Raw genomic sequence first — 72089 nt, forward strand, 5'->3', positions numbered from 1 at the left:
ATAACGAAATCTCCAACTCTCTCCGAGGGTCCTTGAGTTGCGTGAAATTTCTAGGATCAACCAAAATGCAAGAAATATGATATGCATGATGATCTAGTGTATAACATTCCAAATTGCAAAATTTGGGATGTTACAGTGAAGATAATACACAAACGATGGTTTAACTTGACAATAATGATGATTTGTAGATCTTATTAAAACAAAGAAACAAATTCAAGTGCTTTGACTTCACAATAATCATTATTGTAGATCTTATTCAAATAGAGAAACGAATTCAAATTTAGTTCATATTGAAGCGGTAGTATATATGTTTGGAATGCACTAAAACGTTCATTTGAGTAGTAGGTTGCATGCATTATACACGTAGCGAAATATTTTAATTGAACATAGCATGAATTCAAAGTTTTGAATGACATTTGTAGTGCGCATTGATTTGGTACAGTACACGTTAGGCTTGTCCGGAAATTTCAACCTGTGCCTTGTTAGCCCGAAATATTTAAGATATATCTTTGTCTCGTTGTGCTCCGACAACTCCCTCCATCTCAACCCGCGCCTTGCTATTCCGAAATTACAATGCGCGCGAAAACTCCCACCTCCTGTGAATCCCGACACACGAAATGCCCGTGGTACCCCTGAACCGAAAGAACCGCCTCAAATCGGTGGGGGTACTTTCGTAACTTACCCCACATTTCGGACAAGCGCGTCTCTAAGCCATGGTTCCCCACTGTCATCCCATCCGCCCACCCATTCGTACACCAAGGCCGCGAAAGCCCACGATGAAACCCCACACCCTGCTCCGTCTGCCACCCAGCCGGAGCCTCTTCCCCGACGACGTCGTCCACAGCAACACCTCGATGTCCCTCATCCACCGTAACGGATGAGGATCCGTCGTCGATCTCATCGTCCCGCCGGTTCAGCCACCCCATCATCCACCTCCAAGGAGCTGCCCCGATGTTCCCCTCGTCTTTTGCGCCATCTCCATTCCTACACTGTCGTCTTCACCTGCACCACCGGAAGAGCATCATCATCACCGTTTCCTCGGATGAAGTCGCGGCCTAATCAGCGCCACCAAAGAGGTTGTACACAAATCAACGCATTTTCTTCTTGATTCAATCTCACGGTGCTGCCGGCGCTCGGTCCCGAGCTGACACGGCGCGGCTCCATCCACGGCGGCGTCGCCGGCCACTTCCTCCACGGCGTCGCTCCCTCGGCGGCGACATCCACATCAGTAGGAGCTGTTGCTGCTCTGCTCTTGCTCTCGGTCCCCTGCCTGGTCTGCTCTTGCTATTGCTCTTGCTTGTGTTGCCGCTCTTGCTCTTGCTTGCGATGCTGCTCCAATTTAGCTACACTTCAGTTGACTGGATCGACTTTTGGGTCAGTCGATTTTCAGGGGGTGGGGGGGCTCGCCGGGGTGAAGGAAGAACCAGTCGCAGCGGGGAGGGGGGCTCGCCGGAGAGGTACCCCACTATCTATCTTAGAGTTCAGGATGGGGGCGGTGGTCGTCGGCGGTGGCGGGGCGGTGGCGGGGCGGTGGCGTGGGGATCGCCGGAGAAAAAGCTCGGCACGGGGGGCCTAGAGGGATGGCCTGGGCGGCGGCGGACCGGCGGTGGGGAGTGTTTTCGGGTGGACGAGGTGGCGCACCACCGGCCGCGGGCGGCGGGGGGGCTGCTGCTTGGCCGGTGGTGGCTGGCGGCTCAGGGGGTGGAGGTTGAAGATGAATAGCAGGCCCTTGATTTCGTATCCAACGGCTGCAAAATCGACTGACAAGAGATGAAAAAGTCAGTCGACCGACGTGTAGCCTCACCTTGCTAGTGCGTTCAGTTTCGACAGCAAAATTCAGTTTCGACAGCAAAATTCAGTTTCGATAGTTAAGTTCAATTTCGGCAGTTAAGTTCAGTTTCGACAGTTAAGTTCAGTTTCGACAGTTAAGTTCAGAGATGAGCGGCTGATGTATTTTACATATAGCACTTTGTGGTTATGTATTTTACGTCATGTATTGGAGATGCTATTAGAATTCCACTCAGGTTAACGTTGTTCGTTGTCTCTCTTGTCCTGCATCAGCCTCGGCGTCGTACAACTCACCGGAGCTGCTCCAACGATGAAACCCTCCATCACAGTGGAGCAGTACCTCGGGCTCCATCTCCAGACGCCTAAGATCTTCTTCCCCTCCTCCGACAGCAAAGTCAGCCGGAGCATCCTCACCGGCCAACCCAATCACGCTGAGATCGACATGGCTTTGCCAAAGAGGTTGTACACTTGTTGCATCTCTTTTTTACTCTACATGTTATATATATTGTCCACTGAGCACACGGATTTGTTCCTTTAGTGTGTCCTTGAAAGAAAAAACGTAGGAATTTTAATTTTCACTTGTCCTCCTTTTCAAATTCCTATTCATGAAGCACAAGACTAAGAGATAGAAGCATTATAACCGTACATTTTCTTGTGGTTTGACTTAATCTCACCATGCTTCTTTGCATCCTGTGATCTTCCAATTGTTGTGAATCAAACACCCAGATTGGCAGAAATCCTGTGTTTTTAAATTCTCTGTTTTGCACGTGCATTCCTATCCTATTCCAGTCTATTTCTTATCCCTGCATTGTTGGAATCCTCCAATTCAAACGAGCCCTTACAGAATTACTTCTCTTACAGATAGTTGTCAAAGAAAACCTTGCGTGGTTTGTCCCGCTCCTGCTGCGCCGTCATCCACCCCAGCTCAGCTACTCCAACGACTGAAGGGTCCAGCACAGCAGGGATCCGGCCTCCAGACTGTCTTTTGCCGCCTCAGATCTTCTTCCCCGCTGCTAGCAGCCATGAAAACTGCATTACCATCATCAACCGAGCAGATGACCTCGAGGACTACATGGGTCCGCAGGAGAGGTCGCACTCTTTCGTGTCTGCTTAGGTTATGCATCGCTTAATATTACATGCTACTTTATCGTCCTGATCACCGATTAGACTCTGAGTCAGCTCCAAACTAATGGTCAAACTTGAGTTTTTAAATGGTTGTGGGGTACATATCGGGGCCGCTATCAATAGTATCTATCTACTATCTGGTTAATCTCCGGTGTCTACTATGAGTTTCATGTTGGGTGGGAAACAAATAGTAAAGAAGCCATTATCTGTATTTTTTAACTGAAGCCATTATCTGCCTGCTATTATTGGTTTTGGGTCTATCCATAGGTTGCTACCATCACTCTGGATTTCTGCATGCACTCCTTACATAATCTCACTATGTTTTATTCCTATGCATGACAGTTATTGTAAACAATGGAACTGAACATGTAGAGCAAAAGAGACGAGCCTTGCATGGCAATAAAATTTCATGCAGACGTTGCTCCATGGTAGGCGCAAAGGAAGCCCCCCTCCACGCATTTCAGATTGTAATCGAGAGGAAGATATCTGTTCTGAGGGGGATTCAGAAGGAGAAGACAACTCCTATTTACCCCCTGAGGTCTTCGCTCTAACTTGGCATGCTGATGTTGGTTATATCATGCGTATGGTGTCTTGCATTGCTTACTTTATACATCAAATATGTCATCTGCTTAGTTTAAACATACTTTGTGTGAATGCCATCTGTTTAGTTTATTCATCGTTTATGTGAATTATGCAACGCCATCTTGTTTAGCCAGGCATCATATATGTGAATTTTGCAATGCCATCCTGTTTAGCCAGTCATCTTATATGTAAATTATATCAGGCCATCCTTTTTTTCGTTACATATTACATTTATCAACAATGTTAGTACATTCAACTGCTCTTCGTGTTCATCAGCCATTTGACACGGTGATGGCAAATTCTGGAGTGAAAACAAGGTCTTCAGAGCAGACTATGCTATCTGACGAAGTGCATATCTCGCTGGTTACAGATAGCTCCTCAGAGGAGGATTCAGAGACAGATGACCAGTCCTATTCCCCCCCCCCCCCGAGGTGTATGCTCTAACTTGGCAGGGTTATGTTGCTCATATCATGCGTATGGTGTCTCGCATTGCTATGTCATTTGATTAGTTTAGACATGCTTTGTGTGAATGCCACCTATTCAGTGTCTAATTACCATATATGTGAATTATGCATTGCCATCTTGTTGCAAGACATTATATATGTGAATTATACAATGCTATCTTGTTGCAAAGGCATTATATATGTGAATTATGCAATGCCATGCTGTTTAGCCAATCATCATGTATGTGAATTATATCATGCTATCATTTTTTGTATTACGTGTTCCATTTGTCGACAATGTTTGTATATTCAACTACTCTTCCTGTGCATCAGCCATTTGAAGCGGTGATGGAAGTATCTGGAGTGAAAACAAGGTATTCAGAGCAGACAATGCTACCTGCTGAAGCAGACATCTTGTTGGTTACAGAGAGCTCCTCAGAGGAGGATTCAGAGACTGATAACCAGTCCTATTTCCCCCCTGAGGTCTATTCTCAAACTTGGCAGGGTTATATTACTCATGTCATGCATGTTGTCTTGCATTGCTTAGTTTTTACATCATATATGGATTGCCATCTGCTTACTTGCTTACTATATAAATCATATATTTGAATTATATCATGCCATCATGTTTACATAGTACACACACATCATCTATCTGAATTATGGCATGGCAACCCATTTAATAAAGACATCATATAGTTATATCATCTCATCTTTTTTAGTGTTTACAGTCATCATATTTTGAATTATGGCATTCTATCCGTGAATGTATGTGAATTATGGCATGCCAACCTATTTAATAAACACATTATATAGTTATGTCATGTCATCCTGTTTACATAGTCTCATATTTTGAACTATGTCTTTCCATCTTTTTTAGTTAGCCATCATAATGTGAAATTGTGTCATGCTATCCTGTTTAGTTAGCCATCATATATGTGAAATTATGTCATGCTATCCTGTTTGGTTAGACAACATAAATATGAATTATTTCATGCCCTCTTTTATTCCCCACTATCCATTGCACCTGTCTATCATACAATGTCTGTACTTTCAATTACTTTTCTTGTTTATCAGCCATTTGAATTGGAGAGCGTGATGGCAGTATCTAAGGGAGTAACAACACGGTCTTCAGAAAAGATAGTGCTACTAGTTGATGTAGATAGAACCACGGTTGTACTTGCCCAAGGACCAGATCCACCACACATAACCCAGACTCTCGCAGATTGTACCCCTACCCAGTTGGACAGAGAACCAGCTACACCCTTTCTAACCCTAACCCCGGCAGATAGTAACCCAGTTCCAGTTGACGCAACACCATCTCCACCACAGAGCACCCAAACACGAGCAGTTAGTAAGGGAATTGCAGTGCCCAAAGCACGAGGACCACCACTCCGAATCCCAACTCAACGCTTAAAGGAGAAGAAGATTTGTTCTCAGGTCAAGTTCTGTAGCTATGGTTCATACTCCTTTGCTCTTGCATTACTGTATTTACTCATACCAACTATTTTCAAATTTGAAGGATGGAATTGAAACTCCAATGGTGCAATAGGTATGTTTTAAACCTGTTTCTTTAACTGGTTTGCTGTTGTAACCTGCTCTATGTTGATTTCAGTTTCAATTGAATAAACAGTTATGTTCTCATGTCATGCACATTACAAGTGTTGTTATTGCTCTATAGTTACCCACACTTATATTCTGTCTAGTCTGCTTTGTCTTGAACAAATATTATTTGAACTGTGTCTCTATCTTGATTTGGCAACAAAAACTAGAATGATATAGACCATAAAGTGACCATGGTACATAGATATATGTTTGTTTCATGTTGTTATCCTGTCCACTTTACTACTGAACTCATTTACCAAAATGAGTTTCATATACAACATGGTAAACATGTGATGTGTCTGCTTGTTTCTCTTTTAGAATGCAGACAAAATATTGGAGAACAGTACCGCGTTATCCAATGGTAAAGGAAGTAATGCCGATAAGGTTCAAGGTAGTGAGACATCCCTATTGGTCTCCAAGAAAGCTGATAAAAACTATCTTGACGACAGTGAGGGGACCCAAAAGTCATGTCTTGATGTAGTGTTCGAGTTACTGGCCACTACTGCTGGCACAAGCTCTTCGAACTCGCTGCCTGAATCAGTTCGTCTTCTTGAGTCTCAACTTCAAGTTGAAAGACATCGATCAGATGTGCTGCGGCAGGAAGCTAAAGGACTGAGGAAGTCCCTGCAGAATTCAGATGCATATTTTCTGGTGCAACAGCAAGTGCTGGAGGATTTAAGCGCCAAACAAGAGAAAGTTAATAAGCTTGCTAAGCATCTTGCCAGCATTATGGGTACCCAGGATATTGTTTCTTGAGATCTTCTGAAGTGGTTTCAGTTCTGGATTTGTTTTGTTGCGGCGTTTATTTGCACTGGTCGCCAACTTTGACAACCAGTGTATATGATATGCTGCTTTGTTCCCTATATTTGCACTGGTGGTGAACTCTGATGCCCGGTGGATGTAATATGTGTAATAGCCGTGATAGCCTAGCGTTAGTTGCTTGCTTATTTATTTCCTTGTTGTCTTGTTTATTTGTTTGCTTGTAGTCATTGCAGTTCTTTTTCTGCGGTTAGCTAGTGGCTGCAATAACCTATTTTTTAAAACTAGGCCACAATAACCATGGGCTAATATTTACTGTAGTGACATTGGGCCTCCTACTGGCCGTAGAAATAGTGGGCCTTCTACGGGCCGTAGAAACAATGGGCCTTTTGCGGGTCGTGTCATCAATGGGCCTTATACGGGTCGTATGATCGATTGACCAAACATGGGCCAAACATACCGCATTATGGCCGTAAACGGGCTAGAGTTGGAATCGTCCGTTCATGGGCCGACCATAACGGGCCATCGTTAATAGGCCGTATTTGATGACACTATGAAAATGGCCCAACGTATTAACGGATCACAAACGGGCCGACTGTCGGAGTAAATGGCCATGGGTAGCCTAGCCGGCTTCCCCTGGCACTTCTGCAAAAATTACGAGCCCGCCCGGCTCTCAAGAATCCAAGACACAGGGCCACCTTCCCCCCCGCCGGCTGCGATCTAGGCCGGCTTTGGGAAGGCGGTCCGACTTCAACCTTCATGAGAGGGCCGACTCCAAGAAGCCGGCTACGAGAAAGCCGACTCCTTCAAGCCGGCTCCCCATAAAGTAGTCAAGACCGTACCCACAAAGTTTGCACCCACCTAACGGCGGTGCGACGGGGCATGGCTACAGAAGAGCCTGCCCCCCCCCCCCCCCGAATCCTGGAGCACGCCTGGCACAGTGCGCCGTACGAGGTAGGCATGACCCGTCCGGCGCAGCACTGTTGCCATGTTGACCCTGGCGTCACCCACGACGGGCCGCCAGCGTGGCCCACAGGCGGTGGGCCCCTTAGAGCAGGGAGACGGCCAAAGGCGGCCGCGCTTCCAACCAGCCGGCCCAAGACGGAGCCGGCTCCGCCAGCCGGCCCGCCGCTTCCCTCGAAGAGGACGCCCCATTAAGGAGACAAGACGCGGTAAGGCTACAGTGATCACCCGGCAGGCGGCGGTACTGTAGCCGCGCTTACCACGATGAAGCTCACGTCAGCAAGATGAAGCCACAGTGACCAAGGAGTTGACAACCGGCGGGACCCACCAGCCGGCGGGCCCCAGCAGTCGGCGCAGAAGCCGGCGAGTGCAGTCACAGACGGCTGGGCCCCGCGCCCAGCCGGATTACCATTGTACCCCCGGGGGGTAGGCCTATATAAACCCCCCGGGGCACCCATGCAAAGGGTTGGACCCCCCGCTAGTTCTAGATACCATACAAGGAGGAGAAGCAGGCTAGCCGTGCCCTTTCCTCCTCCTCCCCCCCCAAAACAGCTCAAGGAGCGTTGTGTAGCTACTCGATTCATCTAGCGAGCATGCGGAGACCCCGCAGAGCAGCAGTAGGGGTGTTATCTCCTCGGAGAGCCCCGAAGCTGGGTAAGATCCGCCAGCGAGCATGTCTTCGCCTCATCCCGCTTCCAGGCACCGGCGACGTCTTACTGGTTCCCACAAAGATAAGCCACCCGTTGGCATATGTCGCACCTACCACCCGACATTTGGCGCCCACCGTGGGGCCAGGCGCACCGTCGTCCGGAGACCTGTTCTGGACGGGAACTCTCTTCCTCCCCAGCGAGCGTAGCCAGCCCGGCACGCCCGGTGGCGCTTGCCACGACGCGCTGCAAGGCGTCGCCAGCATCTGTGCGGCAAGCGGCCTCGCCGATCTCCCCGACGAGCTCGCCTCCGATGCGGGCGCTGACCGCCTCGCCAACTTTCTCGGCCAGCTCCACGTCTCCAGCGAGCCCGCTGCGGACCTGGAGTCGGTTGGCTCCACTGACCCTATGCCTGTCGACTCCGACACGGCCTCCTACGACGCCTTCCCAACCAACGTCGCGATCTACGACGACCCGCTTCCTCGAGCCGACGGCCACGATGCTGTCGCTGCCGAAGTGATGGTTGTCGGCCACAGCGGCCCGGCCGACGAGAGCGCCCGCGACGCCTCGCGCGTGGCGGCCCACGACTTGTCCGCTCCTCTCCCGGCCGACGCCGACGACGAAGCCATGGAAGCACGCCGCCTCGCCCTCCTCACAGAGGGCCGGAGGCTGGCCTCCGTAAGATGCCTCACTGAGGCCTACCGGCGCGAGGCTGACCGCGCCGCCTTCGGCACGCCGGCCCCGAGCGGGCCAAGCTGGGCCGGCCTTGTCAAGCAACGCGGCACCGTCATCGCCGACGCGCTGGGAGTCGACCGCCCGGTCTATGCCACTCCGCTCGAGAACTTGCGTGCCGCCCAGGCGGCCGTAGACGAGCTGGACGGCCTGGAGCCCGAAGACCTTCCCCACATGACCCGGCGCATCCAGCAGTTGATCGACGCCGCCACGCAGCGGCACAAAGCTGACGCTCGCGCGGAAAGCCTTCCCCCGCGCCGAGAGCACGGCGCGACGTCCCGGACGCCGACTACGAGCGATACCCGCGCGCGACGCGAGAAGGAGCCGGCTACCAGCCGCCGCCGGACCCAGATCTCCATCGAGCGGGACGCGGACGGCTATCCCCGAGCCATGGAGTGGCGGGGCGACCCGCCTCCGCCTCCGACCCGTGGAGAGAGATACCCCGCCTCACCGCCAGTGGCGCACCCGACTCTCAGCGGCCGACTGGGCCGCCGCGAAGGAATCGGCGAGAACGACGCCCGCCATCGGCTCGACCGCCTGGCACGATCCCTGGCATTGGAAGAAGAAGACGATGTCGGCCCGCCTTGCTTTGCACCCGCATCCGTGACGAGCCCTTTCCCAAAGGGTTCTCGCTCCCAAGAGACACGCCCAAGTACAACGGCTCCGTGAAGCCGGAAGATTGGTTGATCGACTACTCCACCGCAGTTAGCATAGCCAACGGCAATCGGCGAGTCGCCGTGAAGTACGTGCCCCTCATGCTGCAAGGCACGGCGCGGACTTGGCTCAACAGCCTCAAGCCGCGTAGCATCAACAGCTGGCTAGACTTCACAGAAGCCTTCATCCGCAACTTCACCAGCACTTACAAGCGGGCTCCCAAGCCCAGACAACTTTCCTTGTGCGTGCAAGGCCCCGCCGAGTCCACTCGCGATTACCTCACACGATGGGCCGAGCTCCGCAACTCCTGTGAAGGGGTGCACGAGGTACAAGCCATAGAGTACTTCACAGCCGGATGCCGAGAAGGCACCCTCCTCAAGCACAAGCTCCTCTGCGACGAGCCGGCTACTCTTGACGAGCTTCTGGACATAGCGGACAAGTACGCCACCGCCGACTCCTCGATGAAGACCGAGCTTCGGGTAGACGCGTCCGGGAAGGTGCTCAACCCGGCGCCCAAGACGCCGGCTGGAGAGCCCGGCCGACACCCCAACTCGAACGACAACAAGCGCAAGGGCCCTGCGCCGCCTCCCGCTAGCCGGCAGGTGGCCACGGTCGAAGATGCGCCGCCTGAAGAACGACCGGCTCCCAAGAAGCCCAAGGGCGGCAGGCCGGCTTGGCAGCCCGCCTTCTCCTACGAGCAAACCCTCGACGCCCCTTGCAAGTTCCACAGCGGCGCGAAGCCGTCCAACCACACGACCCGGAAGTGCAACTGGCTCACCCGAATCTCTAAGGGCGAGGGGCTCTTGCCGCCTCCGCCTGCCAGCCCGCCGCCTCCGCCTCCGGCCGCTCGGCCCGCAGTCGGAGCCGTGCATGACGAGTTCCCTGATGAGCAAGCAACCTACGTCGTCTTCACCAGCCAGCCCGAAGACCGGCGCAGCAAGTGCCGAGAGCACCAGGAAGTCAGCGTGATCACTGCCAACCCTGCTGAACACATGCATTGGTCAGAAAAGCCCATCAGCTGGAGCCGGGCCGACCACCCGGAGGTGATGCCGTCTCCCGTCTCTTACGCTCTGGTCCTGGAAGCCACCCTTGCAACGGACAGACGCGCCGCCCGCTTCTCTCGTGTATTGATAGACGGCGGGAGCAGCATCAACATCTTGTATCGTGACACCCTGGAGAAGTTGAACGTCAAGACAAAACAGCTCACGCCCACTCGGACAGTGTTCCATGGCATCGTACCCGGCCTGTCCTGCGCCCCCATTGGCAAAATCAAGATTGATGTACTTTTTGGGGACAAGGAGCATTTCCGCCGGGAAGCGATCTGGTTTGAGGTGGTGGACCTGGAGAGCCCTTACCATGCATTGCTGGGCCGACCGGCCTTGGCCAAATTCATGGCGGTCCCCCACTATGCATACCTCAAGATGAAGATACCAAGCACCAAAGGCGTCATCACCGTAGCCGGCGACTACAAGAAGTCCTCCGAGTGCGCCGCGGCCAGCAGCCGGCTGGCCGAGTCCCTTGTGATCGCTGAAGAGAAGAAGATGCTGGACCGAGTCGTGGCCATGGCCGGCAAGCAGTCGGCCGTGTCCCCCGACCCCAAGGAGCAGGATGATCAAGGATCTTTCCAGCCGGCCAAGGAGACGAAGAAGATACCCCTTGACCCCGAGCATCCAAAGAGGTTTGCCGTCATCGGGGCAAACCTGAACAGCAAATAGGAAGGCGAGCTTGCCGATTTCCTCCGTGAGAATCGGGACATCTTCGCATGGTCCCCCAAGGACATGCCGGGTGTTCCGAGGAAATTCGCCAAGCACAAACTGCATGTTCGAGAAGGCGCGAAGCCGGTCAGACAACCCCTTCGCCGGCTGTCAGAGGAGAAGCGCGGGATTGTAGGGGAGGAGATAGCCCGGCTCTTGGCGGCCGGCTTCATCATGGAAGTTTTCTTTCCAGAGTGGCTCGCCAACCCGGTCCTTGTGTTGAAGAAGAATAACAAGTGGCGCATGTGTATAGACTACACAAGCCTCAACAAGGCCTGCCCCAAAGATCCCTTCGCCCTGCCAAGGATAGACCAAGTGATAGACTCCATAGCCGGATGCGAGCTGTTGAGTTTTTTGGACGCTTACTCTGGATATCACCAGATAAAGCTAGACCCGGATGACCGCCTGAAGACCGCCTTCATCACGCCGTTCGGAGCCTCCTGCTACCTGACTATGACATTCGGCTTAAGAAATGCCGGTGCCACCTTTCAGCGTTGCATGCAGAAGTGCCTCCTCAAGCAGCTCGGCAGGAATGCCCACGTGTATGTGGACGACGTCGTGGTGAAGACGGAGAAGCGTGGCACCTTGCTGGAAGACCTCAAGGAAACATTTGAGAACCTGCGCCAGTTCCAAATCAAGCTCAACCCCGAGAAATGCGTGTTCGGGGTGCCAGCCGGCCAGCTCCTAGGTTTCCTGGTCTCCGAACGCGGCATCGAATGCAACCCAGCGAAGATCAAGGCCATCGAGAGAATGGCGATCCCCACCAAGCTTCGAGACATTCAGAAGTTCACCGGGTGCTTAGCCTCCTTGAACCGCTTCATGAGCCGGCTCGGAGAAAAGGCCCTCCCCCTCTACCGCCTCATGAAGAAGAGCACTCACTTCGAGTGGAACGACCAGGCCGACCAAGCTTTCCACGAGCTGAAGAAGATGCTGGCCACGCCGCCTGTCCTCGCAGCGCCGACTGAGAAAGAGCCCATGCTCCTTTACATCGCTGCAACCAGCCGGGTGGTCAGCACCGTCATCGTAGTCCAGCGCCCGGAAGAAGGCCGAGCCCAGCCGGTCCAGAGGCCGGTGTATTATTTGAGCGAGGTGCTGTCTGCCTCAAAGCAGAACTACCCGCACTACCAAAAGATGTGTTACGGCATGTACTTCACCGCCAAGAAGCTGAAGCCCTACTTTCAAGAGCATCCCGTCACGGTCGTATGCACTGCCCCGCTAGCCGAGATCATAGGCAGCCAGGATGCGTCCGGCCGGGTCGCGAAATGGGCAATCGAGCTGGCCCCTTACACAATCTTCTACCAACCCCGCACCGCCATCAAGTCCCAAGCGCTGGCCAACTTCCTCGTCGACTGGGCCGAGACCCAGTACCTGCCGCCGACTCCGGACTCCACCCATTGGCGCATGCACTTCGACGGGTCCAAGATGCGCACCGGCTTGGGAGCCGGCATCGTCCTTACCTCTCCCAAAGGCGACAAGCTCAAATACGCGCTACAGATCCACTTCGCCGCCTCCAACAATGTGGCCGAGTACGAGGCGCTCATACACGGGCTCCGGCTTGTCAAAGAGCTTGGCATCCGCCGGATCCTATGTTATGGCGACTCGGACCTGGTAGTCCAGCAGTCATCTGGTGACTGGGACGCCAAGGACGCGAACATGGCGAGCTACCGTTTCCTGGTCCAACAACTCAGCGGATACTTTGAAGGGTGCGAGTTCCTCCACGTACCTCGAGCCGACAACGAGCCAGCCGATGCCTTGGCCCGAATAGGCTCCACCCGGCAAGCAATTCCAACCGGCGTCGCTCTACAACGCCTATTCAAGCCGTCTATCAAGCCGTCTCCGGAATCCGATTCCATCTTCGTGCCGCCTGACCCCGATGCGGCCAGGTCCGGCTCGAAGAATCAAGTAGCCGACCTCAAGACCCCCGTAGCCGGCCCGGGGACTGCGGTAGCCGGCTCGGGGACTGCGGTAGCCGGCCCGGGGACTGCACCAGCACTACAGCCGGCGGCCGACTCCAGCACCTCACCGCCCAGCCCGCCCACCCTAGTGGCAGTAGCCACTTTGGCAGTAGAAGAAATCGCGGCTCCATCTTGGGCTCAGTCCATCCTCAACTTCTTAGTGAACCAAGACCTGTCGGCCGACGAAACAGAAGCAAGACAAGTCCAGCGTCGAGCCGGAGCGTACACAATCGTCAACAGAGAACTACTCAAGCGCAGCGTCACCGGAGTCCTCCAGCGATGCGTCGAGCAAGAGAAGGGCATTGCAATCCTTGCAGACATTCACCAAGGAGAGTGCGGTCACCATGCGGCCTCAAGATCACTTGTCGCCAAAGCCTTCCGCCATGGTTTCTTCTGGCCGACTGCTTTGGACGACGCCAAAGAACTAGTCAAGCATTGCAAGGGATGCCAGCTCTTCAGCTCCAAGCAACACATGCCGGCCTCGGCACTCAAGACCATTCCCCTCACTTGGCCCTTTACCGTTTGGGGACTGGACATGGTGGGCCCATTCAAGACGGCACGCGGCGGCATGACGCATCTGCTCGTCGCCGTGGACAAGTTCACCAAGTGGATTGAAGCAAAGCCGATCAAGAAGCTGAATGGGCCGACTGCCGTGACCTTCATCGCAGACATAACAACTCGGTACGGCGTGCCGCACAGCATCATCACCGACAATGGCACGAATTTTGCCAAAGGAGCCTTGGCACATTTCTGTGCAGCCCAAGGCATCCGGTTGGACTTAGCGTCCGTCGCCCATCCGCAGTCAAACGGCCAGGTCGAGCGAGCCAACGACCTCATCCTCTCCGGCATCAAGCCCCGATTGGTTGTATCCCTGGAGCGCTCGGCCGGCTGTTGGCTCGATGAGCTGCCGGCTGTCCTCTGGAGTCTGCGCACTACACCCAACAAGTCAACCGGCTTCACCCCCTTCTTCCTTGTGTACGGTGCCGAGGCGGTCATCCCAACTGACATCGAATTCGACTCGCCTCGAGTAACCATGTACACGGAAGCGGAGGCCAAGGAAGCACGAGAAGACGGCGTCGACCTGCTGGAAGAAAGCCGGCTGTTAGCTCTCAGCCGGTCTGCAATTTACTAGTAGGGTTTGCGCCGCTACCACAGCCGGAAGGTCAGGCCAAGATCTTTCCAAGAGGGCGACCTTGTGCTCCGGCTGATTCAGCGAACAGCCGGCCAGCACAAGCTCTCAGCCCCTTGGGAAGGCCCTTTCGTCATCAGCAGAGCTCTAGGCAACGACTCCTACTACCTGATCGACGCACAGAAGCCGAAGGCACGCAAAAGAGACGACTCCGTCAAGGAGTCGGAACGGCCATGGAACGCCAACCTCCTTCGAAGATTTTACAGTTGAAAGGCAGTATGTATCACGCTAACTTTTGTATTAAGTACAAGACAATAGGCTCCCCGAGGAGGGCTCGGGGACTGCCATCCCTTATTTATGAATGAAAATATCATGCTTGTCGTACCATTTACTTATTCTGTCCGGCACCGAGTCCGCCTAGTCGGCTCGGGGGAAGGCCGTGGAAAGCAGCTTACCGTCGATCAAGTCTTCAATCCGGCCGTAGCCTTCCTCCAGGCCTCGCCGGGCCTCGGACCAGGTCGCCGCCGCTATCTCATACTCTGCCAGCACGGCGGCTTCGCTCTCCTTCGCCGCCTGAAGGGCCGTTTTGTGGCTCTCCTCTTGGTCGGCCAACTTCTTGGCCAGGCGATCCCGTTCCTGAGCCAAGGCAGTGCACTCGGCCTCTTTGGCGAAAAGGGCGGCCTTCGCTTCGCCAAGCTCCTTCCTCAGGTCGGCGTTGGCCCCTGAAGACAAAGAAGAAGAAAAATCAATAAGAAAGGAGTCGTCAAGAAAGATTCGACCCGACTGCGCGGCAGTCGGCCCGAATCTCGGGGACTACACCCAGTGGGTGCGCTGGCGCGCCCCCACAGGAGACAAACAAACCAAGTACTTACTTCGGCTGTCGGCCAGGTCGTTGGTCCGCCGGCTCAGCTCTCGAGTCTGGGAGTCGAAGGCGGCAACACGAAGATTGTGGTATTCCTGAAATTTTAGAAAGAAAGCAAAGTGAGGTGGCCGTCGAGAAAGATCCGACCCGACTGCGCAGCAGTCGGCCCGAATCTCGGGGACTACACCCAGTGGGTGCGCTGACGCGCCCCCACGGAAGAAATCAAGAAAGCAAAGCAGCCAAGAGCGAAGGACTTACCCGGATAGAGGTTCGTGTCGACGAGAACTCTTGGTTGAGCTGCTGCAGCAGGGCGGCTTGAGCTCGTAGCCGGCTCCGGACCCCTTGAGCCGCTGCTTCTAGCTCGCTGGCCCCCCCGATGGGAGTCCACTCGGACACGGCGGAGCTGGCCACCTCCAGATCTCCTGCCGGCTGGCCTGCGCCCGCGGCTCGGCGCGACTCCGGCGGAGCGGCGCCTCCTTTAGCACGCCGGCCCGTCGCCAGCTGCACCTTGAGGCCGGCCCGGCTCCCTGGCTCACCTCCGGCCGGCTCCTCCGGCGCCGCTGGCGATCGACTGCCTTGGCCCGCCCCAGTTGGCGCCGCAGGCGGCGTTCTCCCGGCCAAGACCACGGGCTCCTCCTCCCTCTCCAACATCGGCGGGTCTTGGATGATCTCCTCCGCCATGGGCAACGGGGTGTTGGGGGCCACGGCTCGGAGGGGAACGGCGAGCAGCGGAGGCTGGCTGCGCGAGCTTTCCGCCTCCGTCTCTGCAGGAGCCGCCTCCTTCTGGGCCTTGGCTACGGCTTCAGCCTGCCCCTTTGCCGCCTGGGCAGCCGCCTTCTCCGCCGCCTCGCACTCCTCCCGCGCTTCGCGGGCGTTCCGCTCTGTGGCCTCCCTAAGATCGGCGCGGGGGTCCACGCGGCGGGAGCTCGAAGAACCTACAGCCGGCCCCACGACGGAGCCGCCTGGGCCCCGCTCGAGAGAAAGCGGCGCCCTGTCCAGCAAACGAAGAAAGCTAAGAGTGCATTTGAAGAAAAAAGAACAACGTCGAGACTACGGCAAGCGGTTAAAAACTTACGCCGAGACCGCCTGGGGCTGTTTCACGGCTTTGCGGAAGCGGGCCGCCTTCGCGGCCGCCTCTTCTCGCTTCGTCGCCGCGGCGGAGGGCTTGGACTTCTTCGGCCGGCTGCCGAAGAGGCCTAGAGTGGCCCGACGTTTCTGCGCGCCACCGGCAGCCGGCGCGACGGACGAGCCGGCGCCCTGTTGATCGGCCGCCGGCTAGCGGCGCGGAACGACTTCGGCTTCGAAGTCGTCCGGCCAGTCCTCGAAGCTCGCGGTGAACTTCGAGCCTCCGGGCTCGGTGCTGTCCCCCACGACGGCGTCCTCCATGGCGGCCGCCCCCAAGTCCGGGTCGTCAACATCATCCACCGTGCGGTCGGGGACGTACTGGCGCTCGATCCCTGCCGCCCCAGCCGGCGGCGGGAGAAGAGGGTTCTGCACAGAGAGCCGGAAGGTCAGAAGCCGGCCGTCGCGAAGCCGGCTGACGACGAAAAAGAGGATAAAGAGAGAAGCTTACCACGGGTGGAGGATTCGCGCGAGAGTACGGCGCCTTGCCGTACTGCCAGTCCCCGCTGAGCTTGCAATTGGCGATGTAATTAACCATAAGCGCCACCTCCGCGTGGGGCATCTCCCATGTGCTGAGCCGGCTTGGGTCGAACCGGCCGCTCATCTGACACATCATGTGGGGCCGGCTCTGGAGAGGAAGGATCCGGCGCTCCATGAAAGCGGCCACCAAGTCGGCTCCGTGCAGGCCTTCTGATTGAATGAGCACCCGAAGCCGGGAGATGGCGGCGTTCCCGGCCGGAGACAACGACCGGGATCGGAAGCTCCACGAGGGCTGCCTCCCAGCCGGCGGGCCGGCTACGTAAGCCGGCAAGTTGATGTAGTCTTCTTGCTCGGTGACGTTCTTCACATAGAAGTAAGATCTCTGTCAGACCTTCACCGACTGGATCAGGGGGATGGGCGGGAACGGATTGTTCTCGCTCGCCCTCCTCATGGCGATGAAGGCCCCGCAGGGGGCGGGCACGCCGGCAATGACCGTGCCGAGCTTGCTCTGGAAGAATTCTCCCCAGAGCTCCAGGGTGGGGAGCAGCCCCAAGAAGCCTTCGCAGAGGGAGACGAAGGCCGACAGCAGCATCACCGCATTGGGCGTGAGGTGATGCGGCTGGAGGTTGTAGAAGTCGAGGAAGGAACAAAGAAACCCGCTCGCCGGGAGGCCGAAGCCGCGCAGGCAGTGCGAGCGGAAGACGACCCATTCGCCCTCCTCCGGCGCCGGTGAGATCTCCCTCTCGGGCGCCAGACGGACCTGAACGCGGTCGGCGCCGGGCAGGCGCCGGGTCTGGCGAAGGAACTCCACGTGATCCTCGTGGACGTTGGAGCCGTCCCAGGAGCTTGACAGTGCCATGGCGGTGAGGTGGCGTGGAGACGCGACGGCGTTGAGGAGGAGGCTGCGGCGGCAGCGAGAGTAAGGAGACGAGGGCAAGGAGGGACGGAGTGGGAGGGAGCGCGCGAACCTCTGTCGCTCCCTCTCCTCCCCCTACTTATAGGCTCACGTGACGGAGTCGAGGAGGCGGGGCGTGGGGAAGCGTGGGGGTCGATCGTGCCCACTTCCCACGCCCCACGATTACCGATCCTTAATGGCGAGGCGAAACTGCCTTGAGAAGGCGAGCGGCCCTGTGGGCCACGGGAGATCCGCGCCCGGACCGAGGCTCGCGAGTGGCGGGCCCGGGCCTACGACGGCGTCCCATCGGGCGCGTGCGCTCGCAGAATCCTGCCGCCACGTGGCCGCAAGAGGGCCCGTGGTCAGCATGCAGGCCCCCTCTCCTCCCACTTACGCGGATTATCAAAAGTCGGCGTACGCCCGCGAAGCCGGCTCTCCGGGATAGGAAGCTGACCAAGCTTCTCGTCCCCTTGTTCACCTCGGAGCTCGATCAGCTTCGGGGACTACTGTCGGAGTAAATGGCCATGGGTAGCCTAGCCGGCTTCCCCTGGCACTTCTGCAAAAATTACGAGCCCGCCCGGCTCTCAAGAATCCAAGACACGGGGCCACCTTCCCCCCCGCTGGCTGCGATCTAGGCCGGCTTTGGGAAGGCGGTCCAACTTCAACCTTCATGAGAGGGCCGACTCCAAGAAGCCGGCTACGAGAAAGCCGACTCCTTCAAGCCGGCTCCCCATAAAGTAGTCAAGACCGTAGCCACAAAGTTTGCACCCACCTAACGGCGGTGCGACGGGGCATGGCTACAGAAGAGCCTGCCCCCCCCCCGAATCCCGGAGCACGCCTGGCACAGTGCGCCGTACGAGGTAGGCATGACCCGTCCGGCACAGCACTGTTGCCATGTTGACCCTGGCGTCACCCACGACGGGCCGCCAGCGTGGCCCACAGGCGGTGGGCCCCTTAGAGCAGGGAGACGGCCGAAGGCGGCCGCGCTTCCAACCAGCCGGCCCAAGACGGAGCCGGCTCCGCCAGCCGGCCCGCCGCTTCCCTCGAAGAGGACGCCCCATTAAGGAGACAAGACGCGGTAAGGCTACAGTGATCACCCGGCAGGCGGCGGTACTGTAGCCGCGCTTACCACGATGAAGCTCACGTCAGCAAGATGAAGCCACAATGACCAAGGAGTTGACAACCGGCGGGACCCACCAGCCGGCGGGCCCCAACAGTCGGCGCAGAAGCCGGCGAGTGCAGTCACAGACGGCTGGGCCCCGCGCCCAGCTGGATTACCATTGTACCCCCGGGGGGTAGGCCTATATAAACCCCCCGGGGCACCCATGCAAAGGGTTGGACCCCCCGCTAGTTCCAGATACCATACAAGGAGGAGAAGCAGGCTAGCCGTGCCCTTTCCTCCTCCTCCCCCCCCAAAACAGCTCAAGGAGCATTGTGTAGCTACTCGATTCATCTAGCGAGCATGCGGAGACCCCGTAGAGCAGCAGTAGGGGTGTTATCTCCTCGGAGAGCCCCGAAGCTGGGTAAGATCCGCCAGCGAGCATGTCTTCGCCTCATCCCGCTTCCAAGCACCGGCGACGTCTTACTGGTTCCCACAAAGATAAGCCACCCGTTGGCATATGTCGCACCTACCACCCGACACCGACTGTAACCACGGGCTGAATTTGGCCCACAAGCAGAAAATGACAGTAACGGACCATAAGTAAACGAATGCTGGAAATGAGCCCAAGAATAAATGGGCTCTGAGAAGGCCGAAAGATAACATGGGCTGGAAACGGCCCAATGGAATAACGGGTCGTTAATGGGTATAAAGTGATACACTGTTCATTACGGGCCAGTTTCACCACGGGCCGTTAATGGGTGTAAAGTGATACACTATTCATTACGGGCCAGTTTCACCATGGGTCGTTCATAGGCCAAGAGTTACATAGGGCCTCATATGGGCCGAAAGACGTCATGGGCCATACATGCGCCAGAAGTGAAAACGGGCTGGAATCATATTGGATAGCCTAGATGACGCTACTGGGCCTAATTCGGATAGGGCGTAACGGGCCTTGGGTTAGCGGGCTGTAAATGGGCTATATGCGAACAGGCCATTAACAGGCTTTCCATGGACCGGCCCGCCACCTTTTGACCAAGTCAAACGGGCCGACCTTTTCACAGGAATGGGCCTCTATTGGGCCGTGCCACGTGTCGACGTATCATAGGCGCCTTTCGTCCAATGAGTGGATGACATCTGTCCCAATGATGAGCCGACACGTGTTTCCTCCAGCCAATGATGATTTTACACGTGGAAAATCCCCATTGGTCGGGGCTGTTAACGGGTTATCGAATCCAAAACCCGACCCGATAGCTTAACGGCGTTCCATTACGGAGGATGCCACGTGTCGGTCACCCTTGACAAAAGCAGTTCTGTGACGCGCGATTTATCGTCATGGAAGTGGACACTTCCGTGATGATAATTTTGGTAATGTCATGGAACACTTCTACGACAGCACAGGTATGACTATCTTGATTCTGTCATAAAATCGTCATGGATGTACATGCATGACAAAAAACGTGACCTACTGTGACAAACACGTATCATCACGGAAGTGTATTTTTTTGTAGTGTATACTTGTGGGTCATCAACATGGCATTGACCATGTTCTTAGAATCAGAGGTAAGAACAACACAAAGTTTTGAACTCATACCCTAGTTCGGCGGTGAGTTCGCTACGGCAGCAACGGCGGGGTTGAAATCCGTTGACGGCGACGGAGACCAGCAGCGGGAGGACGCTGGCGACAAGAGGATGATCCAGAGACCCGAGGCGGCAGAGCAGGACACGCGCGGGATGAAGAGTTTTGGAGAAATTTCCAGAATTCAACCCGTCGGTATATATATCCTGACACTGTTGGTGCGACCGAGTGGAACAACTCGGTGGCATCGAGATGCAGAATCGCCAGCGGTTACTGCAACTCGGTGTGACCGAAAATTTCTAATCGGTTGCACTGAGATTGAAAACCAAGATCAACTCAGTGAACTCGGTGTGACTGAAGTGGATGGATCAGTCAGACCGAAATGCACAGAGAGGTTTTGGAAGTTGAAGTCTATGACGAATCGGGAACTCTAAGTGCTCCTCACACAGAGTGTTCGAATCTGACTTGATCAAACTTTGTGATGTAGCATGAATAGAGTTTGAGACGAGAAAAGCATAGATAGCTAGAGGAAGTTCTTAGGCATTCTTGTCCATCCATTTGGCAAAAGAGAAGAGAGCCAAACAATCAAAGAAACAAATGGATGTCCTCAAATGAGTAAAATATGCAATCAACATGCTCACACAATAGAATGGCAGATGAAATATGTGGCAAAGCATGCACAAACACTCTAGCATCTATCAAGCAATTGGCGATGACTAGGTCATCCATATATGAGTACATTGACTTAGGAGTCAAATGAGAACATTGATCATAGGTCATACTCATCATTTAAGCACAAGTGGGGTTATCACTTTTACATAAAGCATTGTTGTGTTCACACCATTAGAGTTGCTTTAGCGAAAAAAATAGAGTAAAGCTCCCCCTAGATGTGATATCCCCCCTAAGAGGGATGAACTAACCTTGGGTTTTGTCGATGATGACTTCATGTAGATGTTGAATATGTGGATGCTCAATGTTGATGTAGATCATTTGGAGCAATCCATTGGAGTGAGTTGCACTTTCAATACCTACACAGGTTAGTCCCACAAGGAACAAACAAGGATATCCATAGACATAGAGTGATGTTCACACAAGATGATGTCCATGAAAGCATTAGGTTACCTTGTCCCTTATCTTACCAACAAGAGGGTTTGTGACTCCTTGAACTAGTGCAAGATGTGGAAGTTGTTTGCACTTGTCCTCGCTAAAATGATATGAGTGAAGTATGTTGGCGGAGTCACCCTCAAGAACTCTCTAGTTCTTCTTATTAGGGATCCACATCATCTTGATGGGAATCCTTGGAGTTGTAGCCGTACTTGATGAAGTAGAACTTGATGTAGTCTTGGGAACCCACTTTACAAAGGCCTTGGGAGCTTCTTCAAATGCATCAATCTCCTCTTGAAGCTTGTCCTTTCCCTTTTGCTTGTGGTCTTGTGGTGGAAGATCATCTTGAGCCTGTGTACCTTGGAAAGAAGTAGGATCATACTTCTCTTGTTGAGGAACAAACTTCGTCCTGGGGTATTGATCTTCATCCCACTCAACTCCATTGGCATTGAACTTTCGTTCAAAACCAACACCTTGATTCGTCCGGTGTCTTCCTTGCTTGCGTACAATTTCCTCAAATTGCTTACTCCCAGCAAGGCTCTTGTAAACACCTTTCTCTATAATTCCCTTCAATAAGCTATTTTCTTGCTCAAGTGTAACTTGGCTAAGAGAATCATTAGTGGAATCAAGAGAACTATTAGAAGCAACAATGTTGGATTTAACATGATTATTGTTACTACTAGAAGAAGAATCTTTCTTACTCTTGTTGCTAATTTTTACTTGTGGCATGTAAGTAGACAAGAGTAAATGCTTGGCAATGTAAGAAGAACTTTTCTTGTGAAGATCATCATTGATTGCTTTTAAGAACCCATGCTCTTGCTCAAGGTTGAGATTTTCAAAGCGTAGCTTCTCATGAGTCTTTAAAAGTACTCGATAATCTTCCAAAGTAGTTTCATGAGCTAACTTAAGAGTGTTTAGTTCTTTAGTTAGACGCTCAATCTCCTTCTTATCATCATCATTCGCTTTGTCTTGATTAGCATGATTAATAGAAAGTTCATCATAGTTTTCATCACTAGAGTTGTCAACAAGTAAATCATCATCGCCTAGCAAATCATCTTCATCACTATTGAAATCAACATACTCGGGGTGTGATACCTTTGGGCCTTTAGCCATGAAGCATCTTCAAATTCCTTCATTTGGTGAGTCAAATATGTCATAGGAGTTGGTTGACACTAGTGCTAGACCTACAACACCTTCATCTTGAGTGTATTCAGAGTCGGAGTGATAACTTCTCTCGGAGTGATGGTCGTAGTCGGAGCCAGATACCCATTCACCAACATGAGCTTGATGTCTTCGTTTTGTGTAGCTCCTTAATGACTTGTCCTTCCTTTCTGAATCCTTTCTTATTCGAGATGTTCTTGTTTCATAATGATCATCTCTACTCCTTCTCTCTCTTGGAGGCGATTCTTCTCTTCTACTTCTCCTTTTGGGTGAATCTTCTCTTCTTTTGTAGGGAGCCATACACTCATTGGAGTAGTGTCCGGGTCTTCCACAATTGTAGCAATTACGCTCACGACTCGAAGATCTTTTGTCATTGTAGGACCTTGACTTGGAACTTCTTTCCTTGCTTCTACTCTTGTAGAACTTGTTGAAGTTCTTCACCATTAGGCTCAATTCTTCATTGAAGGTTTGTTTCTAACTTGATGATGTAGGAGCATCACATGAGGCTTTGTAAGCACCACCTGACTTGTTGTGAAGCTCTTCCTTATCCTTGAGTGACATCTCATGAGCAACAATTCTTCCAATCACTTTCGTTGGCTTGAGATCTTTGTAATTTGGCATCATTTGGATCAATGTGCACACGGTATCATATTTTCCATCCAAGGCTCTTAGGATCTGCTTGATGATGAATCTATCGGACATCTCTTCACTTCCTAAGCCGGCAATCTCATTTGTGATGAGAGCAAGCCTAGAGTACATTTCAGCGACACCTTCACCATCCTTCATTTTGAACTTGTCAAGTTGACTTTGAAGCACATCCAATTTGGATTCCTTGACAAAGTCGGTACCCTCATGCATATCAATCAAAGTATCCCAAATTTCTTTTGCATTCTCAAGATGGCTGATTTCGTTGAATTCTTCGGGGCACAATCCGTTGAAGAGGATATCACAAGCTTGAGTGTTGTATTGTAGCATCTTCAACTCTTTTGCGATAGCTTCACGGTTCGGTTCTCTCCCATCAAAGAATTCACCTTCCAATGCAATACATATAATAGCCCAAACGGCGGGGTTATGTCCAAGAATATGCATTTTCATCTTATGCTTCCAACTAGCAAAATTAGTACCATCAAAGTAAGGACCTCTACGGTGGTAATTTCCCTCGCTAGACGTCATACTCTCCTAGTTTGTGAAACCAAGGCTATGATCACCAAAGCAATGGAAATCAAGGCAAATGGAGACCAAAGCTCTGATACAACTTGTAGGATCGGAAGTATGTCTAGAGGGGGGTGATTAGACTACTTGACCAAATAAAAATCTAGCCTTTTCCCAATTTTAAGTCTTGGCAGATTTTAGCAACTTAGAACAAGTCAAGCAATCAACCTACACATGCAAGTCTAAGAGTATAGCAGTGGAATGTAAATCATTGCACATGAAGGTAAAGGGAGGAGTTTGGAGGGGGCAAATGCAACATAGACATGAAGATTTTTGGCATGGTTCCGATAGGTGGTGCTATCGTACATCCACGTTGATGGAGACTTCAACCCACGAAGGGTAATGGCTGCGCGAGTCCACGGAGGGCTCCACCCACGAAGGGTAACCGCTGCGCGAGTCCACGGAGGGCTCCACCCACGAAGGGTCCATGAAGAAGCAACCTTGTCTATCCCACCATGGCCATCGCCCACGAAGGACTTGCCTCACTTTAGATCTTCACGAAGTAGGCGATCTCCTTACCCTTACAAACTCCTTGGTTCAACTCCACAATCTTGACGGAGGCTCCCAAGTGACACCTAACCAATCTAGGAGACACCACTCTCCAAAAGGTAATAGATGGTGTGTTGATGATGAACTCCTTGCTCTTGTGCTTCAAATGATAGTCTCCCCAACACTCAACTCTCTCTCACGGATTTGGATTTGGTGGAAAGATGATTTGAGTGGAAAGCAACTTGGGGGAAGGCTAGAGATCAGGATTCTTGTGGTTGGAATGGAATATCTTGGTCTCAACACATGAGTAGGTGGTTCTCTCTCAGAAAATGTATGCTGGGAGTGTAGGCACGTTCTAATGGCTCTCTCCACGAATGAAGAGTGGGTGGAGGGGTATATATAGCCTCCACACAAAATCTAACCATTACACACAATTTACCAAACTCGGTGGGACCGAATCATAAAACTCGGTCAGACCGATTTAGTTCAAAATGTGAACGTTAGGATTTTTGGTGGGACCGACATGTCAACTCGGTGGGACCGACATGTCAACTCAGTGGGACTGATTTCATTAGGGTTAGGGCATAACGTAATCTCGGTGAGACCAATCACGAAAACTCAGTGAGACCAATTTCTGTAATAGGCAAACAGAGTTGGCCAGGCAAACTCGGTTGGACCGAATCGCTCATTTCGGTAAGACCGAAACATTACAAAAGGGAAATAGAGAGTTTGCATTGCGAACTCGGTGGGACCGATCGCTCATCTCAGTTGGACCAAAACATTAGGAAGGGAAACAGAGAGTTTGCAATCCCATCTCGGTGAGACCAAGATTCCTATCGGTTAGACCGAAAAGACTAGGGTTTCTGGCAGTGGCTATGTCAAATGAACTCGGTGGCGCCGGATAGATCAAATCGGATCAAATCGGTGGGGCCGAGTTTGACTTTTTGTTTGGGACATATGTGGATATGAGAAAGTGGTTGAGGGCTTTTGGAGCATATCACTAAGCATTTTGAGCAACCAAGCCATTAAACCACACCTCATCCCCTTTTAATAGTATTGGTTTTCCTATGGACTCAATGTGATCTTGGATCACTAAAATGAAAATGTAGAGTCTTGAGCTTGAGCCAATGTGTGTCCTTAGCATTTTGAGGGGTCCACATTTCTAATCCATGCCATGCCAATCATTGAACTTTCTGAAATGATCATCTTGAAATAGTATTAGTTCAATGAGCTATATGTTGTTAGGAATTACCAAAACCACCCAGGGATAGTTACACTTTCACCACCGATGATGATTTCCCCCTCCGGCAGGGTGCCGAAACGGGGTCTAGATTGGTTTTTCATGGCTACAGAGGCCTGCGGTGGCGGAACTTCTGATCTAGGGTTATTTCTGATGGTTTCTCTATTTATATGAATTTTTGGCGTTGGTTTCACGCGAAGATGGGCCTCGAGGTGAGCACAACCCACCGGGGCAAGCCGGGCGCGCCCCGGTGTCTTGTGCCCTACTCCTTCACCTTTTGGTCCTTCCACGAAGCCTCGGGGATCTCTTTTGTTCCAAAAAAAATCATCAAAAAGTTTCAGCTCATTTGGAGAACTTTCATTTCTGCACAGAAAACAACACCACAGTAGTTTTGCTGAAAACAACGTCAGTCCAGGTTAGTTCCATGCAAATCATACCAAAACCATATAAAATTGTTGTAAACATGGCATGGATACTTTGTAAATTATAGATACTTTGGATACGTATCAGTCATCAATTACCAAAATGGGCGAGATTGAAAGAGCATGGTGCCCCCATGTTTGGTGTTGGTAATTGATGACAATCCCTATGGACTAATGGTTGCCTTGAGTTACATTTGAAGGGTTTGTCCGCAGGCTTTGCTTGAAGATCATTCGTTGGTTTCAAGGCTATAACTAGAAGACTATGTGTTGACCAAGGTGGTATTCAAGGATTTATCCAAAGATTGGTCATGTGAGTGTTGAGCTTATTGCAAGCATGTCTGGAAGAAGAATAAGATTGTGTGAACATTCATGTTTACCTTCAAGACATCATCTTTATGAAGAGAGAAGATAACACACAAAGCGTTGAAGATGTACCGAGTGGGATCAAGTGATCCGAAGGTACGATAAGCATTGCCCATTACGCTTTGTGTACTAACCCATGATCCACGTGAGTTTTCCTTGTGGGGTTAGGTACGTTTCCATGGGTGCACATCAAAAGGAAGATATCATTAACCCATGGAGGATGACATCAAGTGGTGATCGTCATCACGATTGCGGTGTGCCAAGTTCAAGTGGAGAATCACGAAGAGATCATGCTTGAAGCTTGTCGTCCATTGTGGTGACAATGGACTTGTGAAGATGTGCCGAAGGGTGGCTCACCCATAGTGGAGTATGGGGGAGAAATCTACTAGTCTTCATCGAGCTAGCGCAATCAAGAAAGGTGGTCCAACTTGAGGAGGTTAAGATCGTCATCATATAGCTCAAGTGGATTATGTGGAAGGCAAAGGTTTGTCCTTGATAGATTTTCTATTTTACTGGTCTCATCGTGTTAGTTGGGAGACTGGGTTATAGGATCGATAGTTGTGCTATCAAGGGGGCTCTCGAGTGAGTAATGATGTGATGCTACGCTTGGTGACCCTAATACAAGAGAGAAGAGCATAAATCAATAAAAAATCCCATTGGACGAGAATGTTGCATATGATGTAGGGAGAACGAAGAAAGGCGCCCCGAAGTAAGTTTTGAACTGATATAAACCAAAGAGCTTTCCACGGATCAGAAATATGTCGACAAAGTACCTATAATAATCACTCTTACTCTCTTAGCGGTTGTTTGATAGCAAACATTAGCGCTTGATTTACAGACAATGAGTTTTTACTTGATTTTTTTTTATTAAAACTAGTTTTAGTATGCTTTTGTTCTTGTTAATAATCAGTTTATAGAAGTTTGCGTTTGGGTTGAAAACTGTGTTTGTACAGTTTCTATATAAACTATTTTTTATCCTACCATGACATTTTGTCGCGGTATCCAAATACATGGGAGCTGATTCGCCGGCTGTCAAACTCACAAAATGATAGCCCAGTATACACTCATGTAGATAGCCACAGAGGGCAAAAACTTGAACACACATACAGAAGCCAAGGAGCTGACCTCGGTGGGTGCAACGGACTGGGTGGACGGCGCGAAGGCAGCGGCAGACGTGGCACAAGAGAAGGGCAACCTCGATGTGTGGCACACCAGTGAGCCCGTCGTGGCTGTCATCGTGTCGTAGACGTCTGCAGGTTCTTCTTTTACACCGATGAACATGCCCACAAGGACCAATATGAGAGAAAGGAAAGAGATATAAGAATCACGTTTCTAGAAAAACAACTAATAGTCGTTTTTTCTACAAACGGAGAATTTTGCACATTTCACGGATTAGTTAGATTAACCAAAAGTGATTTTGTCTATTTTATATAGAACGGATTCTCTACGTTCCACGCTCCAAATAACCCCTTAGATATTCTCCAAAAGAAAAAACATCAGTCCCTTAGATTGTGGGTAGAAAAAGAGATCTTAGTTCGTTTGGAGAAGAATAACTCTTTGATCCCATGTATAAAAAAAAACTCTTTGATCCTCGAAAAGGGTAGAAGGGAAAGAACCTTTTGAAACCGCATCCCTTTTGCGCCTCCGGTACAGGCACCCGCCGTGCGCCGTCGACCACGAGAAACAGGGAATCAGGATCTTTGGCTACCGACCACATGCCACATGCACATCGAAAACAAACCAAATCCATCTGCCCCATTAATCAGTTTTTATTCCGCCGGAAACCCCAGCCAAAAATACGCAGCAGCCACAGAAAATCTCCAGCAAGACCACTACTCCACCTTCTCCTCCTCCCTCCTCCCCTTCGTCTTCCCCCGGCCCGTTACGCTCCCTGCCCCGTTCCTCCCAGTCGCCGCCGCCCTCCTCCTCCTCCGCCGCAGTCGTCTCCTCCTCCGCCGTCCAGATCCGTCCTGCTGCGCGTCCGTCCACGAGCAAGGCTCCTAGATTCGCGAGAGCTCCTCCCCCGCGAGATCCGCCATCGCCGTCTCGGCGCCCGCAGCACCTTCTTCCGGAGGCGATCCGCCCCTCGAACCACCGCCGGCGCGCCGTCCAGGTAACGCTGCTGCCCGGGTTACCCTCTGTTCGGCCTCGTACCGTCGCGGCGAAGCTTCCCGGCAGCTCGATCTTTAGGGTTGGTAGCTACTAGCTGCTCCAAACCGGTCGATTGGTCATCGTAGCTTATGGCGTGGTGATTCGGTTGCTGCTAGCGGACAAGTGGTTCGCCGGATTGAAGCCTGTTGCCCTTGCGGCCCAGCTAATCAGTGTCGCTCAGCTACCATGATGAACTATAAGCGCGCGCTAGCGATTTTGGTTCGATTTGAGGGACCCGAGCTTGATAAGCTTCGCTTGAGCTTTGTGCACCTGTCCCGAGTTAGACTCTGGATGCTAGGGTATATTTTTTCATGCTTAGTCCAGGTTGCCAATGCTGGACTGAACGATCTTCCCGTTTCACTAGGGATGGCCTAATTCATGACTCCTGTGTGTCTACTAGAGCTTACTCTATGGCTATGGAGCTGTGGACTTTGCTTTCCAGGTTTCAGTATGCTTTCTGGTATTGGGCACATTTGTTGGTCACATTTGTTGGGTTTGGGCATCTCCTAAAATGGTCATTTTATGTTTGTGCTATGTTGATCTTTACTCTGCAGTTAGCCTATATCCTCCATTCGTGTGTTCACAATGTTGAAGACTTCCTATTCTTTGTTTTGCAGCTTATAACGGTGCACTTGGTGTGAGCCAGCTTGGGTGGCATTGTGGTATCTGCTTCATTATCGTCTTAGCCTATATTTGCCCTTGGACCAAAGGCCGTTTGAGATTGATAATATGAAATAAAGAATCATACAACGTCCATGCATTCATCTGCAGATGTAACCATGCTGATGGTTTTTCTTGGGCACACCTATATGGTGTTCTTGACACTGCCTTCCGTGCTCCAATTCTATGCAAACCGTAAGATTGTTGCTGTTACTTCTGACGTTCTATAAGTTTGGACCATGGAGCGTGCACCACGTAACAGGGGATTTCCAACTGATCCCAAGGAATATAAGTTATATGAGGAAGTTGGAGAAGGAGTTAGTGCCACAGTTTACAGGGCTCTTTGTGTCCCGCTCAATACTTTTGTTGCCATCAAAGTTCTTGACCTTGAGAAGTGCAGTAGTGACCTGGTGAGTAGTTTGCAATTTATTGTTGTCCGCAAAAAAAGTTCAAATATATTTCATGACATTACCTTGTCTGTCGATCCTTTTTGTGATAAATTGATTATTGTTATGATAACAACTACTTTACGTCGAGCATGTGATACAATCCATAATCCAAAGGCCTAGAAAAATAAATATTGAAGTGTTATAAGGCTCTTGTGTATTGATGAGCAACGATATGGTTTGGTCATGTGGATAGACCTTATTCTGTTGTGTATTAGGTTTTTGATTGAGATCCTGGAATCCCAATGTGAGTGTAGCGTATGTATATGTTACAGTTTACCAAAAATGCATATCAGCTTACTTCAATGTAGACTATTACGCCGCTTCAATATTTTCTTTAGAATGTTTTGAACAAGCTATGAATCTGCTTCTGTCTAATCAGTTTGAGCAAAGAATAATGCGCACATGAAACTATCAATGGGCCATCTGTTACCTTCCTCGTCTGGTTGCCAGCTATGCTATTCTTTCAGCAAATGTTACCTTTCAAACAACAATTCGGTTTTTCTTTCATTGAACTGTCTACTGTAGAAATGCGGACTACATTCTTGGCAGTGGAATTTTTCTATGTTTAGTTAACGAAAAAAATTCTATTATTCCAATTTTTGACATAAATATAATCCTGTTTGTAGCCTTGTATGTATGTTTCTAGTAATGCTTTGGTTGCACTTTTTTGTTTGTGAATTGGTAACTTCTTATGTTTGATAAGTGACATATGCATAGGTTCTCTTCCTTCAGCCAGTTATTCGGGCTTACTGCTTATCTTCAATATGGACATGCTTATTTCAACCTAATTATATGTATTTGGTTAGTTTTTTGTTTGCCTGTCTTCCTCACCTTTTGGAATTATCATTCTTCAGGATGGAATAAGGCGGGAAGTACAAACCATGAGCTTGCTTGACCATCCAAATCTTCTTCGAGCATGCTGTTCATTTGCAAATGACCATCAACTTTGGGTTGTCATGCCTTTCATGGCTGCTGGATCTGCCCTGCACATAATAAAAACTAATTTTCCAGATGGGTTTGAGGAAGCAGTCATTGCCACACTTTTGTGGGAAGTTCTCAAAGCTCTTGTCTACCTACACTCTCAAGGGCATATTCACAGAGATGTAAAGGTATATACTTCAGAGTTCTTTGAATCCATAATTATCTTCTGAAGCATCTAGCATAACAGAATCAAGTTGATTTGTCTTTATCTGGTTTATTAAGAAACTAATTACAGTCCACATGTTTACCATTTTAGATATTTCATTCATCATCCAGAACTGTTCCCCTTGCAAACGACCTTATTAGTTGAATTTCTTGTAGCCTTGTATTAAATGTTGAACTATTCAGTTGTTGCCTTTGCCTTGTGCTATGCACCCTGTCTTTGAGGGCTGGGTCAGACCACATGTCATCCCCTCAAAGGGTGGTGCGTCGATAGTTACAGCTGCTTCTCTGTGGCTTGCGACATAAGATTTTTGTTCCAAGAGGGAGACAAATGCATCTTTATCATGTATTGCTGGTAGAACAGTATGATGAGAGGAACCAGAAGAATGGTCAGGGCACTTCAGTTTTAATGCTATTGAGGGCAGAGGAGATTGCCAACTAGTTTCATTAAGATGTTTGTCTAGAGAACGACTAGTCTCTTACCGTGTTGTCAACTAACCAAGTGATGATTTGTCACCTGGCTGGGATTCCCAAGCATTGCCCAGGGTGACAAGTGGTTGCATGGTTGGATGCCTAAATCCTTGTTGTGCCTAGTCAGTACTCCCTCCGTTCCTAAATACAAGTCTTTGTAGAGATTTCACCATGGACCACATACGGATGTATGTAGATGCATTTTAGAGTGTACATTCACTCATTTTGCTCTGTATGTAGTTCATAGTGGAATCTCTACAAAGACTTATGTTTAGAAACGGAGGGAGTAGTTGGCAAGGCAACATTGGTCAAATAAGGAAGAGCATGCAGATAGCCAATATTTTGTACTGGCATTTATTTGCTTTACCAATTACCAATTATTGGCTGTGCGGAATATGGGCTTGCTATAAATGTTGGGGCTGATCCAAAATAAAGTTTGTTGGTCTGGCACCCATTGGCTAGGCACAAATGTGCATCCAACCGACAACCGTGTTACCACTTGCCATGGTTAGGGCCCTAACAAGACGGGTTTTTGGCACTGGTTTTGCACACCCCTGTTTTCACGTTATTGGCTGCCATGTGACATTTGTTGATTCTCTTATCCCTTTCTCTCTCCATGCGAGTATATCGTTAGGGCAATCAACGTTGTGCATGTTCTAAATAACAGGTAGCAAATAGGAATGATAACATTGATGTTTAGTTACTATATTTACTTAGACCATTCCTTGTTTGCATGTTCTAAATTATGTTCGAAATTACTAATCCATTTCAGGCTGGAAATATCCTAATAGATACAAATGGAGCTGTTAAGCTAGGAGACTTTGGAGTATCTGCCTGCATGTTTGACACTGGGAATAGACAACGAGCTAGAAATACATTTGTTGGGACCCCTTGCTGGTAATGTCTTGCGAACATTTAGGTTTAGTGTCTCATATCCATTGTTCACATTGTTCTCTGCCTATGTTACTTATGTTAAAGCATACATGACCTCATGCATCTTGCAGGATGGCTCCTGAAGTCATGCAACAACTGCATGGCTATGATTACAAGTAAGTCCATGTCTAGTAACTCTAAATCTGACTATTTAAGTATCCTAACTGATTAAGCTGTTTCTCCTTTTTTTTCAATCACAATTTACAAACAGAGCTGACATCTGGTCCTTCGGGATAACAGCATTAGAACTAGCACATGGTCACGCTCCATTTTCGAAGTACCCTCCAATGAAGGTACGTAAGCATATCTGTTTAACGTTAATTAACCTACTTCAAGTTACTCTGTTACAGAATGATAACATTGCATGCTACACTTATTCCATTGCAGGTGTTGCTTATGACGTTGCAAAATGCACCACCAGGTCTAGACTACGAGAGGGATAAAAGATTTTCGAAGGTTCTTTTTTTCTATTTACAGCGCTCCTTTTGTAGATAATTGATATTTATATTGATTATTATGTGCATGTTATTTGCAGTCTTTTAGGGACTTGGTTGCTGTATGTTTAGTCAAGGATCCACAGAAGCGTCCCTCTTCAGAAAAGCTGTTGAAACATTCGTTTTTTAAGCAAGCGCGATCAGCTGATTTTTTGGCAAAGAGTATTCTTGAGGGACTTACTCCACTGGGCGACCGCTTTAGGGCGTTGAAGGTGCAGAACAGTGTTTACGGGGTGGCATGACATTGTTGTAACCAGCCTGACTATATTTTACTCTTCTGTAGGCAAAAGAGGCTGACTTACTTCTCAATAACAAGCTTGGTCCAGAGAGCAAGGAGCAGTTATCACAGGTTAGAGCTTGCTCTTTGGTTATGTGTAATCTTGCGCCTTCCGAATATGGAAATCAGTGCTGATCTTTTCCACTGTTTTGTCAGATATGTCTTAGATTTGTGTTTTTACCAGGTTCTTTGATTTGTTAAATGGGTTATGTGAGGTTGACTTGAGGTTTGCCTCCTTCAAATAAAGGAAATTATTTTTGCAGTCGTTGCTGATCTCCTATATTATTTTATTTTTATCTAATTTCTCTTGGTATTAAATTACTTGGTTTTTAAGGAAGCTCTTGTTCTGTTAACTGATAGGCAATCTCTTTCTGTGGGCTTACTATGGAAATATTTTACTACAGCTGTTTAGAACTTGGAATTGTCGTAGTAGCAAGTACATGGTTATAGTTCTCATTTATAAATATTAGCCTGCTGGAGTACACAAATTGTTTGTTCTTTCTTTATTTTGATTTGAAGTATCAGTACAGTTTTTTCTATCAGTTCTTACTAACACAAGTATTTGCCTTTCAGAAAGAATACATAAGGGGCATCAGTGGCTGGAATTTTAATCTGGAGGACTTGAAAACCGCAGCTGCCCTTGTAAGAGCTCATTTTCCCCTTCTACTAGCTGATGCAGATGGAGCAATAATCAGCCTCCTACCGCAAACCGTCGCAGACACAACAAAATGTTCGTGAGAAACCTGTGTTCTCTAATCTTTAAATTTATTTATTGGCAGTTAGACAGTTCAAATGGCACATACCATTTTGATGGTGCCAACAACAAAGATAGGAATGGGCTACAAGACGTTTATAATGAATCAGAAAATATTTATCAGGAAAGGGTTAACCATGGTGCTTCTGCAAGGCATGATGAGGTACTATGGTCATAATTATTGCTGTGACTTGGTAAAGTAGCCTAAAACTATTATATCATTGCCTAATTCTTCCGACTAACAGCATGAGATACAAGAAGTAGAAGATTTGGATGGAGATCTTGCCTCTTCCTTTCCAACCCGTCCCCTTGAGGCACTAAAGTAAGTTCTGGAGTTTGATCAGTCTACTACATGTATCCACCAAATTGAACAATCTTTTGATGTTATGAACAATGCTATAGTTTTATCTGCAATAATCTGTTTGACAAACTGTGATGTTTGTGACCCCAGAGCTCAGAATTTACTGCCTTTTAAACAACAACAACAACAAAGCCTTTAGTCCCAAGCAAGTTGGAGTAGGCTAGAGCTGAAACCTCCAACTAAATTATGTTTACCAACAGTATTGTGCAATCAATTTGGCAGTCTCTTGTACCGCGTGAAATACATCTGGTAATGATGGAGTTCATGGTTCTACAGAAAAATGAATCACTTATAGGGCCTGAAGCTAGTGTACATGGCTAAACGTAATTCAGATGATAATGTTTTGCATCTTTTGAGCTGTCACTTAAAAAACTAGTCAACTGTGAAGGATTCTCACTGACTAGTGACACAGGTCTTGCTTTGATGTCGGCGGTGATGATGATCCGGACCCTACTGCTACGAATTTGCGGGTACAACCAAGCATGGAGTCTATATCACCTGTGCAGCAGTTCTCAGAAATGGACCATAGTAGAAGTGACAACTGTAATGGTGAAAATCTGGAAAGAAGTGTCTCCGTACCCTCAAATTTGGGAAATAGTGTATATCCCAAGTTCTCAAGTGGTTCTCTTATTCCTGAGCATGTTCTTTCGCCTTACAAGAATGTTGGTAGTGATTCACGAAGGTAAACAACTTTTTTCCTTTTTTTCTTCTCTTCCTACATGCTAGCTACACCATTTTCCTTGGACTACAATTTCTTCATCTCAAATACAGAATAATGGGAATAATTTTACCGTGGATTCCATTAGTAGCCTTTGAAGAATTGCAATTCCGCTGCTGCTACTATTCTAGCATTCCTCACTAGGCTTGGCTCACATCAACATTTCCTTGGTTGTTGGTGGCCATTTGTTTACTGAAATACTAGAAAAGAAATGTAAGGACATTGTTCTTTTGGGAGAGGCAAACTTTCAAGTCCATGTGGGGCATAGACTTGTAGTCTCCTTTTAAATTTTACTTGAAAATAGGGTCTGCAAAATTTATGTATGTATGTCAACCTAGCTTGAAATATTCTTTGGACCTCCCTTTGATCGTACAAATAAAATATTCTGATATTTGGTTTGGTGGACTCGTTACATAGAACATTCTGACTCATTTGGTAGAACATTCTCCATTTGTTGTTGTAGCCGATCTAGAAAATGGATACAAGCACAAAGAAGTACTGATTTGTTTTCAACTTTTGGCAACAATGCGGTGATATTGACACCTTCTGTTCATTGTATTATAGCTTCCTATTCTGGCCCACATTTTTTACTCTTCTCCATGTATTTTGTCTCATGTGGCTATCATTGTGGTAACACTTCAAATTTTGTAAAATGGAAGGAATGAATTTCATCAGAAAAATCCGAGCAGCAGAAACCGAAGTGGCCCTTTGTTTTTCCGTCAAATGAAGGACACACGCCCACATCTGTCTGGTAAGATGATCATGAGCCCTACATCTACCTCTCTCTAGTACTCTAGTAAGATGATCATGAGCTCTACAGCACATCTCTCGTGATTAGATTCACATAAAATTAGAGTCTAGTATGCATGATTTGGCAACCAAAGTTTCATGTTATTTTAATAATTTTGAAATTATTTGAGGTCACCATCTAATCATCTCTTCTATTTATTACTTGGCAATTAATTTCACATGTCATGTTTGAACAGTTGCACCTGATGAGGCGTCGGAAGGAAATGTTGTCCAGCGAAGGGGGCGATTTCAGGTCACATCAGATAATCCTGGTCAAAAGGTACTGGGTTATTTGGCGTAGAGGTTACTGGGAACTAGGATAGTGAATAGTTAATTGTATTTGATATTTGTCTTAATTACGAGTCAAAATGAAACCTTGGATTGTCTTAGTAGAATTTACTTGGTAGCATTATTTAAACTGCACAAGTCCATTATGTTACTAAGAGCTGAAGTGATTGATTTACAATGTTTATGACTCTACTAGTAGACTGATACTGCCAGCAATCTGGGATGTTCATTGATTGTAACCTTTTTTTCTATGCTCTTGCCTCTTAGGAGGTTGTAACCAAAAAACTCATCTTCTCAATGAAATGAAATGCAAAGTCTTTGCATTTTCTCGAAAAATAAAAACTCTACTAGTAGACAAATCTGGAGCCTCAAGTTCTTTCGCATGGAAAACAACTTGTATGGTCAGTTGATTGATACCTCCAGACGACCACAATGCCTTGGTGGATGAAACTTGCTGGCTTCATTTTGCACATAATTAGAATCCTGAAGAATATTACTTCTGAAGCAACCCAGAGCATTCAATGTATATCTCACATGTTATTATCATTGTTCCTTCAAATATAGTTCAACCATGGTCCCACTCTCCCCAATAGATTTGCTAGGCAGGGGTTGCTGCAAGGGGGATATTATGTTGACATTTCCAGAAAATACACCCAGTTGTTTGTTTTGTGCAACTGTGCCTATTAATATTGCCTTTTCAGGTTTTAATTTGGACATGAATAATTTTAACTCTACTTGCCTACTCTTAGGTAGCTTCATCAGCAAGCAGCAACAGCAGGCCAAATTTACCAAGTGGAGTAACACGGCCAGCTTCCAATTCATCCACAATTCTACCGACACTACAATTCTTGATGCAGCAAAATTCTATGCAAAAGGTATTTTATTGCATTTATTATTTCAAAACACACAAAAAAATGTCAGCATTTTTACAATTCGTTGAATGAATTTACAGGAAGTGCTAAGTAGATTGATTTCTTCAATTGAGGAAACATCTGGTACGTATCATGAGAATTGTTTATGTTAAACTTCAATCTGATAATTTGACTGGCATACTGATATCTCATTTGGTTTCACGCGGGGAATGTTTTCTGGCAGATGCTTCCGATGCAAGTACAGTTGGTTTGTCTCAGGTGTGTCTGATGGAGTGTGTTCCATATGTTATTTCACATTTGACCTCAAGACATGTGAACTTTAAAGGTCAATTACTGTTAAGCAGATTTTCTTGTGATTGTTTTAACAAGTGCTTATATATGTTCAGTCATCTGGATCGCTTGCCAGAGAGAAGGGATTGGAGTCGTATGTCGTCCAACTACAGCGAAGGTATACTACCGTTCTCAGAGTGCTCCTCCGTATTCAAGGACTCTTAACTGAATTTGTGAAAATTTGCAGTGTCACAGAACTCTCTGAGGAAGTGCAGAGATTGAAGCTGAGAAATAATCAGGTAAATTGTCAGCAACCATATTTGGAGCTTTGCATTTGTTTTAATGGTTTGCATGATCTAAACAAAGAGATTCTTTACTTTTTGTAAGTTATGTTTTTGACTTTAAATCATGTGTCTGAGACATTGATTATTTTGTCTGCATGACAGCTTGAGCAGCAGATCAACGGGTTGTCGAAAAAAGACGAAAGGTTGCGAAGAGAGGGTAGTACCAAGCAATGATATATTATATTCCCCCCTAAGTCCCCGTTGTATAATTCAGCTCCCCAATTTTGAACCTGGTTAGTGAAATTAATTGTATTATGTTTCGAAATCAGGTAGTTGTATCAATTGTAATTGTAAGTATTTTAGCGAGTTCACATTATAGTATAATCTTTGATTTGTACAGCATGCTTTGTGTTATCGGTGAGGATTAGTTTCCGTCAACTAAAATGTTTCGATAGCAACCGTTTGTGAACTTGTTTGTCCCCTTTCTCATTCTTTAGCGTGTGCATGGTTGAATGTTTCTTCTCTTGGTGTGCATTATTCTTGCAGCATGTAAATAAATGATAATACTGATTGCCCGTGTCGAATGAGCTGGAGCCAACAGTTACTACTTCCTTGGCGCCTTGGCGTCTTTGGTTTTAGGTACTCGCTACAGCAGGATAGGTAAGTCGGGCATGGATTTCTAGGTCTTCAATTTGACTAACAAAAGATGTATGCCAATAAAGTTGTATACTCCAAACAGACGCTTGCTAAAGCACAAATCAAAGCGCACGGCTGAACGATACAAGGCAAGGCAGTGAGGAAGTCTTCTTACAAAGCAAATTTTGGGATAACCAGAAAAATGGCAGTGAGGAAGTCTTCTTATAAAGCAAATTTTGGGATAACCAGAAAAATGACACTGGAGGAAAGCAAGGCGATTACGTTGCCGAAGGACGGCAGCATCGAAGGCCTGAAGACGTTGAAGTTCCATGACACGCCCATGACACCTAAGCTCCATGATAATGTCCTCAGGATGGAAGACGGCGCTAAGCGTTGTCGCTGTCCATCCGAGACGGACGAGGATTTTCACCCAGAACATGGCACATAGAGAAGAACCACAACAACGTCCTTGAAAAGAGAGCGACACCCTTGGGCACAGCCGGCACCAACGCCAAAGTGTGGTGCTTTCGATTGGCAGCCACTAGGTGCCAAGGACATCTTTGATGAGTACAAACCTCCAGACCCGAGTTTGGGCGTCATTGCCACAGGAAGAGTGTGCACGAGTCACCTGGTGCTACATGCCTACACCCGTTGTCATCCACACGACCAAGGGCACATAGCAACCACCATTGTCATGATGTCCGCCGGAGTCAAGTGCGGACTTTCACCCATGGTTGCCGTCCCGACATTCATGGCCCCGAATCTACCCCACCCCACCCTGCAACCATTGCACACCGAAGAAACAAGCGTGAAGGTTACTCCTTGCCCCTGATCAACCCTACGCCCATGCCTAGACCCTAGGCACGGGCAAATCAGGACTCCCCGCCCATCCTGCCCCGGTGGGCAAAGTGAGATCCCCCGAAGGGTGAGGGATGGATTTGTGGCCTGTCGGCGGTAGATCCACACCCATTGGCGGCAGTCCGAACATGGGAGGTGGCCATCCACGTGGCCTCGGCCCGCATAGACCCGATTAGGGTTGGAGGGAAGTCCTCTTTGGACCGACACCACCATAGACCATCAGGGGAGAGGAGCGCGCCGAAAGCGTGTGCTAACACTCACTAGACCGGCCCCAACACCTGCACGTTGTTGGGACGCTGTTCACCACCACCTACAAGGTCCACTATGCCCACTGCACCTTACTTAGATCCTGCCCGCACATTGGCGTATCGAACCACACTGCCGCCAAGGCCGGCAGCATCGCCGCCCAGGAGACCCCGAGTAGCGCCGCCACGCCGGGCCCGCGCCACATCGCGGGGGTTCGCACTGCATGCAGCAAGAGACTGCCACCCCGACCCATGTCCCATGCAGCAACCACACCGGGTCGCCGCCGTCACCCCGCGCCACTCGTTGTGGCCAGGCCGCCAGATCCGGGAGATCTCGACCCGAGCCAACTCTGCCACGCCAGGATCACACCACGGTTTCGGGGAGTCTCTTACGGTTGTTAACCTCCCGTTATAATAAAAAACTTACAACCTTGTTTGACGATGAATATAATGATACCTTTTTTTCCCTCAACGCGACATCACCGGCGGTGGCATATGTGATTATCCTCTGTGTGGCGTACTGGCAGGATGGCATATGTGATCATCCGCTGGGTAGCGTACTGGCAGGGTGCATGTATAGCCTGATGGAAAGGATCAAAGGAGCCTGTCAAGTCCCAACTGGCGTGTCCTTCATCCTTCCTGCATACAACAAACATGGCCGGCCGCCGGCGCGGCGCGGCGCGTAGGGCGACAGTTCAACCGAAGCTGCGAGCATCTTTTTCAAGACGTGTCGCCTAGTGCCCAAGCCATCGGTTGTACTACTCCTACTAGGCTACCTCATTTTTTGCTTGAAACGGTCAACCGCAGACACTTCTTCCTAAAGAAAACATGCACACTGTCAAGCACTTGAACCGTCGCAGCTCTGGGGCATCTCCAATAACTCGTACCCATTTTGTGGATCAAAAATGCCCGTGTCACTAGCAAACAACTCATCATGCGATACATGAATACAACCACAATAATAGTGTATCTGGACTGGTCGGTAGGAGGCGGAGAGGACAACGAAGACGGCGGACGCGCCCCGACTCAGTCTCTCAAAGGTGCTCATAAGAATAGGGCGTGCGTGTGTATTCATAGGGTTGAGTGTATGCGCGTATATATAAACGCTTGCGTATGTACCGTGTTAAAGAAAAACTTCACGAACATGCGGTGCGGTCCGCTAAGCCGAAACTAAGCTAATCACTACAACTTTAATATCCATGCCAATGCAAAATTGATCAACGCGGACGCGTCCTCCGCCTGCGGCATACCTAACGCTGGTGCAATTTTTAGTTTGTATAGATGGATGGAAAGCGCCTTGGAATAAGAATGATTGGGTTGAGAAGATTCGAAGACACTTCATCATATACACAACTTATGAATAGACGCAGATTAATTAAAAAGACCGCACAATGATGCTAACACGAAGTTGACTAATTTTTTTTCCGCCCGCTTTGACATCGAAGGGGTTGACTTGCAACCACCGAGGCAGATGAAGTTGTTGAAGACCTTTTTAACGGCAGAAGCATGCGTAGTGCGCAGCCCCAGTGAATATCCTCCAGATAGAAGTTCAGACTCGAGACAAGAGACGTCTACGTGCTGTGTTTTCTAATAGGCGGACGCCTCATCAGGGTTAATGCTGTTATGCAAGCCAAAGTACCTACCATACTAGTATCATTTCTTAATTAGGTGTAATATACTCTAGCTTATATTTGCTTGAACTGCTCCCGTGAGCATGCAACACTAATGCCACTGATGTCTCGCTACCTAGTTTACCATGTCAACATGCCCTGATATCTTTTCCTTCCCCTCACACGTATGCAGCTAGGGCAAAGTTTTCTCCCCTCTTAAGTTCCACCGATCCCCTCGCAAAAAAAGAAGAAGTTTCACCAATCAACTCGTGGATTCATCATCGCTCTGTCTGTCGCTCCCATGGCTGGTAGCAGGGAGGTAAATTCCGATGCCTCGTCTCCGGTTAGTAGTTTAGGTTAAATTTTCTTTAGTCCTTGCAAAGGTGACACTTCATCTTTCAGCTGGCCTTTAGAGCTTTGATTCTCGTCAAATCCTGCTGTCTCCTTGGAACTGTGAGGTTAGGGTTTCTCAGTCAATTCAGATCGATTCAAGGGTTTAAGTAACTGCGACATCTACAACTCCATGGCGTTGATTCTTATATGCACATGCATACTTACATACTATCATCGACAAGATCAGTACGGCTCCCATATGGGAGCGACGGCAACAACGCGTCTGTAGCTCGTCCAGGTAGTGGTAGTGTTCGTTCAATGATCCAAAGACCTTGATTTTCTTTTTTCTTGCGTGTGGCTAGGTCTTAGTCGATTTAGATTTAACCAAGTCTTAGTTAAATGATATGGTATATAAGAAAGAAAAGAAAACACTGAAAAGAAACTTTTTGTATAAATCTCCATGCAAGATCAAAGAAATAGAGTATCGACAAAGACATAACAAAGTCTCAGTCCCATTGAGACTTAGCAAAACTGTTTTTTGTTAGAGTGAGGCTGCTTTGTTACTCCGCTGAACTTTTATAATGAGAATGGATGTGTATATCTTTTAAAAACAGTGTCATTTTCTCGCTCACGCAAGATGAAAATGGCTACGACCAATTCAAGTTATGCAGGGATTTTTTAACACACAAAATCACACGGGTGTGTGACAGCATGGTGCTCAACCTATTTAAGGCCCTGCCATGTCCAATGGCTACAAGCAAAGCAGTAGTAGGTAAGAAACTAAGAATCATACACGATGTCGCGAGGACAAGGAAGATCGATGGGAAGCATGCTCTCGTTTCTCCTTGTAGCCATCCTGCTCCACCTCGCCGGCGGCAGCCCTCCTCCGGAGCCGGTGGTCTGCACGGACGGCACGTCCAACTGCACGGTCACCAACTCGGTCGGTTCCTTTCCGGACCGCGTCGTCTGCCGCGCGCGCAGCGTCACCTACCCGCGCACCGAGCAGGAGCTCGTCGGGGCCGTGGCGGCCGCGGTGTCCGCGAAGCGCAAGATGAAGGTGGCCACGAGGTACTCGCACAGCATCCCCAAGCTGATGTGCCCCGGCGGCCTCGACGGCGCCATCATAAGCACGGAGCGGCTCAACCGGACGGTGCGCATCGACGCGAAGAAGGGGCTCATGACGGTGGAGAGCGGCATGGTCCTCCGTGACCTGGTCGAGGCGGCCGGCGCCGCGGGGCTGTCGCTCCCGAACTCGCCGTACTGGTACGGCCTGACGATCGGGGGCCTGCTGTCGACGGGCGCGCACGGGAGCTCGCTGTGGGGCAAGGGCAGCGCCGTGCACGAGTACGTGGTCGGGCTGAGGATCGTGACGCCGGCGCCGGCCAGCAAGGGGTACGCCGTGGTGAGGGAGCTCGGCGCCGATCACCCGGACCTGGACGCGGCGAAGGTCAGTCTCGGGGTTCTCGGCGTGGTTTCTCAGGTCACCCTGGCCCTGCAGCCGCTGTTCAAGCGGTCGTTGACGTTCGTGACGCGCGACGACTCGGACTTCGCGGACCAGGTGGCCGCCTGGGGCCGCCTCCACGAGTTCGGCGACATGGCGTGGCTGCCGCAGCAGCGCAAGGTCCTCTACCGCGAGGACGACCGCGTCGACGTCTCGTCGCCGGGCGACGGCCTCTGGGACTCGCTCCTTGGCCGCTCCATTCCCACGCGGCTGCTCGTCAATGGCAGAGCCGCCGAGGAGCGGCTGCAGGAGGGCAGCACCAACGACACCGCTCTGTGCGCCGCGGGGCGGCTGCAGGCGGACTCGCTGGAGCGGCAGGCCTACGGCTTCAAGAACGACGGCCTCAACTTCACCGGGTACCCGGTGGTGGGGTACCAGCACCGCATCCAGGCGTCCGGCGCGTGCATCAACAGCCCGGAGGACGGCCTCAACACCAGCTGCCCCTGGGACCCGCGCGTCCGGGGCTCCTTCTCCCAGAACACCGACTTCAGCATCGCGCTCTCCAAGGCGCCGGCGTTCGTGGCGGAGATGCAGCGGCTCCGGGACCTCAGCCCGGACACGTTCTGCGCCGGCATCGACACCAGGTTCGGCGTGCTCATCCGCTACGTCAAGGCGTCCTCCGCCTACCTGGGCAAGCCCGAGGACTCCGTCGACTTCGACATAGTCTCCTACCGGAGCCGCACCGACGGCATGCCGCGCGCGCACGCCGACGTGGTGGACGAGATCGAGCAGATGGCGCTGCACAAGTACGGCGGCCTCCCGCACTGGGGGAAGAACCGCAACTTCGCCTTCGACGGCGCCATCGCGAAATACCCGAAAGCTGATGAATTCCTCAGGGTGAAGGACAGGTACGACCCCGACGGGCTCTTCTCCAGCGAGTGGAGCGACCAGGTGCTCGGCATCAATGGGAGCCCCAACATCGTCAAGGAGGGCTGCGGCGTGGAAGGGTTGTGTGTTTGCTCTGAAGACTCGCACTGTGCGCCCGAGCAAGGCTACTTTTGCCGTCCAGGAAAGGTGCACGACGAGGCGAGGGTTTGCTCCACAAGTGTTAACCCGTGACCTCGCTTCTCAAGATTCTGCGCAACCAACCGCACTAGCGTGAACCGGTGCACTTTATTAGAGCAAATAACGTTTCATATACGTAGTATATTGCATTTGTCCTTGTCTTTGTATTTGCAAGGCTTTTGATTTTAGCCTTGGTCATCTACATAAATTTTCAAATTTATATTTTTTCCTGCCTTTTGTTATTTGATTTTGCTTATGAGGATTGACCGGATTGTCGACCGGGTCCCGACTTGGAAGGCCTCTTGATATCCAAGGCTGCATGCTAACCCGGGTTAGAATGGTCCGGACCACCATTCAGCTCCATCAACTCTTGGTCCTCGGTCTTTAGTGGAGAGCATGAAAGCAAGTGGATAAGATCCTCTGTGGGTTCCTCTCGGCTAGAGCCTAGAGGGGCATATGTTCATGGCAACGAGTGTCATGTGAACTAGGTTAATGTGTGTCAAGTATCATTCCTTAAAGCTCGACAGTCTAGGCATCATTGACATTGCCAATACCTCAACTAGCCATGGGATTATCTAGCTTTGGAGGATGCGGGCCGAGGGCTCGACATGCAATTCTCTAGGATGAGCGGAGTGTGTTCAAATCCTCTGCCAAGATGTTGGTGGGAGATGAAAACACCACACTCTTCTGGAAGAATCATCGTCTTAGGGCCAAAGCCATAGCAAATTTGGTGCCAGACCATATCCAGCTCGCCTCGGTGCCGACTTGTAAGAGACGTTTTGTCCGAGATGATATTGCCTCTGAGGACCCGTTGAGTTGCGGTGATTGATGACAAGGTAATTAAGTGGACTAAAGATTTATCACTTAATTTGTTCCACGTTATTCTTTGGATGAACCCAATAGTTCATAAGTTATGGGCTTGTGGTGGAGCCAAGATACATTGAATTTAAGGACAACTGTACCATCAAGTGGGGCACATGCAAAACAGCGATGAACTCTATCTCAAGATCCACAATCAAATCTCTAAGTTTTTCACTCCCTCCACTCAATTATTCAAGTTTCCATGCTTCCTGATACTCTAGAGTATTACCTACGTGGTACTACCGATCATGTAAGGATTGGGTGTTTCTATTGTGCGGATATTGTTCTCTTAGTGTTTTTTTAAACCACCGAGACTTCTCCTTCGGTACCACTGAGCTTTTATCTTGCCAAGAGCATCTTCGTTTGCTCTGGTACCTCCGAGTACTTCTGAGGTTGATCTCCCCGATACTTTTGAGAAATTTACTCCCTTCACATAGAAACGAGCTACTTCCTTCCAGCACGTACCTCTGAGTATTTTGAATCCAATACCTAGGGTATTTTGATTTCTAAGAGGTTTACTAGACAACTGGGTACATTCGACTGACAGTCACTACTAGGAAAGTTTGTTTTCCTATCTGATCGTCCAAATTTTGAATGAGTCTGCGCTATTACCCGTCTCAACATGCGCATCTCCACTACACCCAACCATTGAACATGTTATCTTTTAGTTGGCCAACACCATACACCATTGCGGGTCAAATCGCCGTCCTATAGAACCAACCTTTTAGCTTTTGTGTCACTCTCTTGTCATAAAGAACGCCAAAAGCTTGGCGCCACTTCATCCATCTAGTTGCGATTCGATGGCTCACATCTTCACTGATATCACCATCCTTCTGCATCATTGACCCCAAATAAATCAGATGCACCAAAAATAAAAATTGCCTAAAGAACATAATTTGGCCCATAATAGCCCACGACAACCCTTTCAATGCTTATCATCATTTACTTCATTTAAATAGTGCATAACTCCTTAACCAAAAAACTTAAATCATAGAAAATGCACTATAGGTTGGAAGGATTAATTACAGTCCAGAAGAGCTACGACAACCTGTTAAAGTACCACCCCAGTAGAAAAAGGTTCTTTGAATGAAAATTATCATCTGAAGGATGAGACACTCGTGTCAGTATTTGGATCATTAATTTGCTTCTTCGGTAGAACTACACTGAATTGAATAGAACCCCTTCTGATGTAATCACATCATGCTCTCTCCCTTAGATACATCTTGAAAGATATCCATGTTAGGTTACAAAGTGTGCATAGTCCCTGTACCGTGCCCACGGGATCCTCATGCGTCCGGGCCTTGTACCGTGTGTAGTGTCCAAGACCTTGTGCCCACATGATATATACAGAGGGGTTCTGCCCTATGCTTAGCCAGACTACTCCATGCCATGCACTTAAACACTTTCCCTTATGTTTTCTATCTATGTTGTTTCTCTCGCAGACTCCACTGGCAAACATGGGGATGCTCGTCGCAAGAGGTCCAAGGCTGGTGATGATCAATTCATAGTTGTTTGTCATCTGCCGTTAGAGGATATTTCCTCAGGTAGGTGGTCGTGTTCTCGTGCTGCTATGAATAGGCATGTGATCAAAAATTCCGACATCACGAGTGAAGAGGAGTATGACTCGCAAGAGGATGCCCACTATGAGCACGATGAAGATCTAGAGGGTGCCTATGAGGATGATGATGTGGACGAGGAGAGTCCTAGTGATGAGACAGTTCCAGTTCTTCCTAATGTTAGGGAGTTGTCAGTCACCGAGTGGGGCAAGGTTGAGTATTGGACTTTCAGGCAGGAGGATTCGTATGTTGTTATCACGGGTGAAGGAGTTGACCCAAGGTCCGTGATCTGAGGATTATCCTCATTGATGTACAAAAGAATTATGTCCTTGATGCACCGCTAGGTGACAGACCTATTATAGGAGCATATGCACACGTTATGAACGTTTGACAAAGCTTAGTATGATGACTACTTAATAGTTTAGTGCACCATGCTTTACGGCTTAGAACCGGGACTTCAAAAAAACGTTTTGAACGCCACAGAGCATATAAGATGTTCTAAGAGTTGAAATTGGCATTTCATACTCATGCCTGTGTCGAGAGGTATGAGACCTCTGATAGTACTTTGCCTACAAGATGGAGGGGAGAATAGCTCAACTAGTGAGTATGTGCTCAGATTGTCTGGGTACTACAATTGCTTGAATCAAGTGGGAGTTAATCTTCCAGATAAGATAGTAATTGACAAAGTTCTCTAGTCACTATCACCAAGTTACTACTCCCTCCATTCCAAAATAGATGATCCAATTTTGTACTAAAGTTAGTACAAAGTTGAGTCATTTATTTTGGAATGGAGGGAGTAGAACTTAGTGATGAACTATAATATGCAAGGGATGACGTAAGTAATTCCCAAGCTCTTCGCGATGCTGAAGTCGGCGAAGGTAGAAATTAAGAAATAGCATCAAGTGTTGATGGTTAACAAGACCACTAGTTTCAAGAAAAGGGCAAAGGGAAAGAAAGAGGAACTTCAAAGAAGAATAGCAAGCAAGTTGTTGCTCCCATGAAGAAGCTCAAAGCTAGACCCAAGCCTGGAACTAAGTGCTTCTACTGCAAAGGAAATGGTCATTAGAAGAGGAACTGCCCTAGATACTTGGCGGATAAGAAGGATGGCAAAGTGAACAAAAGTATATTTGATATACATGTTATTGATGTGTACTTTACTATTGTTTATAGCAACCCCTCAATATTTGATACTGGTTCAGTTGCTAAGAGTAGTAACTCGAAACGGGAGTTGCAAAATAAACAGAGACTAGTTAAGGGCAAGGTGATGATGTGAGTTGGAAGTGATTCCAAGGTTGATAAGATCACCATCGCACACTCCCTTTACCTTCAGGATTAGTGTTGAACCTAAAATAAATGTTATTTGGTGTTTGCATTGAGCATAATATGATTAGATCATGTTTATTGCAATACGATTATTCATTCAAGTCAAAGAATAATTGTTATTCTGTTTACATGAATAAAACCTATAAGTTTAACAATGATAGTGCAACTTATTTGTGGCACTGCCGTTTAGGTCATATTGGTGTAAAGCGCATGAAGAAACTCCATGTTGATGGGCTTTTGGAATAATTGATTATGAATCACTTGTTGCTTGCGAACCATGCCTCATGGGCAAGATGACTAAAACTCCGTTCTCCGGAACAATGGAATGAGCAACAGACTTATTGGAAATAATACATACTGATGTATGCGGTCCGATGAGTGTTGATGGTCGTGGCGGGTATCGTTATTTTCTGACCCTCACAGATGATTTGAGCAGATATGGGTATATCTACTTGATGAAACATAAGTATGAAACATTTGAAAAGTTCAAATAATTTCAGAGTGAAGTGGAAAATCATCGTAACAAGAAAATTAAATTTCTATGATCTGATCGTGGAGGTGAATATTTGAGTTATGAGTTTGGTATTCATTTGAAACAATGCGTAATAGTTCCGCAACTCACACCACCTAGAACACCACAGCGTAATGGTGTGTCCGAAGGTCGTAACCGCACTTTATTAGATTTGGTGCGATCTATGATGTCTCTTACCGATTTACCACTATCATTTTGGGGTTATGCATTAGAGACAGTTGCATTCACGTTAAATAGGGCACCATATAAATCCATTGAGATGACACTGTATGAACCGTGGTTTGGCAACAAACCTAAGCTGTTGTTTCTTAAAGTTTGGGGCTGCGACGCTTATGTGAAAAAGCTTCAACATGATAAGCTCAAACCCAAATAAGAGAAATGCGTCTTCATAGGATACCCAAAGGAGACTATTGGGTACACCTTCTATCACAGATCCTAAAGCAACATATTCGTTGCTAAGAATGGATCCTTTCTAGAGAAGGAGTTTCTCTCAAAAGAAGTGAGTGGGAGAAAAGTAGAAATTGATGAGGTAATTGTACCTTCTCTCGAGATTGGAAAGTAGTGAAGGAAATATGCCCTAGAGGCAATAATAAAGTTGTTATTTATATTTCCTTATATCATGATAAATGTTTATTATTTATGCTAGAATTGTATTAACCGGAAACTTAGTACATGTGTGAATACATAGACAAACAGAGTGTCAATAGTATGCCTCTACTTGAGTAGCTCGTTGAATCAATGATGGTTATGTTTCCTGACCATAGACATGAATTGTCATTTGATTAACAAGATCACATTAGAGAATGATGTGATTGACTAGACCCATCCGTTAGCTTAGCATGATGATCGTTTAGTTTGTTGCTATTCCTTTCTCCATAACTTATACATGTTCCTATGACTATGAGATCATGCAACTTCCGAATACCAGAGGAACACTTAGTGTGCTATCAAATGTCACAACGTAACTGGGTGACTATAAAGATGCTCTACAGGTATCTCCGATGGTGTTTGTTGAGTTGGCATAGATTGAGATTATGATTTGTCACTCCGAGTATCAGAGAGGTATCTCTGGGCTCTCTCGGTAATGCACATCACTACAAGCCTTGCAAGAAATGTGACTAATGAGTTAGTTGCGGGATGATGCATTACGGAACGAGTAAAGAGACTTGCCGGTAAAGATATTGAACTAGGTATTGAGATACCGACGATCGAATCTCGAGTAAGTAACATACCGATGACAAAGGGAACAACGTATGTTGTTGTGCGGTTTGACCGATAAAGATCTTCGTAGAATATGTAGGAACCAATATGAGCATCTAGGTTCTGCTATTGGTTATTAACCGGAGATGAGTCTCGGTCATGTCTACATAGTTCTCGAACCCATAGGGTCCGCACGCTTAACGTTCGGTGACGATCGCTATTTTGAGTTTATGTGCTTTGATGTACGGAAGGTAGTTCAGAGTCCCAGATATGATCACGGACAGGACGAGGAGTCTCGAAATGGTCGAGACATAAAGATCGATATATTGGAAGCCTATGTTTGGACATCAGAATGGTTCCGGATGAGTTCGGGCATTTTCCGGAGTACTGGGAGGTTACCGAAACCCACCGGGGAGTATATGGGCCTTATTGGGCCTTAGTGGAATAGAGGAGAGGAAGGGAAAAGGTGGGAGGCGCGCCCCCTAGCCCAATCCGAATTGGGTGCCCCCCTTCCTTCCCTCTCTCCTCCCCTTCCTTCTCTCCTACTCCTACTATTTGGAAGGGGGGAATCCTACTCCCGGTGGGAGTAGGACTCCCCTAGGGCGCGCCATAGAGGGCCGGCCCTCCCCCCCTCCTCCACTCCTTTATGTACGGGGGAGGGGGCACCCCATAGACACACAAGTTGATCATTGTCTTAACCGTGTGCGGTGCCCCCCTCCACCATAATCCACCTCGATCATATCGTAGAGGTGCTTAGGTGAAGCCCTGTTCCGGTAGCTTCAGCATCACCGTCATCACGCCGCCGTGCTGACAAAACTCTCCCTCGACACTCAGCTGGATCTAGAGTTCGTGGGATGTCACCGAGATGAACGTGTGCAGATCGTGGAGGTGTCGTACCTTCGGTGCTAGGATCGGTCGGATCATGAAGACGTTCGACTACATCAACCGGGTTGTCATAACGCTTCCGCTTACGGTCTACGAGGGTACGTGGACAACACTCTTCCCCTCTCGTTGCTATGCATCACCTAGATAGATCTTGCGTGTGCGTAGGATTTTTTTTGAAATTACTGTGTTCCCCAACAGTGGCATCCGAGCCAGGTCTATGCGTAGATGTTATATGCATGAGTAGAACACAAAGGAGTTGTGGGCGTGGGTATATACATATTGCTTACCGTCACTAGTTGATTCTTGATTCAGCGGTATTGTTGGACGAAGCGCCTCAGACTGATATTACGCGTACGCTTACGCGAGACTGGTTCTACCGACGTGCTTCGCACACAGGTGGCTAGTGGGTGTCAGTTTCTCCAACTTTAGTTGAATCGGCTTCAATGAACAGGGTTCTTTCTGAAGATCAAAAAGCAATCACTATACCGCGTTGTGATTTTTGATGCGTAGGTAATGTTGGGGAACATAGTAATTTCAAAAATATTCCTACACACATGCAAGATCATGGTGATGTATAGCAACGAGAGGGGAGAGTGTGTCCACGTACCCTCGTAGACCGAAAGCGGAAGCGTTAGCACAAAGCGGTTGATGTAGTCGTACGTCTTCACGATCCGACCGATCCAATTACCGAACGCACGGCACCTTCGAGTTCAGCACACGTTCAGCTCGATGACGTCCCTCGAACTCCGATCCAGCCAAGCTTTGAGGGAGAGTTCCATCAGCATGACGGCGTGGTGACTAGGGATGAAAACAGAGCGGAAACGGACGGAACTGAGTGCTACCATATTTGTTTTCACATTTTTTTGCAGAAGCAGAAACGAATACAGAAACCCCGGAAATGAATACGGAAATAGATACTACCGGAAACGGACACAGAGCGAATACAAAGTGGATACGGAAACAGAAATAGGCATTGATCGGAACTTAAAAACCCCTTGAATCATACAGAAATACACACAAAAACAAACAAATTCAATGAGTTGTTAACATGGCTACAAAATAATATCATTATGTTAGCAACTTAGCGTAGTATTGTAGTATTACCGGACAATTGCGTATAGGGTCAAGCTGAGTACATGTGTGGTAGTAGAAGTTCGGCCTTAGATCCATTCTACTAATTGTGTCATTGTGTTCTCTTGGGTGGTTGGGCTACAAAGCAGCTATAGGTCTATAGTAAAAACAGAAATTCCATATTCACGGAAACGGAAAGTTCCATTTCCATGCATGTTCCACCGGAAAACACCGTTCCGTTTTTGTTTCCTCTTCCGCATAAAAAATTCCATTTCCACTTCCGTTTTGTAAATTTCCGTTTCCGTTTTCATATTTCCTCTCCGTTTCCATTTTTCCTCCGGAAAAACGGAAAGTTTCCACTCCATTTTCATCCCTAGTGGTGACTATGTTGATGTTCTACCGTCATAGGGCTTCGCCTAAGCACCGCTACGATATTATCGAGGTGGACTATGATGAAGAGGGGCACCGCAGACGGCTAAAAGATCCAAGAGATAAATTGTTGTGTCTATGGGGTGCCCCCTGGCCACGTATACAAAGGAGTGGAGGAGGGGGAGAGGGCCGGCCCCTATGGCGCGCCCCGGAGGAGTCCTACTCCCACCGGGAGTAGGATTCCTCCCCTTCCAAGTAGTAGGAGTATGAGACAAGGAAGGGGAAGAGGGAAGAGAAGGAAGCAGGGGGCGCCGCCCCTCCCCCTAGTCCAATCCGGACTAGTCATTGGGGGGCACGCGGCCTGCCTCTCTCTCTCCCCTAAAGCCCAATAAGGCCCATATACTTCTTCCCCCGTATTCCCGTAACTCCCCGGTACTCCGAAAAATACCCGAACCACTCGAGACCTTTCCGATGTCCGAATATAGTCGTCCAATATATCGATCTTTACGTCTCGACCATTTCGAGACTCCTCATCATGTCCCCGATCTCATTCGGGACTTCGAACTACCTTCGGTACATCAAAACACATAAACTCATAATATAACCGTCGTCGAACTTTAAGCGTGTGGACCCTACAGGTTCGAGAACTATGTAGACATGACCGAGACACGTCTCCGGTCAATAATCAATAGCGGAACCTGGATGCCCATATTGGTTCCTACATATTCTACGAAGATATTCATCGGTCAAACCGCATAACAACATACGTTGTTCCCTTTGTCATCGGTATGTTACTTGCCCAAAATTCGATCGTTGGTATCTCAATACCTAGTTCAATCTCGTTACCGGCAAGTCTCTTTACTCGTTCCGTAATACATCATCCCGTAACTAACTCATTAGTTGCAATGCTTGCAAGGCCTAAGTGATGTGTATTACCGAGTGGGCCTAGAGATACCTCTCCGACAATCGGAGTGACAAATCCTAATCTCGAAATACACCAACCCAACAAGTACCTTCAGAGACACCTGTAGGGCACCTTTATAATCACCCAGTTATGTTGTGACGTTTGGTAGCACACAAAGTGTTCCTCCGGTAAATGGGAGTTGCATAATCTCATAGTCATAGGAACATGTATAAGTCATGAAGAAAGCAATAGCAACAAACTAAACGATCAAGTGCTAAGCTAACGGAATGGGTCAAGTCAATCACATCATTCTCCTAATGCTGTGATCCTGTTAATCAAATGACAACTCTTTGTCTATGGCTAGGAAACATAACCATCTTTGATCAACGAGCTAGTCAAGTACAGGCATACTAGTGACACTCTGTTTGTCTATGTATTCACACATGTATCATGTTTCCGGTTAATACAATTCTAGCATGAATAATAAACATTTATCATGATATAAGGAAATAAATAATAACTTTATTATTGCCTCTAGGGCATATTTCCTCCAGTCTCCCACTTGCACTAGAGTCAATAATCTAGTTCACATCTTTATGTGATTAGTTCACATCTCCATGTGACTAATACCCAAAGGGTTTACTAGAGTCTATAATCTAGTTCACATCGCTATGTAATTAACACCCAAAGAGTGATCATGTTTTGCTTGTGAGAGAAGTTTAGTCTATGGGTCTGCAACATTCAGATCCGTATGTATTTCACAAATTTCTATGTCTACAATGCTCTGCACGGAGCTACTCTAGCTAATTGCTCCCACTTTCAATATGTATCCAGATTGAGACTTAGAGTCATCTAGACCGATGTAAAAAACTTGCATCAACGTAACTCTTTACGATGAACTCTTTTATCACCTCCATAACCGAGAAGTATTTCCTTAGTCTTCTAAGGATAATTTTGATCGCTGTCCAGTGATCTACTCCTAGATCACTATTGTACTCCCTTGCCAGAAAGATGCTAAGGTGTACAATAGGACTGGTAAACAACATAGCATACTTTATAGAACCTATGACTGAGGCATAGGGAATGACTTATCATTCTCTTTCTATTTTCTGTTGTGGTCGGGTTTTGAGTCTTTACTCAACTTCACACCTTGCAACACAGGCAAGAACCCCTTCTTTGACTGTTCCATTTTGAACTACATCAAAATCTTGTCAAGGTATGTACTCATTGAAATAACTTATCAAGCGTCTTGATCTATCTCTATAGATCTTGATGCTCAATGTGTAAGCAGCTTCATCGAGGTCTTTCTTTGAAAAACTCCTTTCAAATACTCCTTTATGCTTTCCAGAAAATTCTACATTCTTTCCGATCAGCAATATGTCATTCACATATATTTATCAGAAATGTTGTAGTGCTCCCACTCACTTTCTTGTAAATACAGGCTTCACTGCAAGTCTGTATAAAACCATATACTTTGATCACTTTATAAAAGCATATATTCCAACTCCGAGATGCTTGCACCAGTCCATAGATGAATCGCTGGAGCTTGCTCACTTTGTTAGCACCTTTAGGGTCGACAAAACCTTCTAGTTGCATCATATACAACTCTTCTTTTTAAGAAATTCATGAAGGAATACATTTTTGACATCCATTTGCCAGATTTCATAAAATGCGGCAACTGCTAACATGATTCGGACATACTTTTAAGTAACGATACGAGTGAGAAAATCTCATTGTAGTCAACACCTTGAACTTGTCGAAAACACTTTGCGACAATTCGAGCTTTGTAGATACTAACACTACTATCAGCGCTCGTCTTCCTCTTGAAGATCCATTTATTCTTAATGACTCACCGATCATTGGTCAAGTCAATCAAAGTCCACACTTTGTTCTCATACATGGATCCAATCTCAGATTTCATGGCCTCAAGCCATTTCGCGGAATCTGGGCTCATCATCGCTTCCTCATAGTTCGTAGGTTCGTCATGGTCAATTAACATGACCTCCAGAACAGGATTACCGTACCACTCTGGTGCGGATCTCACTCTGTTTGACCTACGAGGTTCGGTAGTAACTTGATCTGAAGTTACATGATCATCATCATTAGCTTCCTCACTAATTGGTGTAGGAGTCACAGAAATAGATTTCTGTGATGATCTACTTTCCAATAAGGGAGAAGGTATAGTTACCTCATCAAGTTCTACTTTCCTCCCACTCACTTCTTTCGAGAGAAACTCCTTCTCTAGAAAGGATCCATTCTCAGCAACGAATGTCTTGCCTTGGATTTGTGATAGAAGGTGTTGTTGGAGAACGTAGTAGAATTTTAAAATTTTCTACGCATCACCAAGATCAATCTATGGAGTCATATAGCAACGAGGGAGAGAGGAGTGCATCTACATACCCTTGTAGATCGCGCGCAGAAGCGTTCAAGAGAACGGGGTTGATGGAGTCGTACTCGTCGTGATCCAAATCATCGATGACACCTCCGCGTTCAACACACGTACGGTTGGGAAGACGTCTCCTCCAACTTGATCCAGCAAGGGGGAAGGAGAGGTTGATGAAGATCCAGCAGCACGACGGCGTGGTGGTGGAAGCAAGGGTGATCTCGGCAGGGCTTCGCCAAGCTCAGGGAGAGGGAGGAGTGTGACGGGAGGGAGAGGGAGGCGCCAGGGTCTAGGGTGTGGCTGCCCTCCCTCCCCCACTATATATAGGACCCCTAGGGGGGGGGCGCCGGCCCTAGGAGATTGAATCTCCAAGGGGGGCGGCGGCCAAGGGGGTGGAGTGCCCCCCAAGCCAAGTGGGGCGCCCCCACCCCTAGGGTTTCCAACCCTAGGCGCAGGGGAGGCCCATGGGGGGGGGGGCGCACCAGCCCACTAGGGGCTGGTTCCCCTGCCACTTCAGCCCATGGGGCCCTCCGGGATAGGTGGCCCCACCCGGTGGACCCCCGGGACCCTTCCGGTGGTCCCGGTACAATACCGATTACCCCCGAAACCTTCCAGATGGCCGAAACTTGACTTCCTATATATAAATATTCACCTCCGGACCATTCCGAAACTCCTCGTGACGTCCGGGATCTCATCCGGGACTCCGAACAACTTTCATGTTACCATATGCATATCTCAACAACCCTAGCGTCACCGAACCTTAAGTGTGTAGACCCTACGGGTTCGGGAGACACGCAGACATGACCAAGATGACTCTCCGGTCAATAACGGATCTGGATACCCATGTTGGCTCCCACATGCTCCTCGATGATCTCATCGGATGAACCACGATGTCGAGGATTCAATCAATCCCGTATACAATTCCCTTTGTCAATCGGTACGTTACTTGCCCGAGACTCGATCGTCGGTATCCCAATACCTCGTTCAATCTCGTTACCGGCAAGTCACTTTACTCATACCGTAATGCATGATCCCATGATCAACCACTTGGTCACATTGAGCTCATTATGATGATGCATTACCGAGTGGGCCCAGAGATACCTCTCCGTCATACGGAGTGACAAATCCCAGTCTCGATTCGTGCCAACCCAACAGACACTTTCGGAGATACCTGTAGTGTACCTTTATAGTCACCCAGTTACTTTGTGACGTTTGGCACACCCAAAGCACTCCTACGGTATCTGGGAGTTGCACAATCTCATGGTCTAAGGAAATGATACTTGACATTCGGAAAAGCTATAGCAAACGAACTACACGATCTTTGAGCTATGCTTAGGATTGGGTCTTGTCCATCACATCATTCTCCTAATGATGTGATCCCGTTATCAATGACATCCAATGTCCATAGTCAGGAAACCATGACTATCTTTTGATCAACAAGCTAGTCAACTAGAGGCTCACTAGGGACGTGTTGTGGTCTATGTATTCACACATGTATTACGATTTCCGGATAACACAGTGTTGTCACAGAAGAGAGTCATCGGGCCCGACGCATTGGGTATGACTCCTAGGTCGGTAATGAACTCCTTCACCCAGGTTTCCTCTTGTGCTGCCTCTGAGGCTGCCATGTACTCCGCTTCACATGTAGATCCCGCCACAATGCTTTGCTTGCAACTGCACCGGCTTACTGCCCCACCATTCAAAATATACACGTATCCGGTTTGTGACTTAGAGTCATCCAGATCTGTGTCGAAACTAGCATCGACGTAACCCTTTACGACGAGCTCTTCGTCACCTCCATAAACGAGAAACATATCCTTAGTCCTCTTCAGGTACTTCAGGATATTCTTGACCGCTGTCCAGTGTTCCATCCCGGGATTACTTTGGTACCTTCCTACCAAACTTACGGCAAGGTTTACATCAGGTCTGGTACATAGCATAGCATACATGATAGACCCTATGGCCGAGGCATAGGGGACGACACTCATCTTTTCTCTATCTTCTGCCATGGTCGGGAATTGAACCGTGCTCAATCTCGTACCTTGCAATACAGGCAAGAACCCCTTCTTTGACTGATCCATTTTGAACTTCTTCAATATCTTGTCAAGGTACGTACTCTGTGAAAGACCAATGAGGCGTCTCGATCTATCTCTATAGATCTTGATGCCTAATATATAAGCAACTTCTCCAAGATCCTTCATTGAAAAACACTTGTTCAAGTAGGCTTTTATGCTTTCCAAGAATTCTATATCATTTCCCATCAACAGTATGTCATCCACATACAATATGAGAAATGCTACAGAGCTCCCACTCACTTTCTTGTAAATGCATGCTTCTCCATAAGTCCGCGTAAACCCAAACACTTTGATCATCTCATCAAAATGAATGTTCCAACTCCGAGATGCTTGCACCAGCCCATAAATCGAGCGTTGGAGCTTGCACACCTTGTCAGCATTCTTAGGATCGACAAAACCTTCTGGCTGCATCATATACAATTCTTCCTTAAGGAAACCATTAAGGAATGCCGTTTTGACGTCCATTTTCCATATCTCATAATCATAGAATGCGGCAATTTCTAACATGATTCGGATGGACTTTAGCTTCGCTATGGGTGAGAAAGTCTCATCGTAATCAACCCCTTGAACTTGTCGATAACCCTTAGCGACAAGCCGAGCTTTATAGATGGTTACATTACCATCCGCGTCTGTCTTCTTCTTAAAGATCCATTTATTTTCTATGGCTCGCCGATCATCGGGCAAGTCAGTCAAAGTCCATACTTCGTTTTCATACATGGATCCTATCTCGGATTTCATGGCTTCCAGCCATTTGTCGGAATCTGGGCCCGCCATCGCTTCTTCATAGTTCGAAGGTTCACCGTTGTCTAACAACATGATTTCCAAGACAGGGTTGCCGTACCACTCTGGTGCGGAACGTGTCCTTGTGGACCTACGAAGTTCAGTAGCAACTTGATCTGAAGTTTCATGATCATCATCATTAACTTCCTCTCTAGTCGGTGCAGGCACCTCAGGAACATTTTCTTGAGCTGCGCCACTTACCGGTTCAATAGGTAATACTTCATCGAGTTCTAATTTCCTCCCACTTATTTCTTTCGAGAGAAACTCTTTCTCTAGAAAGGATCCATTCTTGGCAACAAAGATCTTGCCTTCGGATCTGAGGTAGAAGGTATACCCAATAGTTTCTTTAGGGTATCCTATGAAGACGCATTTTTCCAACTTGGGTTCGAGCTTTTCAGGTTGACGTTTCTTGACATAAGCATCGCATCCCCAATCTTTTAGAAACGACAGCTTAGGTTTCTTCCCAAACCATAATTCATACGGTGTCGTCTCAACGGATTTCGACGAAGCCCTATTTAAAGTGAATGCGGCAGTCTCTAAAGCATAGCCCCAAAATGACAGCGGTAAATCGGTAAGAGACATCATAGATCGCACCATATCCAATAGAGTGCGATTACGATGTTCGGACACACCATTACGCTGAGGTGTTCTAGGCGGCGTGAGTTGTGAAACTATTCCACATTTCCTTAAGTGTGTGCCAAATTCGTGACTCAAGTATTCTCCCCCACGATCTGATCGCAAGAACTTGATTTTCTTGTCACGTTGATTCTCAACCTCACTCTGAAATTCCTTGAACTTTTCAAAGGTCACAGACTTATGTTTCATTAAGTAGACATACCCATATCTACTCAAGTCATCAGTGAGGGTGAGAACATAACGATAGCCACTGCGAGCCTCAACACTCATTGGACCGCACACATCAGTATGTATGATTTCCAATAAGTTGGTTGCTCGCTCCATTGTTCCTGAGAACGGAGTCTTAGTCATTTTACCCATGAGGCATGGTTTGCACGTGTCAAATGATTCGTAATCAAGAGACTCCAAAAGTCCATCTGCATGGAGCTTCTTCATGCGTTTGACACCTATGTGACCAAGGCAACAGTGCCACAAGTATGTGGGACTATCATTATCAACCTTACATCTTTTGGTATTTACACTATGAATATGTGTAACATTACGCTCGCGATTCATTAAGAATAAACCAGTCACCAGCGGAGCATGACCATAAAACATATCTCTCATATAAATAGAACAACCATTATTCTCGGATTTAAATGAGTAGCCATCTCGAATTAAACGAGATCCTGATACAATGTTCATGCTCAAAGCTGGCACTAAATAACAATTATTGAGGTTTAAAACTAATCCCGTAGGTAAATGTAGAGGCAGCGTGCCGAGGCGATCACATCGACCTTGGAACCATTCCCGACGCGCATCGTCACCTCGTCCTTCGCCAGTCTCCGCTTATTCCGCAGCTCCTGCTTTGAGTTACAAATGTGAGCAACCGCACCGGTATCAAATACTCAGGAGCTACTACGAGTACTGGTAAGGTACACATCAATTACATGTATATCACATAAACCTTTAGTGTTGCCGGCCTTCTTGTCCGCTAAGTATTTGGGGCAGTTCCACTTCCAGTGACCACTTCCCTTGCAATAAAAACACTCAGTCTCAGGCTTGGGTCCATTCTTTGACTTCTTCCCGGCAGCTTGCTTACCGGGCGCGGCAACTCCCTTGCCGTCCTTCTTGAAGTTCTTTTTACCCTTGCCTTTCTTGAACTTAGTGGTTTTATTCACCATCAACACTTGATGTTCCTTTTTGATTTCCACCTCCGCTGATTTCAGCATTGAATATACCTCAGGAATGGTCTTTTCCATCCCTTGCATATTGAAGTTCATCACAAAGCTCTTGTAGCTCGGTGGAAGCGACTGAAGAATTCTGTCAATGACCGCGTCATCCGGGAGATTAACTCCCAGCTGAGTCAAGCGATTATGCAACCTAGACATTTTGAGTATGTGCTCACAGACAGAACTATTTTCCTCCATCTTACAACTGAAGAACTTGTCAAAGACTTCATATGTCTCGACCCGGGCATGAGCTTGGAAAACCATTTTCAGCTCTTCGAACATCTCATATGCTCCATGTCTCTCAAAACGCTTTTGGAGCCCCGGTTCTAAGCTGTAAAGCATGCCGCACTGAACGAGGGAGTAATCATCAGCACGTGACTGCCAAGCGTTCATAATGTCTTGGTTCTCTGGGATGGGTGCGTCACCTAGCGGCGCTTCTAGGACATAATCTTTCTTGGCAGCTATGAGGATGATCCTCAGGTTCCGGACCTAGTCCGTATAGTTGCTGCCATCATCTTTCAGCTTGGTTTTCTCTAGGAACGCGTTGAAGTTGAGGGCAACATTAGCGTGGGCCATTTGATCTACAAGACATAGTGTATAGATTTTAGACTAAGTTCATGATAATTAAGTTCATCTAATCAAATTATTCAATGAACTCCCACTCAGATAGACATCCCTTTAGTCATCTAAGTGAAACATGATCCGAGTCAACTAGGCCGTGTCTGATCATCACGTGAGACGGACTAGTCAACATCGGTGAACATCTTCATGTTGATCGTATCTTCTGTACGACTCATGCTCGACCTTTCGGTCTTCCATGTTCTGAGGCCATGTCTGTACATGCTAGGCTCATCAAGTCAACCTAAGTGTATTGCGTGTGTAAATCTGGCTTACACCCGTTGTATTCGAACGTTAGAATCTATCACACCCGATCATCACGTGATGCTTCAAAACAACGAACCTTCGCAACGGTGCACAGTTAGGGGGAACACTTTCTTGAAATTATTACGAGGGATCATCTTATTTAAGCTACCGTCGTTCTAAGCAAATAAGATGCAAAACATGATAAACATCACATGCAATCAAATAGTGACATGATATGGCCAATATCATTTGCTCCTTTTGATCTCCATCTTCGGGGCTTCATGATCATCGTTGTCACCGGCATGACACCATGATCTCCATCATCATGATCTCCATCATCGTGTCTTCTTGAAGTTGTCTCGTCATCTATTACTTCTACTACTATGGCTAACGCTTTAGCAATAAAGTAAAGTAATTACATGACGTTTATGTTGACACGCAGGTCATAAATAAATTAAGACAACTCCTATGGCTCCTGCCGGTTGTCATACTCATCGACATGCAAGTCGTGATTCCTATTACAAGAACATGATGAATCTCATACATCACATATATCATTCATCACATCCTTTTGGCCATATCACATCACACGACACATGCTGCAAAAACAAGTTAGACGTCCTCTAATTGTTGTTGCAAGTTTTTATGTGGCTGCTATAGGTTTCTAGCAAGAACGTTTCTTACCTACGCCAAAACCACAACGTGATATGCCAATTTCTATTTACCCTTCATAAGGACCCTTTTCATCGAATCCGATCCGACTAAAGTGGGAGAGACAGACACCCGCTAGCCACCTTATGCAACTAGTGCATGTCAATCGGTGGAACCAGCCTCACGTAAGCGTACGTGTAAGGTCGGTCCGGGCCGGTTCATCCCACGATGCCGCCGAATCAATATAAGACTAGTAACGGCAAGCAAATTGACAATATCCACGCCCATAACTGCTTTGTGTTCTACTCGTGCATAGAAACTACGCATAGACCTAGCTCATGATGCCACTGTTGGAGAACGTAGCAGAATTTTAAAATTTTCTACGCATCACCAAGATCAATCTATGGAGTCATCTAGCAACGAGGGAGAGAGGAGTGCATCTACATACCCTTGTAGATCGCGCGCGGAAGCGTTCAAGAGAACAGGGTTAATGGAGTCGTACTCATTGTGATATAAATCACCGATGACCTAGTGCCGAACGGACGGCACCTCCGCGTTCAACACACGTACGATTGGGAATACGTCTCCTCCAACTTGATCCAGCAAGGGGGAAGGAGAGGTTGATGAAGATCCAGCAGCATGACGGCGTGCTGGTGGAAGCAATGGTGATCTCGGCAGGGCTTCGCCAAGCTCAGGGAGAGGGAGGAGTGTCACGGGAGGGAGAGGGAGGCGCTAGGGGCTAGGGTGTGGCTTCCCTCCCTCCCCCCACTATATATAGGACCCCTAGGGGAGGGGCGCTGGCCCTAGGAGATTGAATCTCCAAGGGGGCGGCGACCAAGGGGGGTGGAGTGCCCCCCAAGCCAAGTGGGGCGCCCCCACCCCTAGGGTTTCCAACCCTAGGCGCAGGGGAGGCCCATGGGGGGGGGCGCACCAGCCCACTAGGGGCTGGTTCCCTTGCCACTTCAGCCCATGGGGCCCTCCGGGATAGGTGGCCCCACCCGGTGGACCCCCGGGACCCTTCCGGTGGTCCCGGTACATACCTATTACCCCCAAAACCTTCCCGATGGTCGAAACTTGACTTCCTATATATAAATGTTCACCTCCGGACCATTCCGAAACTCCTCGTGACGTCCGGGATCTCATTCGGGACTCCAAACAACTTTCGGGTTACCGTATGCTAATATCTCAACAACCCTAGCGTCACCGAACCTTAAGTGTGTAGACCCTACGGGTTCGGGAGACACACAGACATGACCGAGACGACTCTCCAGTCAATAACCAAAAGCGGGATCTGGATACCCATGTTGGCTTCTGATGAAGCTATGTACCTAGGGTAGGGGCATGGACCTGTCCTAAGTACCCTACCCAAGGACATCCCTAGAAGAAGTCACCTTTCAATCGACTTGGAGGTATCCCACTCGATGGATTCAAGACACTCGACCACGAAGCAATCACTCGACCAAGATCCAACCGCTCGACTGTCAGGAGATCTAAAGTCACCCTGCGCGCAAACGGTCGGTCATTAAGTAGCTTTTATGGTCATCATAGCACTTTATTAGGGGCGTTACCAGTAACCCCCAGTCTTAATGTACTTTAAACCCTGCATTACTGAGGGCTGGAGGGGCCTGGCGAACTCTATATAAGCCACCCCCTCCTCAGTATCAAGGGTTCGCACCCCTGTTATTCATACACACATAATTCAGTCGACCGCCTCCGGGCACCGAGACGTAGGGCTGTTACTTCCTCCGAGAAGGGCCTGAACTCGTAATCCTCGTGTGTTTACAACTCCTCCGTAGCTAAGATCTAGCCTCTCCATACATACCCCCCTACATCACTGTCAGAGTTAGAACCACGACAGTTGGCGCCCACCGTGGGGCCGGTGTTTTAGCGTTTTGTTGGAGGAGTTGCGATCTTTTCCGACCCGAATCATCATGGTTTTCGACGGAGTTTTGGTGGAGGGCCGCGAGATCCGTCTCGGTGCGCTCACGTTCATCGCCGACGACTCCGCCTGGCTTCAGGAGGCTCCGCTCGACGTGGACGCACTCCCTGTCCGTGGGGCAACGCACTTTCGCGCGTACGTCCGCGGCGTTCTCCTGCGGCAACCGTCGACCCCTTACCGGTCGGCTCCTGTGCTATCCTCCCTCCCCGTTTCCCGCCAGCGCAAGCGCTCCGGTCGGTCGAGACTTCAGCGGTGGGTGAGACACGCGATGGCCCGTCAGTCGGCCATCCCTCAAGTCGCGGCGATCGAGCCCGACGGATCCCTCTACGGCCTGTTCGACCTGTCGACTAGCTCCGAAGAGACCGCATCCGAGTGCGACAACAGCAATCCGACGGCGGAGGTTCTGATGGTCAATGGACCGCCCAGTCCCCCCGGTTTTACCCGCACCGACGGAGGCGCAGGAGGAGGCGACCCGTCGCGTCCTGATGAGGAGTATCTTCCTGAGCCTCTCACGTCGCTGCAGAGAGAAGAACTTCGCCGCCGGAACATGGATGCATTGCACACTCCTATCGTTGGAGAAACCCCCGAAGCTCGCGCCTTGGAGGACGCGCGCCTGGCAAACTTGGCTGAGCGCACTAGACTGGAGAACCTCCAGCGAGCACTCGACGAGCGGGCGCGACAACGGGTTCCCGAATCCAGTCGACGTCAGCTCTTCCCGCCCCCGCAGGTATATCGGACTCCGGTTCAGAATTTAGCAGCTGCGGCCCGTATAGCGGAGTCGATTCAGCCTTCCCAGTCGGAGGCTGGCAGAGGCTTGCTGCAGATCAGAGCGTTACTCCGGGCAGCAGGAGATCAGAATTCCGCTGTTTCTCAGTCGCGGAACAGAATTCACAGCAGATCCGTTGCTGCGGACACGGTCCAGTCGGCTCACAGCCCGAGATCGCCCCCGAGGCGTGAGGGACGTGGAGACCGGCGTGACCAGTATGGGAACCATGAGCAGTATGATCACCGAGTCGATCGTGACGGTCGACGTCGAGTGCCCACGCCTCCCCCGAGGAGCGGGTCGTATGTGCCTCGCCAGCAGGATGACAGGCGCCCTCATAGTGGTGGGCGAAGGATTCCAGTCGACCCTAGAGGGCCAGGCTTTGACGCGAGATCCATCCTCGTCCAAGGTCTGGTCGACAAGAACAGGGCTCACCGAGAAGGCCACGACAGAGATGCGCCTACCAGTAGCAGAGTATATGTTTCAGGGCCGGAGTGTTTCAGTCAAGCCATCAGAGCCGCTGTAATTCCTCCCAACTTCAGGTTGGCGACTGGAGTTAGTAAGTTCACCGGTGAGTCCAAGCCCGATACTTGGCTCGAAGATTACCGCGTGGCTGTCCAGATTGGCGGTGGGAATGATGAGGTAGCCATGAAGCACTTGCCTCTCATGTTAGAAGGCTTGGCCAGAGCGTGGCTGTATCAGTTAGTACCCAGCAGCATTTACACTTGGGAGGATCTCTCCCGAGTGTTTGTCACCACATTTGAAGGAACATGCAAGCGACCTGCAGGCCTTACGGAATTGCGGTCTTGCATGCAGAAACCGAATGAAACTTTGAGGGATTACATCCAGAGGTGGATCACATTGCATCACACAGTTGAAAATGTACCAGATCATCAAGCAGTTTGTGCCTTTAAAGAAGGCGTTAAGTACAGAGAATTGAATCTGAAGTTCGGTCGAATCGGAGAGATGTCTCTGAATCGGATGATGGAGATTGCCACCAAATACGCTAATGGTGAAGATGAGGATCGACTCCGGAGTGGCAAGCATAAAGCAGTCGCCCAGGAAACCGGAGGAAATTCCGGTCGGAAACAGAAGCGGAAAGCCGAGCCAGCCGCTCCTGGGGAGGCCCTGGCCGTAACCCAGGGAAAATTTAAGGGAAAACCCAAAGGATCTTGGAACCCCAAGAAAGTTAAAGACCAAGATGGAAATGATGTTTTGGATCTACCATGTCACATCCACACCAAGAAAGATGAAGAGGGTAAACTCATTTACCCAAAGCATACCACTCGACAGTGTCAGCTTCTGATCCAGCAGTTTCAGGGCAAGCAGTCCAAAGATAAGGAAAAGGAGTCAGACAAAGTTGAGGACAAGGAAGATAGTGACGATGGGTACCCCCAGGTCAATTCCACCCTGATGATTTTTGCTGATGTTGAGAGCAAAAGTTGACTGAAGGTTATTAACCGTGAGGTAAATATGGTTGCTCCGGCAACACCCAATTATCTGAAGTGGTCCCAGACTGCCATCACATTCGACCAGTCTGATCACCCTACGCACATTGCCACCCCTGGAGGCAAGCTCTGGTGGTCGACCCAGTTGTCGAAGGCACTCGACTGACCAAAGTCCTGATGGATGGAGGCAGCGGTTTGAACATACTGTATGGAGAAACATTGAAAGGGATGGGCATTCTGATGTCCAGGCTCAGTACCAGTAACATGAGTTTCCATGGAGTCATTCCTGGGAAGAAAGCCGAGTCACTCGGCCAAATTGCTCTTGATGTGGTTTTCGGTGATTCCAAGAATTACCGCAAGGAAAAGTTGACATTCAAAGTTGTGGATTTCCGAAGTGCTTATCACGCTATTTTGTGCAGGCCAGCTTATGCACGCTTCATGGCTCGACCATGTTATGTGTATCTCAAATTGAAGATGCCTGGTCCCAAAGGTGTGATCACTGTTACAGGCAATCGGAAGAAAGCAGAAGAGTGTTTTCAGAAAGGCTCAAAGATTGCTGATGCTCAGATGGCAGTGGTCGAGCTGCAAGAGTATCAGAAGACTGCAGATCCGAGTGAGTTGATACGAGCTAAGAAGCCTGCTTCAGAATCAGCTTTTCGGTCGTCGGGTGAAACGAAGGCAGTTCACATTCACCCGACCGATCCAAATGCTGCTCCGACTCACATCTCAACGACGCTCGACTCCAAATAGGAAGAAGCGCTCGTCCAGTTCCTCCGTGAGAACCGGGACATCTTTGCATGGAAGCCTGCTGACATGCCTGGAGTTCCCAGGGGGCTGGCTGAGCACCGTCTACGAGTCGACCCAAAATTTAAACCTGTGAAAGAACATCTTCGACGGTCCGCCGTCCAGAAGAGGAAGGCCATTGGCGAGGAGGTGGCTCGGCTCTTAGCAGCGGAGTTCATCCGAGAAATTTACCACTCCGAGTGGCTCGCCAATGTTTTCATGGTCCCCAAGAAGGACAAGTCACTTCGCATGTGCATTGATTTCAAGCATATCAATCGGGCCTGCCCGAAAGATCATTTTCCTCTCCCCCGCATCGACCAGATAGTCGACTCGACTGCGGGATGTGAGCGTTTGTCTTTTCTAGACGCCTATTCCGGGTACCATCAGATCCGTTTGTACGGGCCCGGCGAGATCAAAACAGCTTTCATCACTCCATTCGGGTGCTTCTGTTATGTCACCATGCCGTTCGGCCTCAAGAATGCCGGAGCCACGTTCATGAGGATGATTCAGAAGTGTTTTCTCACTCAAATCAGTCGGAATGTGGAGGCATACATGGATGATATTGTGGTCAAGTCACGGAAGGGTTCCGACCTGCTGACTGACCTTGCTGAAACCTTTGCCAACCTCAGGAGGTATGATATCAAGCTCAATCCGTCAAAGTGCACATTCGGAGTTCCAGGTGGGAAGTTACTCGGTTTTCTCATTTCTGAACAGGGAATCGACGCCAATCCTGAAAAAATTGGTACTATACTCCGGATGAAACGTCCTGTGCGTGTGCATGACGTCCAGAAGCTTACAGGATGCTTGGCCGCTTTAAGTCGATTCATCTCTCGCCTCGGTGAAAAGGCATTGCCTCTTTACCGACTGATGAAGAAGTCCGACAAGTTCGAGTGGACTCCAGAAGCTGATGCAGTGTTTATAGAGCTCAAAGCTCTGCTCTCCACCCAGCCGGTGCTTGCTGCCCCAATCAGCAAGGAGCCTTTGCTGATTTACATTGCAGCCACAGGACAAGTTGTCAGTACAGTACTTACGGTCGAGCAGGAAGAAGAAGGAAAGGCCTTCAAAGTTCAGCGCCCAGCATATTATGTTTCTGAAGTTTTGACTCCTTCAAAGCAATGATATCCTCATTACCAGAAGCTTGTATATGGGATTTATATGACCACGAAGAAGGTTGCACATTACTTCTCTGATCATTCCATTACAGTCGTCAGCGACGCTCCACTATCAGAGATTTTGCACAACAGAGATGCAACTAGTCGAGTGGCCAAATGGGCGATTGAACTTCTTCCCCTAGATATCAAGTTTGAGGCAAAGAAAGCTATCAAGTCCCAAGCAATTGCAGATTTCGTCGCCGAGTGGATCGAACAGCAACTTCCGACTCAAGTTCACTCGGAGCACTGGACCATGTTCTTCGATGGATCTAAGATGCTGAATGGTTCCGGTGCTGGGGTAGTATTGGTTTCCCCCCGAGGAGATAAGCTCAGATATGTTCTCCAGATTCACTTCGATTCCTCCAATAACGAAGCAGAATATGAAGCACTCTTGTATGGGTTGCGCATGGCCATTTCACTCGGCGTCCGTCGCCTCATGGTCTATGGCGACTCAGATTTGGTGGTTAATCAGGTGATGAAGGAGTGGGACGTCAGAAGTCCAGCTATGACTGGTTATTGCAATGCAGTGAGAAAGTTAGAGAAGAAATTCGAGGGGTTAGAGCTTCATCACATCCCCCGACTGAAAAATCAAGCGGCTGATGATTTGGCAAAGATAGGCTCCAAGAGAGAAGCCATCCCCAGCAATGTGTTTTTGGAACACATCCACTCGCCATCAGTCCAAGAAGATCCTTTTACAGATGAAGCCCCACAGCCAAAGAGTGCCACAGATCCGACTGAAGTTGAAATTCCGGCAGTGGTCGACCTAATCATGGAAGTTTTGGCAATCACCCCCGACTGGACGATACCATACATCGCGTATATCCTGAGAAAGGAACTCCCGGAGGACGAAGAAGAGGCTCGACAGATCGTCCGTCGATCCAAGGCCATTACAGTCATAAAGGGACAGTTGTATAGAGAAAGCGCAACTGGAGTCGGTCAGAAGTGTATAACACCAGAAGAAGGTCAGATAATCCTTGATGATATCCACTCGGGGACCTGTGGTCATCATGCGTCCTCTCGGACCATTGTGTCTAAAGCATACCGAGCGGGATTTTACTGGCCAAGAGCGAACGAAATGGCAAAGGAGATAGTCGACAAGTGTGAAGGGTGCCAGTTCTACTCCAACATGTCGCACAAGCCTGCATCAGCCCTGAAGACCATTCCACTCGTCTGGCCCTTCGCTGTTTGGGGACTGGACATGGTTGGCCCATTGAGAACGGGCAGGAGCGGTTTCACACATGTGCTTGTGGCAGTTGACAAGTTTACCAAATGGATTGAAGCTAAGCCTATCAAGAATCTTGATGCTTGCACTGCTATCAATTTCGTCAGGGAGTTAACATTCAGATATGGAGTCCCGCATAGCATCATCACCGACAATGGGTCAAACTTTGATCCAGACAAGTTCAGAGCTTTTTGCGCCTCTCAAGGCACACGAGTCGACTACGCATCGGTCGCCCACCCCCAGTCGAATGGACAAGCAGAAAGGGCAAATGGTCTGATTCTCAAAGGACTAAAGCCTCGGCTGATGCGTGATCTCAAGCACGCAGCAGGCGCTTGGGTCGACGAGCTTCCGTCAGTTCTGTGGGGATTGAGGACCACCCCGAATCGGTCGACTGGAAGAACTCCGTTCTTTCTGGTTTACGGAGCGGAAGCAGTCCTGCTGAGTGATCTACTTCACAATGCACCCCGAGTTGAGCTTTATACCGAAGATGAAGCAGAACAAGCCCGGCAAGACGCAGTCGACCTCCTGGAAGAAGAAAGAGAAATGGCTATGATCCAATCGACCATTTATCAGCAAGACTTGCGTCGATTCCATGCCAGAAATGTGAAGAGTCGAGCCTTCCAAGAAGGAGATTTGGTCCTCCGAATGGATCAACAGAAACCACACAAGCTCGCTCCTACTTGGGAAGGTCCCTTCATCGTCACCAGAGTCCTCCACAATGGAGCGTATCACCTTTACAATGTCGATCGCCAGATCGATGAGCCACGAGCTTGGAATGCGAAACTGCTCCGCCCCTTTTACACTTGAATTCTCACTCGGATAAGATGTAATAAGAAAAACTTCTGTAGTCTATTTATCAAAGACAAGAGTGTTACAATTTTTCCTATAATTGTTGTCGCTTTTGTTTGCGTGTGAAATCCCCCAGTGGGTGGCTTAGCTGCGAATCCGTTTCGCCTAAGTTTGTAAAAAAAATCCTACCGAGTGGTGAGCCAGACTCCCACTCGGAGGATTAGCTGCAGCCCAGTGCTCGCCTAAGTGTTTAAAAATCCTACCGAGTGGTGAGCCAGACTCCCACTCGGAGGCTTAGCTGCAGCCCAGTGCTCGCCTAAGTGTTTAAAAATCCTACCGAGTGGCGAGCCAGACTCCCACTCGGAGGCTTAGCTGCAGCCCAGTGCTCGCCTAAGTATTTAAAAATCCTACCGAGTGGTGAGCCAGACTCCCACTCGGAGGCTTAGCTGCAGCCCAGTGCTCGCCTAAGTGTTTAAAAATCCTACCGAGTGGAGAGCAAACCTCCCACTCGGAGGCTTAGCTGCAGCCCAGTGCTCGCCTAAGTGTTTAAAAATCCTACCGAGTGGAGAGCAAACCTCCCACTCAGAGGCTTAGCTGCAGCCCAGTGCTCGCTTAAGTATTTAAAAATCCTACTGAGTGGTGAGCCAGACTCCCACTCGGAGGCTTAGCTGCAGCCCAGTGCTCGCCTAAGTGTTTAAAAATCCTATCGAGTGGAGAGCAAACCTCCCACTCGGAGGCTTAGCTGCAGCCCAGTACTCGCCTAAGTATTTAAAAATCCTACCGAGTGGTGAGCCAGACTCCCACTCGGAGGCTTAGCTGCAGCCCAGTGCTCGCCTAAGTGTTTAAAAATCCTACCGAGTGGAGAGCAAACCTCCCACTCGGAGGCTTAGCTGCAGCCCAGTACTCGCCTAAGTATTTAAAAATCCTACCGAGTGGTGAGCCAGACTCCCACTCGGAGGCTTAGCTGCAGCCCAGTGCTCGCCTAAGTGTTTAAAAATCCTACCGAGTGGAGAGCAAACCTCCCACTCGGAGGCTTAGCTGCAGTCCAGTACTCGCCTAAGTTTGAAAAAATCCTACTGAGTGGAGAGCAGACCTCCCACTCGGGGGCTTAGCTGCAGTCCAGTACTCGCCTAAGTTTGAAAAAAATCCTACCGAGTGGAGAGCAGACCTCCCACTCAGGGGCTTAGCTGCAGTCCAGTACTCGCCTAAGTTTGAAAAAATCCTACCGAGTGGAGAGCAGACCTCCCACTCGGGGGCTTAGTTGCAGTCCAGTACTCGCCTAAGTTTTTAAAATCCTACCGAGTGGAGAGCAGACCTTCCACTCGGGGGCTTAGCTGCAGCCCAGTGCTCGCCTAAGTACGGAACACATCCCAATCCGCAAGGACGACGAGGTGCAAATCGACTGCTACCTTCTCCTTCGGAGCTGCACCACAAATACAAAGTTATTTCGAGTGAAGAACAAGTTCCACTCGACAGATAATTCATGAAGATATTCAACGATAAATCAAGTTCAGATAAGATCCAAAGGTCCTAGACCGCAGATCAAAGTACTCGAGCCTCCAGCTCAATAGAGTTTAACGGTTACAAAATCCAGTCGGCATTCCGAGGCAAATTTAAAGCGAAGCATAAAAGTTTTTATTCCTCAGGCGGAGGACTGGAAGGGGCGACAAACTCGTCCAAGTCGATCCTGTCCGCAATGCGAGTGGCAGCAGCAATGAAAGTCTCCATGAAGTCTTGAAAGTTGTGCTTCCTGGTATTGACAACTTGGATGGCGGCCAACTTTTCTTCTCGCGCCTCCTTGCAGTGGACACGGACTAGAGACAGAGCGACGTCAGCGCCACATCTAGCAGAAGATTTCTTCCATTCCGTCACTCGACCTGGGACTTCATTCAGTCGAGTCATCAGGGACTCGAGGTCATTCTGAAGCGTCGTCCTAGGCCAGAGCGATGTGTCGATCCGTGACATCACAACCTTCAACCGAGCAAGATAGTCAACAACGCCGGCAACACGAGATTCCAGTCGGAGCACGTTCATAGCAGCCTCGTCCTTCACTGGAGAATTGATGGGGTCCAAGTCTGTCTCCACTCGACTGGTCTCCTCTTCGAAGTTCTGGCAGAATTCTGTAAACACAATTCAAGGATAAGTCAGTGGCTCTACGCAGGTTTGGTAACTGCAAGTCAGTCGGGCCGGAGTAATTACCCTCGAGCATGACGAACAGCTTCTTGTCGAGTCCACCGAGATAAGCCTCCAGATCGTTCCTCTTCCCCGCCAGTTCACTTGCCTTGTCATTCAGAGCTATATTGCCATTCTTCAGACGGCTGACCTCTTGATTAGCCACGTCGAGAGCAGTTTTCAGCCTGGAGTTTTTCTTTTCAAGAGTACCGACTGAAGCCAGTTTTTCTTCAGCAAGCTTCGTTTTGTTCAGGGCCTCCTTCTGCGCTTCGGAAAGGTCTTGATCCTTCTTCTTCAGAGCCTCCTCCATTTTGTCTGCGAAACAGCAAGTGAGATCAACATCGAGGACGGCTAGAAAGAAAAGACAGTCGACAAAAGCTCACCAGCCATACCTTTTGCTTCGTCCCTCGCCTTCTGCAAGTTCTCTTGAGCAAGCTTTAAGTCAAGGTTCAGCTGGATCTGTTTGTTCTCCAACTCAGTGTAGCGAGCCACAAGTTCGCAGGATTTCTGCAAAAAATCAGTCGACAGACATCCAAGATAAGTTGCTTCCGAGTAACCAAGAGACAATGATGGCGTTTCTAAGACTACAACCGAATCAAAAACATTCGACAGTAATCTCGGGGACTACACCCAGTGGGTGCACTCAGCGTGCCCCCACTGGTTCGACCAAAAAAAAATCGTCTGCCCGCAGTCGACCGTGTACAGTTCCATTCGACATGGCCTGACCAGACCGAGTGAAGAAGTTCAACTAAAGCAACACAATATAAAGACTACAGTCGACTGCCAGTAGTCCACCGTAGTCTCGGGGACTACACCCAGTGGGTGCACTTAGCGTGCCCCCACTCGTCAAGAAGATTAATAGACACACCCAGTGGGTGTATAGATATAAAGATCTTCGGAAAAGAGATTCTTCAGATAGCATATCCTAACAGAACAAGCGGTGAATCGACTGACCTGGACGTTGCTCTGAAGAGCTGAACTCGCGTCATAAGCTGCTTGGCTGGCTTCCCGAACCACCTTCACTTGCTCCATCATGATCCCCGCCTGGTGTATAGCCTCTTTAGCGGCACCCACTTGGTCCTCAGGGACGTGGTGTGTGGCAAAAAGCGAAGGCGGATTTGCAGTCGACGTCGAAGGCCGGACACTCGTCAGAGGTTCAGCGAAGGTCACAGAAGCCCGAGTGGTGTCACCACCCTCCCGGACTACGGCCTCAGGCGCCGGAGTAGTTTGTGGGGTCTTGCCAGCCGGCGCCCTC

The 72089-nt window shown here is 48.7% G+C and overlaps 2 protein-coding genes across 4 annotated transcripts; both read left to right on the forward strand.

The window, feature by feature from the left end:
* The first annotated feature begins 27938 nt into the window (after nucleotides 1-27938).
* On the forward strand, nucleotides 27939-37547 carry LOC125525330 (Protein kinase superfamily protein). 3 transcript variants are annotated; one of them, XM_048690332.2, is made up of 21 exons: nucleotides 27941-28277; nucleotides 28933-29385; nucleotides 30279-30533; nucleotides 31811-31935; nucleotides 32043-32087; nucleotides 32183-32264; nucleotides 32359-32427; nucleotides 32507-32677; nucleotides 32749-32814; nucleotides 33316-33384; nucleotides 33522-33659; nucleotides 33742-33818; nucleotides 34270-34539; nucleotides 35235-35326; nucleotides 35562-35644; nucleotides 36402-36527; nucleotides 36605-36647; nucleotides 36748-36782; nucleotides 36911-36972; nucleotides 37042-37093; nucleotides 37241-37547. In XM_048690332.2, exons 2-21 carry the CDS (start codon nucleotides 29215-29217, stop codon nucleotides 37310-37312), a joined length of 2103 nt encoding a protein of 700 aa, XP_048546289.1. In that variant the 5' UTR covers nucleotides 27941-28277; nucleotides 28933-29214; the 3' UTR covers nucleotides 37313-37547. The 3 variants fall into 3 exon arrangements, with proteins under 3 accessions (XP_087394108.1, XP_048546288.1, XP_048546289.1); XM_087537982.1 differs by having other exon boundaries at nucleotides 27939-28277; nucleotides 36748-36972; XM_048690331.2 differs by having other exon boundaries at nucleotides 27939-28277; nucleotides 36911-37093.
* Nucleotides 37548-41480: 3933 nt separating this feature from the next.
* On the forward strand, nucleotides 41481-43508 carry LOC125521250 (L-gulonolactone oxidase 2). Its single transcript, XM_048686315.2, has one exon. It carries the CDS (start codon nucleotides 41557-41559, stop codon nucleotides 43318-43320), a length of 1764 nt encoding a protein of 587 aa, XP_048542272.1. The 5' UTR covers nucleotides 41481-41556; the 3' UTR covers nucleotides 43321-43508.
* The last annotated feature ends 28581 nt before the right edge of the window (nucleotides 43509-72089 follow it).

The sequence above is a fragment of the Triticum urartu genome, chromosome 7A (genome assembly GCF_056163025.1).
Source record: "Triticum urartu cultivar PI428250 chromosome 7A, HENAU_Tu73, whole genome shotgun sequence".
Taxonomy (NCBI): Eukaryota; Viridiplantae; Streptophyta; class Magnoliopsida; order Poales; family Poaceae; genus Triticum; species Triticum urartu.

Coding starts and splice junctions, on each gene's coding strand:
- LOC125525330 (XM_048690331.2), top strand. CDS start 29,215: ATGGAGCGTGCACCACGTAACAGGGGATTTCCAACTGATCCCAAGGAA. Junction 32,088..32,182: donor CTGCATGGCTATGATTACAA/GTAAGTCCATGT, acceptor ATTTACAAACAG/AGCTGACATCTGGTCCTTCG. Junction 36,783..36,910: donor GTACAGTTGGTTTGTCTCAG/GTGTGTCTGATG, acceptor ATATATGTTCAG/TCATCTGGATCGCTTGCCAG.
- LOC125521250 (XM_048686315.2), top strand. CDS start 41,557: ATGTCGCGAGGACAAGGAAGATCGATGGGAAGCATGCTCTCGTTTCTC.